The sequence below is a fragment of the Portunus trituberculatus genome, chromosome 25 (genome assembly GCF_017591435.1).
Source record: "Portunus trituberculatus isolate SZX2019 chromosome 25, ASM1759143v1, whole genome shotgun sequence".
Taxonomy (NCBI): domain Eukaryota; kingdom Metazoa; phylum Arthropoda; class Malacostraca; order Decapoda; family Portunidae; genus Portunus; species Portunus trituberculatus.
The window spans coordinates 4,387,501-4,452,500 of record NC_059279.1 but is presented as its reverse complement, the minus strand read 5'-3'; the positions used below and the strand labels follow the sequence as shown (position 1 = coordinate 4,452,500).

Sequence of the window (65,000 nt, the reverse complement as noted above, 5' to 3'; positions counted from 1 at the left end):
CAATAGGTGTCTGATACCAATACTCCTGTCATTTCATTGCTAGTAGTAGAGAAATTACCATGTGAAATAGAACTGCAAATGAGGAATAACTAAACTTTTTTGGTTCCCTACTTTTGGTTGACTACTAGTTAAAGAGACTAATGACTTATAATAAACTAGGTAATTTGATTTCACGATTCTACATCGCAGGGAGCTACAAATAAGGAGTAACTACACTTTTTTTTAGTTCCCTACATTGATTACAAGTCAAAGAGATTATGATAAACTAGGTCATTCGATTTCATTATTCTCCATCGCAGGCTGCTTCATTTAACTTCCCTATAGCTTGTAGTAACTAGAAACGACGACACTAGACTGACGAGAGCTAGACTTCACAAAAAAAAGGGGAAAAAAAAGAGAGACAGCAACGTGACTCGGAAATAATAATGGTTTGGGCATGACTGGGGGCTCCTTCTTCTCCTCCCGACGGATGTGAATTAATGTTCACGGAATAGAGTTGTGCAGCGGATCGCGGAAGGGAGGGAAGGGAAGGGAAGGGAAGTAAGAGTTGGGGCTAAAACGAATACAGTTTTGATTGCGCCTTCATTGGTGACGTTCTCTCTTGCAGTGGTGAGCCTCGTCATTCCCTCGGCATCACCGTCCGTAAAGTGTGTAATGAATTTACCTCGTTACTTTAGTCGTCTGTTGGCAAGGTTATACAGGACGACGCCGCCGCTCTCGATTCCTGCTAGGTACGTGTGACATACCCATACATTTTTGCATTAGAGAGAGAGAGAGAGAGAGAGAGAGAGAGAGAGAGTGGGGGAGGAGGGTAAGGCCACTGTGTCAGTGTGGTAAACTTATAATTGTGTCTGTAACGTAACTACGCCGGTGTGTGGAGAGGGAGAGGCTTGAGCAGGCCGCTTGTCTAGTGGTGACAGCGGGTTGCTAGGAGACGCCATCTGCCACTACCCTCGCCCCGGTCCACACAGAAAAGCTGTTTGGTAACTTCCAGAATATTGAGGATGGGCAGAAATAATTGTTTTAACCTGTTCTCAGCTGAGGGACTAATAAAAACACTCTAATTCATGTATCTCGTTTCCCTGCTTTTAATTCAGTTCCAAGAGGTCAGCCACCTTATCAATTCCAGTTTATTATAATTGTGTTACATAATTGCTTGCAAGTCTGTAAAAGTAATACTTCTTTTGCGGCATTCTTATCTTTAAAGATATTTTGCCATCATATATTAGTGTCATGAACAATCTTATACACGACTGACTGTCTGCAAAAAGTCATCCGCTAAACTCTGATTCCTGTGATGCATCTCAGCTCCTCGCGTGCCTCTTTGTGGCTGTAGATGCACAATAGTCTTGTTGCTCCATCTGATCCCGCTGTAGAGGTTGTGAGATGAATCGTTTCCATAGCAACTCCTCCCTCCACCCGCCCACATGCTGGCTGACTCACCTGTTTCCATCACAACCAGCCACCACACGCCGTCACATGCCACCGTATCCTCTGTTAACCTATCCTAAACACAGCAAACAGTCACACACCATCACATACCACCGCAACCTCTCTTGACCTTTTCTAAACAGAGCAAACCATCACACCACATGCCGTCCCTCACTACCGTCTCTCCTCTTACTCCATTCAAACTCACACCTGCTTTCATCTTACTAATCATTAACATGCTTTTATCTATGGCATGATCTATTACTATGAAATTTACTAATGGAAATGGCAACCACCACACTCTCCCTTTCACACCTGCTGTCATCTTATGAATTACTAATATACTTTTATCAATGGCATGATCTAAAAATTCTCTTCCAATTACCATGAAAATACTACCGAAATCCCCGGAACTACTATTACCACCACCACCACCACCACATCAGCTGTCCTTCCTCCCAGCGCTCCTCATTTACGGGTCTGCTCATAACTGGCAGGAAATTAATACACGATAGGAGTCATGATAAGCAACGAATTTCCACGTTGATTTTGATTCCACACGCTAACTATTCCTGCAATCATACGCTATCGTGGGCAGTACCAAAAGATATCTTCTGGTTGAACTATTGCCAAGGAAACATGTAGCTCCTGCGGACAGTGTTTAGAAGTACCCAGTTGCAGGTAATTAGTATTTCAGAGGTAATTAGATAAAAGCAATGTTTTTAAGAGGAAATCTCATTTAGCTAAAATGAATTTTTTCAGGTAATTGCTTTTCAATAATTAGAGTTTAACAGTTAATTAAATAAACGTAACTAGTGTCTTAACAGCTAATAAATTGCAAGTGATCAGTGTTCTACAGGTAACCAGGTAGAAGCAGTCAGTGTGCTACAGTTAATCAAGTACAGGTGTTGTGCAGGTAACCAACTAAAAATAAGAACTTTTTTTATACGTCATCAGATACGAATAGTCAATGTTTCAACGTTTCACAGGTATAAAGCCACACGTAATTAGCATTATATGGGTAACCAGGTAAAAGTAATCAATGTACAGATAACGAGATGATAAAAAAAATCAGTATCATAGAGCTAACCAAGTACAAGTTATCAGTGTTCAAGTAACCAGATAATACAAGTAATCATAACTGTACAGATAACCAGGTACAAGTAATCAGTGTAGAGGTAATCAGGCAATACAAGTAAGCAAAATTGTACAGGTAACCAGGTACAAGTGATCAGTGTAGAGGTAAGCAGGGAATGTACAAGTAACCAGGTGCAAGCTATCAGTACAGAGATAAGCAGGTAGTATACAGGTAACCAGGTACAAGCAATCAGTATAGAGGTAAGCAGGTAATCAAAATTGTACAGGTAACCAGGTACAAGCGATCAGTGTATAGGTAAGCAGGGAATGAACAGGTAACTAGGTGCAAGCGATCAGCGCAGAGGTAAGCAGGTAGTAAAGGGAATCAGCGCAGAGGGAGCACGCGTCGCCGGCTAGGAGGGAACAAGGACCAACACCGTGTTACCTGTTCGCTGCAGTTATTTACCCAGTTATATATAATCACGATTCCCTGAAGCCCTGCGAACACAAACAAACCTCTGAAATATACACGTACACAATAATTTTCATCACGATTCCTGTTTTGTACTCACGCACCAGAACGGATTGTTTTATTCATTTGTTTGTGCATTTATTTATTCTTTTTTTTTATTGTATTCATTGTTTCGTTAACGTGTGAAGACACCCAAAGATTTTTTTTTTTCCATTTACGGTTTGGTTTATCTATTATTATTGTTGTTGTTGTTGTTGTTGTTGTTGTTGTTGTTGTTGTTATTATTGTTGTTATTATTGTTATTATTATTATTATCATTATTATTGTTATTATTGTTATTATTATTGTTATCATTATTATTATCATTATTATTATTGCTATTATTGTTATTATTATTATTGGTATTGTTATTACTATTATTGTTATTATTGTTATCATTATTATTATCATTATCATTATTATTATTATTATTATTATTATTATTATTATTATTATTATTATCATTATTATTATTATTATTACTATTGTTATTATTATTATCATTTATTCTATTTATCTATTTATTTATTTATTGTTATTACTATTATTATTATTTTCATTATTATTATCATTATCATCATTATTATCATTATTACTGTACTATTATTACTATCATTATTATTATTATTATTATTATTATTATTATTATTATTATTATTATTATTATTATTATTATTATTATTACTATTATTATCATTATTATTATTATTGTTATTGTTATTATTATCATTATTGTTATTATTATTATTGTTATTATTATTATTATTATTATTATTATTATTATTATTATTGTTATTATTATTTTTATCATAATCATTACTATTATTATTGTTACTATTTATTGTTGAATTTTCTTTATCATTTTGTTTACCTGCAAAGACTGAGATAGTGCAAAACGAAAGAGAATAATAAAACAAACCATCAATTTACTCACCCTTTTACAGAACAAAAAAGTTTTAATAAAAGAATTGTAAACAGTTCAGTTGTATTTCCTTTCATCAATTTGCTTACAAATCAACCTGTTACAAAATGCAGATGGATCCTGGTAATATTTCTTTCCCTTCATATTCTTCATCAGCATTTATTCCCTCATAATGATAGTGAAACATATATACACTCATTTACTCATATATAACTCACACATGTACTGCACAAGCTCGATGAGTCCAGGTGACATTTGAAGCTCGTTGAAAGTTTTCCGCCTAGGGCCATGCTCGGATTGGCTGTTCTTGAGGTTTATCTTGCGTTATAAGTAGGGTGAGGCGGCACCGCTCACCGCTCGCCGCTCACAGCACACCCAGAGACTTTGCACAGGTGACGCAATATACCAATGTACAGGTAACGGACACAGGCCAGGCGTGCACACAAGGAGCAAATAATATACTGCTTGGATATGTGGGCTGGCTCAGTGAATAATGAAAATAATAATGTTGATAATAATAATAATAATAATAATAATAATAATAATAATAATAATAATAATTATAATAATAATAATAATAATAGTAATAATAATGATAACAATGATAATAATAACAATAACAGATGGATAAAGTGGACGGAGTGACTAATAAGAGGACATGTTTTGTACTACACAGAGTATGCCAATTAATTTCTTTATATTCTCTCTCTCTCTCTCTCTCTCTCTCTCTCTCTCTCTCTCTCTCTCTCTCTCTCTCCCTTTCCTTCTTTCTCTCTTTGTTCCTTGGTTTCTTTTTTTTTTCCTTTTCGAAGTATCTTTGAGGTATATTGTAGATGCGTAGTATTAGTATTAGAAGTAGTAGTAGTAGTAGTAGTAGTAGTAGTAGTAGTAGTAGTAGTAGAAGTAACAACAACAACAACGGTGATGATAATAAAAAAATAGCACAATGATGATAACATTCGCAAAATAAAGCAATAAGGTCCAAGCAACAACGAGCAAACTGAAGGTCAAGCGAGATAAGAATCGAGTGCAGGCTACGGGTGACTGCGCCTCTTGTTCTGGGTATGAAGGAGACATTTCCAAGTAACATGAAGTGCCAAACACCACTGATAAGATATACGTAGATCAGAGGAGGAAAATTATGAGATAACCACCATTGGCAAGCTTGGGAGGGAACTTTGCCGGCTGCGAGATAACAAATCAGTCACATATACGTTTATCTTTATATAACCGAGAATATTTTTTGTTTAGTAGAATTATGTTGAAGTGAAATCATACAGCATTGTGTCTGAAAAAAAATGTTTACCAGAAATTAATAAAGAAATACATCATGCGATATACTTCACGTTTAAATAACAATGCGGTTAGGAAGAAAAAAAAATCTTATTCTTTGATCGATAATTATTGATATTAATCCCTCAGCACTGGGACACATTTTTACCTTGAGATTTCTGTACGATTAGACCATCTTATTAACATTAAGAAGAATATAGAGGTCAGATGATTAATAGCCAGAGTTTTCCCAATATCAATCCACTTCATGAGTTTTTGAAGCTGTATAAAATCACCAAATAGTAAGCGGAGTGAATATGAAAACGCGTCATGCTACTCGGTATTAAATTGCTTATGAATATGATAGTACGAACTCAGATGTCTACGAGATAGCCTGTACGTCTCTTTGTTACTACTGACCTTGTACATGCATGGACAGCATTTGTATTGTACGTACGCATATACAGTCGGAAGCTTTAAATGTTAGTTGCATGCATCATTAGGTTCGATTCCGTATTTGCAGCGTGTAGTGTTTCCTAGTGTGTCTTGTCTGTTGCCGCAAGATTATTATTATTTTTTTTTTATGCAGGAGGGAAGACTGCCAAGGGCAACAAAATGTTAGAAAAAAAAAAGGTCCACTGGAACTGCAGGTTCCCTAAAAGGTCCGAAAGAGTCATAGAAAAGCCAGGGACAAATGTCTTGAAACTTCTCTCTTAAAATAAGTCAAGTCGTAGGGAGATGGAAATACAGAAGCAGGTAGGGAGTTCTAGAGTTTGCCAGTGAAAGGTATGAATGGTTGAGAGTATTGGTTAACTCTTGTATTAAAGGGCTGAACAGAATAGGGATGAGAGGAAGAAGAAAGCCTTGTGCAGCAGGAGGAGGGAAGGCATGCAGTTAGCAAGATCAGTAGAGCAGTTAACATGAAAATAGTGATAAAAGATAGAAAGAGATGCAACATTTCGGCGGTGAGAAAGAAGCTGAATACAGTTAATCAGAGGAGGAGAGTTGATTAGGCGAAAGGCGTCAGTGATAAGGGAGACTCGACACAAATCAGACTAGTCGAGCTCTGTTGTACATCTGTAACTATAACACTGACAGCTTGCTGTTAAACTCTATATTCTTCTCAGACTCGATACCTGAGCAATATTGTGATGCAGGTAAGTGTTCTTATATTTTTGCTGCATTTATGAGATACGGTATCTGGACAGTACGTAGGTTATTCTGACAATGTACTGCACACCAAACACTGACAACTTACACGAACTTATATGTATATTTTCTTACATTCTCGCTGCATTTGTAAGACTTAACATCTGGTCATATGCAGGTATATTTTCTTATACGCTTCATACATTTTGATGGCTTGATAACCGATAACTGAACAAAATATATAAGACTTTTCATGTGGGAAGGGTATTGGCTAAGACTAAACTTAGAAATAACATTTTCTAACATTCTCGTTGCTTTGTGAGACTCGACACCCGGACAAAATTGTTTTAGAGGTATATTTTCTTGTACGCTTCATACATTTGTGAGACTCGATAACTGAACAATTATAAACTTTTCATGTGGGAAGGGCATCGGCTTAGACTAAACTTAGATTTAGTATATTCTTACATTCTTGCTGCATTTTGCGAAATTTGATAGCTAGACAATACTATCATGCAGCAAGACATAAGCTACACATATAAGGCGTCTCCAATGTTTAGTGTGCAACAAAACTCGATTAACTCGCAATGACCGTCGGTGGTGTGCGGAGGGCGGCGTCCAGCGGGGAGAGGGAGAGGGAGAGGGGGTACGATCCTGAGAGGCACGCCTTCCTGGAAACCATCGTGAAACTCATTGTGGCTTTGTGACCATGACTGCGTCGCTTCGCCCCAGCCTGGCCCAAGTCTGCTGGTTCACACACGCCATTACGATCACCCACCCTAACGCTTCCTTATTTCTTACACCACTTTCCTCACTACACATTACTCTCATCTGTCCTGACTATCATTGTGGCTCCGTGACCATAACTGCGGCGCTCAAACCAAGCCCGGTCTGAGTTTGGTTTCTACACGCCATTACCATAACTCGTCCCTATTTCTTACACCTCTTCCCTCATTGCACGTTAGTCCCTCTACCCACAACATTATTATTATTATTATTATTATTATTATTATTATTATTATTATTATTATTATTGTTATTATTATTTTTTTTTATTATTATTATCGTTATTATTTTTTTATTATCATTATTATTAGTATTATTGGTATTAGTATCAGTATTATTAGTATTAGTATTAGCATTAGTATTAGTATTAGTATGAGTATTAGTATCATCATTACCATTATTTCTTATAAGTCACATAGCAGCAATACACTAGTATAACTTGTACCGAAAATCATTAAGTTCAAATGCATTAATGGTGGTGGTGGTGGTGGGGCTGGGATTGTGGTGATACATTTCTGTCCCAGTATCGTAAATAGAAATAAGAAAACATTACTAGCACATGTAATACTATTAGTACTGGAAATTAGTAAAGCAGCATTAGAAGCATTAGAAGTGGTGGTGGTGGTGGTGGTGGTGGTGTTGCATTCCTGTCCCAGTATCGTGAGCAGACATAACCAGCAAGGCGTGATAGGTGGAAGAGTGAAGGCTCCTCCTCCCTTATGACCAGTACCAATCGTGAAGGTGGACTGTACCTGGCCCCGCCCTCCGTGAACCACCTTACATCGATAGTGTTACCAGGGCTTATCCATGATTTGTTAACTCTATAATGTGTCCTAACAATGTGTGGTATGTGCATCAATACCACAACCACCTGCAAACCACAAAATGGAGCTTCTCTTTTCTACACTTCTCCTGAGTTTTGGCTGTCATGTTTCGGGTACAGAGGTGAAACATATAGAGTTTGATTACATACATACAGGTGAATTACACATGGTGCGTCATAGTGTATACGTAGATCTTTCACAAGTAAATGAAATACGAGTGAATTGTATATACTATACAACTATATGTTTCATTTGTTATACATAAATAGAGGTAAAGTATTTTTTCTAGTTTAATCATACTAATGCAATGTAGGGCTAAGTTGTGATAGACTAAGTTACATTAGGTTGGGTTGAATTAGGATAGATGGTTGCATTTATTCAACTAATTGAAATATTCATACGTCAGTATTTATCCTGTAACATTTGTTCGAAGAATTACACACTATTGCTGATAAATATTTTTTCTATGATACATTTGTTAATGAAAACCAAACTCACTCCCCCACACACACACAGGGGTGATGGAATTTTCGCTGTATTGTTTGCTGTCTTTGGAAAGCGACTTTCACATACAAGAAACTCATCCATTGTTTCTGGAATCGTGAAACAGTTTCTGGGTGGAATGGCGGCGGGTTATTGAATAAATTTCCCCCACAGACTAAAAATACACACAAGCAAGAGTATGGAACCCAAATATAGATATTGATTAATTAATTTTGAACATATTCTTTATTTTCATTTAACGTTTTATCGACTACATGTTTTAACCATACTCTGATCAAAGATATTCTGATTTTCAAAGTTGTTTTCATCATTTCAGTTGTAGTTTACGACAGATTTTCCATCATAAATTGGAAGAACATGAATATGAACTTGTTTCATCGTCTCCATAGTCTTTGATAATTGTATTAGTAATATCTTACATCATGTCAAGATAAGGACTCTCAATATGGCGCAGCTAAGTGTAGGATTAACCCCTTTCAGTACCATGACGCGTTGTCATATTCATTCCGGTTACTGTTTGGTGATTTTGTACAGCTTCAAAATCTTGTGTGGGGTAAAAATAGTGGAAGCTGGCAATTAATCTTCTGGTCTCCATAGACTCTTCCTAATGTCAATAAAATGGTCTTAATCATACCCAAATCTCAATGGTAAAAAAAAATGTGTCCCAGTTCTAAAAGAAGTAACGCCGAGAGGAAGGCCAGAAACGAAGTGTACCAAGAGATTATGAAGTCATGCATTCTAAGTTTAGTGATGCTGAAAACAGAAACCATATTTTTCCCATCTCTCTCTCTCTCTCTCTCTCTCTCTCTCTCTCTCTCTCTCTCTCTCTCTCTCTGTGTGTGTGTGTGTGTGTGTGTGTGTGTGTGTGTGTGTGTGTGTGTGTGTGTGTGTGTGTGTGTAACAGTAACAACGAATATGCAAGGCAAACTATAACTATTCTTGATAAGAAGTAAAATACACAAATAAGGATAAGAAATATATATATATATATATATATATATATATATATATATATATATATATATATATATATATATATATATATATATATATATATATATATATATATATATATATATATATATATATATATATATATATATATATATATATATATATATATATATATATATATATATATATATATATATATATATATATATATATATATATATATATATATATATATATATATATATATATATATATATATATATATATATATATATATATATATATATATATATATATATATATATATATATATATATATATATATATATATATATATATATATATATATATATATATATATATATATATATATATATATATATATATATATATATATATATATATATATATATATATATATATATATATATATATATATATATATATAATATGCAGATAGATAAATAGATAACTAGAAAAGCTAGTAAATAAATGAGATATAGAAAATAAAGCAAACCAAATAAAATAAAACGAACTGAAAATAAACAAGAGAATAAATAAGCATAATATTGATATTACATGAAACTCGATACTTGTGAAACTTCTTCCAATGCATTATGGAACTTGTCGCAGCATACCATGAAAACTGACACCCCATGAAGCCACTGCCACACTAAATTACGTATTCTGGAGCAGGAGAGCCTCTGAGGAAAGTTGGAAGCTGCGGAGGTCTTTCGAAGCTAATTAGAATTAATATGATGAGATGATGATAAGGAAAATATGAAAAGCCTCAGTGATATTTATAGTTTTGTTCAGAGAGTAAGATATTAATTTTCAAGCAGCTGTTCTTTCACACACACACACACACACACACACACACACACACACACACACACACACACATACGTAGTATTGCAAAACATCACAAATCCCTAACAAGAAGCTTTACATGTAATTGAATTTTCATTTTAAGTTACATCTAAACATGGTGCAGTGAAACCATCATGGATTATGGGAGAAGTATAATTATGTCAGATAATTATCAGAGAAAAGTCAGTGCGATGGATTAACTTGGCAGGAATACTGACAAGATTCATCTTGATTGCGTGAATTATTTAAATGAATCATCACATAGAGCTGCAACAAACAAGCATACTGACGTTTGAGAGACTCACTTGAATATATTGAAATACTAAACCGTGGTTCTGTACATTATTTGCCATGTTCATCGTATCCGTGTAATTCATTTGTTATTTGCCTTCATACTAGAGATTCATTCTTGTGTACTCCATCTTATTACCAAACTCTTTTTGTATGCATCATCATCTGCAGAATATTACAAAGCTTAAGACGTTATTCCCTCAGAGAGAGAGAGAGAGAGAGAGAGAGAGAGAGAGAGAGAGAGAGAGAGATTAACTCATTTATTTAGTGTAAATACTGTACCTTCCCCACTGTTTTACCGATACACCAAGCCTATTAACACTAATGGGAAAACTTCGAGTGTAATTTATTCAAGTCATCAGAATAATTGAAAAAAACAATTAGATGAATATACAACGCATTAGCGACTGACCTGGATAGTTTTATAGTCATGCAGTTATATTGCGTCGAACACCGATGTTTTAAAATATACATATATTATACATCTGAGTATTAGAAAACCATAAATCAGTGCCGGAGGTACTGAGGAGTTGCAACTGATGGCAATAACACTCGCGCGTTATGCCATTTCTCTGAACGCCGGAGTGCCTGGGACAGGTGCCACGCAGTAATTATTTTGTGCATTATGCCGGAGAGCAATATTCTCTAACTTGATAAAGCTCAGTCGTAGAGATTCCAAAGGCACGTCGTATAGCCAGCGGTGCCAAGGAGACGCCGTGGGAGGCAGGGAGAGCGGAGCATGGCGCAGCTGGCGAGCCATTGCATCAAGACGCTTTTCCCTGAAGGAGAGGCACTTCCTGGAACAAGCAGCACTGCCAACACGCCTTACCCTGGCGCCAGTGTTTATATCCTTATTTTTCTGTTATTAATGAAGAATTCCCGTACTGATAACAAAATGGGTCTCGTTATGTTGATTTTTCCTCATCCTTTCCCGCCAACGGATATTATCTGTCAGCGGCCCTGGCCGGGAGATACGGCGGCTAGGTGTTCGTGGCCGCGGTTCTGGGCGGGTGAGTGAGGCGAGAGTAATAGCAGCACCAGTACACCAGTAGACATGTTGACACCCTCCCGGCGAGAAGCGTCGTACGGGGGCTCTCTATAAGCCCCAATATCAGTAGTGTGGACATCACTATATTGATGCTCAATTGGGACCTCCTTACTTGACACCATTATTTTTCCATAGAAGGTAAGTTCACCGGTTTACTGACGCAGGGAGGGACAACGTAGACACAGGAGGGACAGGAAATATCTCCCATTGCATTATACTGTATGTGTAGCTACGTGTGTGTGTGTGTGTGTGTGTGTGTTATGATATTAATTAATAGATAAATAGATAAGCAAATGTGCGTGTGCGTGTGTGTGTGTGTGTATGTGTGTCTGTGGTAATGACGATGATGATAACAATAGGAATAGTAGTAATAATAATAATCATTATATTGATAGTAATAATAATAGTAATAATAATAATTATTATTGGTAAGGCAGTGGCAACCGAAAATTTACTTTCTTTATTAAGATATGTGTGTGTATGTGTTGTGTGTGTGTGTGTGTGTGTTTGTTAGTGTGTGTGTAATTCATCTCGGTCGCCTGCTGGTCATCCAGCCAGTCTTTCCCATTACGGAGCGAGCTCAGAGCTCATAGACCGATCTTCGGGTAGGACTGAGACCACAACACACTCCACACACCGGGAAAGCGAGGCCACAACCTCTCGAGTTACATCCCGTACCTATTTACTGCTAGGTGAACACACCCCACACATTAAGAGGCTTGCCCATTTGCCTCGCCGCGCCGGGACTCGAACCCGGGCCTCTCGATTGTGAGTCGAGCGTGCTAACAACTACACTACGCGGTGTGTGTGTGTGTGTGTGTGTGTGTGTGTGTGTGTGTGTGTGTGTTTGTTTGTGTAATTCGTGTGTGTGTGTGTGTGTGTGTGTGTGTGTGTGTGTGTGTGTGTGTGTTTATTAGTGTGTGTGTGTGTGTGTGTGTGTGTGTGTGTGTGTGTGTGTGTGTGTGTGTGTGTGTGTGTGTGTGTGTGTGTGTGTGTGTGTGTGTGTGTTTGTTTTTAGTTTGGGTGTGTGTGTTTGATTGTTTGTTTGTTTGTTAGTTTGTGTGTGTGTGTGTGTGTGTGTGTGTGTGTGTGTGTGAGAGAGAGAGAGAGAGAGAGAGAGAGAGAGAGAGTCTTTAATTTGCATCCACTGCATTTTCTTAAGACTGAGTACATAATGTCAGCCAGGTAGTAAGGAACTGCTGTACTTGTAAAGGAATAAATGTATGCAGGTGTTACTTTGGTTATGTCAAAGGCCGGATACTGTTATCTAGAAGTGAATCTCTCTCTCTCTCTCTCTCTCTCTCTCTCTCTCTCTTAGTAGAATATAATGATAATTTACATATTGCGCTAGGACCGCCTTAAAGTAACGCCAGCAAAGCAACGATCACACAGAGGCAAAAAAGGCTTTTCAAAGTTGGCTGGTGTTTACAAACAAAGTACAGATGCTGCATAGGAGACAAGCAAGTGATGTTCTTCATAAATCACACTTCTGAGACACCTATCTTTAATCTCCTGTTAGGCATAGGATAAAAATCAAATGACATGAACTTTGACATGTTTCAAAGCATTGTACGAAGTTGAAATACCAGGAAAATCTCACAAAAAAGACCTGCGCTCTTCACCTCTCTGGCAGCACCGTGCGGCTGTGCCAAGTGTACAATACTTCACCACCCACACTATTTACCCGGTACCAACCCCAGTGAGACATGTGATTTGTACAAGTGGATTTGTAGCAACTTTCTCTACTGTTTAGACTGATATATGCATGAGGGGTGAGGAATAAAGAACACGGTGATATATGAGGGGGGGTTTGGCAGAGTGGCCGTGACGCCGCCTGCCATATAAGGTGTAATATTCCGCGAAACGTGCGTGTGTTTTGATGAATCGATCTGGGAGAGCATTTTACCTCCTGGAAACAATAATATCCTTTGAGATACTGGTGTGACAACATCCGCCACACTCAGATCCACCACCAGACTACAACAAACAGGTAACAGGAGCACGAGGGGGTGAGAATTAAGGGTCGGAATGCCGCTGCCTTGTCATGACCACTAGACACTCGCTGAGATTTGTACATTTCTTTCCCCTAGGGCATTTAAACTCCCTTAATTCCATGCCCTTGAGGAGATAAAGATACTGTGCACGTGTCACTGCATCACTGTACATGACGTTAGGTACACTTCATGTTATAGGAAGGCCTGTTTGTAGTAGATAAGTCGTCATAGGAAGTTGGTCCTTGCATGACGATGGCAGTGCAATATGGGGGAGGGGGGGAAACGTAGGGTATTTTGGTTCATATAGTGCCATGCAGTGATTATTTCATGCCTCTCGTTACTGTGAGCTTGTTAATAGTCGTGTTTTAAGGTCACATCATCCACACGCTGTAACTATTTGAGATGGACATTCATTATACTAGTTAAATTCTTGAGTTTGTTTGGTGACGATGTTTCACTTAGCGACTGTCATGTGCAAGCTTGATGGCTTGCACCTTTGACTACCATTTTATAATGCTGTAAGGACATTATGTTACTTGCACCTTACACTACACATATTTGAATTTAGATTGTAATTCTTTCCCTGGAGCATCTAAAAGTGGAATCATACTCCATATGTAATTTCCCAGCAGCGTCAAAACCATAACTATTTGCTCGTGTATACTTTTAATGCAACATCTGAGTAGAATCATTTCTCATCCCATGATTTCCTTGCAGCATCCAAACCAAATCATCTCTCATCTCATATATTTTCTCTGCAGCATCTGAGAATGGTGATCATGTCCTTGCCTCGTGTGATTTCTCTGCAGCATCTGTGTAAAGTCATCTTTCTCACATTGTTTCCCTATAGCATCTTAGAGTGGAATCAGCTATTCATCTCATTTAATTTATCTGCAGTGTCTAAGACTGCTTTATCTCTCATCTAATATTTTCAAGTCAGCAGTTTCTCTTCCCACATTGAGAGATCAGACCATAAATCTTCCACTTCTTATGTTAATGGAGATCACATCCCATTACTACATCCAATCCCATCACTCGTAAGGATCGTTTGGTGTTTGAAATAGGAAGGCTGGAATTTACAGAATTTTTGGTGTATTTTGCTTCAAGATAGACACTTCATTATAGTTTGGTTTGTGTAGGAGAGTGTCAGAGCAGATGTGTATTTGATAACAAAGCCATGGATAATTAGTTTGTCATGGCAAAATAGGTTCCAGGTTTATTATGTACTTTCACCTATACTGATTGATTGTGATGACATCATGCATTGACTGCTTATGTGTGAAGGGACATGGCATCTGGTACTCAGGGACTGCCATGTATAGGTCTGCTGGCTTCTTGCAGCTTCTCTTATTTTCCTATATGACTGTATCTGTCTAACCTGGACTAGATGTGACCACACCCATAAAACCTTGAATAGCAGCTCCATCTCCTTGATCCCATTGCAGGATTATTAACCATACCAGAATGAATCTCCAGCAAACCTCTCTCATTTCCTTTGTTGGAAGTTTGTGTTATTGATGGCGTGGTCATTGATGTGTGGGTCAGATCAGTAGTCTTGTATGCGCAGTCTAACAGTCAGTGCAAGTTTGGTCGGATAACTAGATATACATATAGTAATAGAAGAGTGTCTTATGTGTTTGTTGTCATTTCAGACCAAAATGTCCCTTTGGAATAGAGCTCAACAGTTGCCTCCAGATGCCCTCCGTGAGGTACAAAATGTATATGGTGAACAGTTCCCCATTGAGGTGCGACACTACCTTGCAGGATGGATTGAAGACAAAATGCACCAATGGTAAGTCAACATTTTAATCTATTACTATACTGAGTTTTGTTGATATTAACTTGAATTATATTTTTTATTTTGAGACCTGAACTCTTGATGAAACTAGAAGGAGCAAGGAGGGAATGTAAAAACAGGAATAAATGTGGTATTATTAATTTATATATAGATAGTTTTAAGACACATTTTTCACACAATAGAAGTCAGTATTCCATGATTCCACTTGAATATTTGCCTGCTCATGAAAATACTTGAGTGATGAAATATAGATGGACCAGCATTTTATATATTTCTGCTCACATGAAGCAATCTTTGTTCATTATGTTGTAAAGGTAGTAAGTATTATTCTCTACTTTCAGGAATGAGATCGACCCAGAGAATATGTCACATAGCCAATATGCTCACTCCCTCGTGTCTCAGCTCATCCAGGAGATTGAGAACAAAGCACTCAATTATGGCAGCAATGAGGATCTTTTCTTGGTCCGAATACGTCTTGATGAAGCTGCTAACATGTTCAAGGTTTGTTTGCTCTCTCTCTCTCTCTCTCTCTCTCTCTCTCTCTCTCTCTCTCTCTCTCTCTCTCTCTCTCTCTCTCTCTCTCTCTCTCTCTCTCTCTCTCTCTCTCGTTTAAGAATGTGAGTTCAATATCTCTTATGTACAAAATGGAATTAAACTTGGCAATGCATTTTTATTTTTTGGCAGGATAAAAAGTTGATGTACCAGTAGCCAGACTAAACTAACTGTTGTGTAGCTGAATCGTTGCATTTCTCACATCCATGTTCATTTTTGGTGCTTTAAATGACCATACTGTTTGTACTTTTTATGATTAGAATTTGCTGTGTACTCTTGAAATATTAGTATATACTACTGTAATGTTTTTATATCTATAGTGAGTTTTATATTTCAGACTCGTTACCTGAGTAGCAACCCACTGATACTAGTGGGCATCATCCAGAACTGCCTCAAGACTGAGCTGCAGTTAGTCCAGCGACACGAAAATGTAAGACCAATTTAGAGATGTACCGATGCCAGAATTTTGACTAATATTATGCCATACTACCAATACTGATACTGATACTATTACTGATACTGATAACAGGGCACTGGAAACCAGTCTGTAAGAGTGTTGCCCACAATTGTATGTGTTTTTTTTTTTTTCAATTTTGATATTATTATTATTATTATTATTATTATTATTATTATTATTATTATTATTATTATTATTATTATTATTATTATTATTATTATTATTATTATCATTCAGTTAGGTTATAGGTTAGTTATGATGTTGGATTAGAATATGTTATACTTGGTTAGTTTACATAAGTTAGGTTATTAATGTTAGAACAAATTATAACTTGTGAAAAATGAGAAGAGTGGTCCTGAACAATCATTTACCCTATAATCTAAAAAGCATACCATCCATATAAAGAAATAGCTAATCTTTATTTATTTATTAATTTATTTGTATAATTTTCTCTGATCCTAAGAACATGTTTTGGCTCTCATTTGTCCAGGTTGAACTACCTATTATGAAATACTAAGTCATACTAAGTGTTATGAGTTCCAATTTTGCCCATGGGTGGAAAAATTCACTTCACTTATAAATACTGCTGAACGCTCGTTGAGTAGCTTGTCGCTCAATGTCCTTATGAATTTTGTACGAATATTGCATTCCAACAATCTGAGTTGAGTGAAAGACTCCAACAGTGCACAGAACATTTGGCCAGATGAAGCACACACACACACACACACACACACACACACACACACACACACACACACACACACACACACACACACACACACACCCGGTAGCTCAGTGGTTAGAGCGCTGGCTTCACAAGCCAGAGGACCGGGGTTCGATTCCCCGGCCGGGTGGAGATATTTGGGTGTGTCTCCTTTCACGTGTAGCCCCTGTTCACCTAGCAGTGAGTAGGTACGGGATGTAAATCGAGGAGTTGTGATCTTGTTGTCCCGGTGTGTGGTGTGTGCCTGGTCTCAGGCCTATCTGAAGATCGGAAATAATGAGCTCTGAGCTCGTTCCGTAGGGTAACGTCTGGCTGTCTCGTCAGAGACTGCAGCAGATCATACAGTGAAACACACACAGAATAACATCATTATCTCTCTCTGTCTTTCCTGTGTTATTTTGAATGTGTTTGCCATCCCTTATTTTAATAGACATCACTATGTGTGATGACAGCAATCCTGCCATTTGGAAGACAGCTGTAGACAAGGATGACCTCCTTTGCTCTGACATTCAGTGTGTGTGTATTTACTTAGTTGTATTGTACAGGGTTTGAGCGGGTCTCATAGTGTCCTGTCTCCATGTCTCCATTTATCCAATTTTTCCTTAAAGTTATGCACATTATGTGCTGTAACAACTTCATTATTCAATGCATTCCACTTCTCCACCATTCTTTGTGGAAAACTGTCTGTTTCAATATTCTTCACACACTGCCTCATCCTGATCTTTACATGTCCTCTTGTCCTTCTATCTTCTGTCACCAGCACCAGGTCTTCCTTGTCTATCTTTTCAATGCCATTGACTATCTTGTACATTGTTATTAGGTCTCCTCGTTCTCTTCTATCTTGTAAGGTTGGTAGTCCCATTTCCTTCAGCTGTTCTTCATATGTTAGGTCCTTTAGTTCTGGCACCATCTTTGTAGCAATCTTCTGTATCCATTCTAATCTTCTTATATCTTTTTAGAGCTCAGAGACCACACCACAGCTGCATATTCCAGCTTTGGATGTATCATGCTTATGATAATTTTTTCATCATATCTTTGTCCATGAATTGAAATGCCACTCTTATATTAGTCAACATTTTATATGATAATCCAAATATCTTGCTTATGTGTTTTTGGGTTCAGATTTTCCTGTATAATCACTCCCAGATCTTTTTCCTCTTTAGTCTTCATTATTTGTTCCTCTCCCATCAGATAGTTCCATACCAGTCTTCTTTTGCTCTTTCCTAGTTCCATTATGGACATTTCTTGGCATTGAACTCCAATTTCAACTTCTTACTCTACTCATAGATTTTGTTTATATCTTCCTGTAACAGCAAACAGTCCTCCCAGGTTTTGATAACTTAGCAGCTTTGCATCATCAGCAAATAAATTAGTATTACTGTTTACCCCATTGTGAATGTCATTTACATAAATCTGAAACATAATGTGGGCTAGCACTGACCCTTGTGGCACTCTGCTTATTACTTTACCCCAAGATGAGAATGTATCTCTGATCACAGTTTTCATCTTTCTGTCCTTCAAATAATCCCTTGTCCATTCTAACAAAGTTACTCGCAATCCTCCTATGTTCTCTAGTTTCCAAAGTAGTCTTCAATAAGGGACTTGATCAAAAGCCTTTTTTATGTCCAGGTATACTGTATCCACCCATCCATCTCTGCTTTCCAGTCCTTCTATTACTTTCGAGTAGAAGCTTAAGAAGTTCAACACACATAACCATCCTGTCCTAAACTAAAATTGTCTGTTCGATATGATTTTTTCTTCTTCCAGATGTTTACCCATTTTTCTATGATAATTATTTCACACAGCTTTCCCTTAACACTTGTAAGTGACTGGTCTATAATTTAATGGCTCAGTTGCCTTTCCTCCTTTAGATATCGGTATTACGTTGGCTCTCTTCCATTCTAGTGGAACTTTCCCTTCATTTTGTGAACTTATAATTATTTCTCAAATTGGATCCAACAGTTGCTCTTCGCTTTTATGCACCACATCTTTCTCAAAGTTTCTTCCTTCCTCTCGTTACTCTAATATATTTATTTCTTGCATCCTTATACTGCTGTCTTATTGTCATTTTTCTGCTTTATGAGTTTCTTCTAAGTTTTATCTTGCCTTTTTAGCTTCTGTGCATCTAGCTTTGTACCAAGCGTGCATTTTTTCTTAACTGTAAACTCTATATTTCTTTACTCTTTTATTATATTTGTAAGAATATTTCATATTACCCTTGTATTGTCCTTTCGTACATAATGTTTCTCCATTCAATATCAGCAAAAAATTTCTTTAGTTTTTCAAAATCTGTTCTTGCATAATTTAATCTCTCTTTTTTGTAGTCATCTCTGTATTTTATCCCATCCTCCAGCTTTAATGTCACATGATCACTTCTTCTCATTGGACTAAGGTATTGTATGCTGGGAGGGGGCTGTGGTTTTGTTTTTTGAATACTAGGTCAAGCAACGATAGTTCTTCTTTCCCCCTGTACCTTGTTGACTTCTCCAACCACTAGTCCATTGTATTTACCATAGTCAAGTGTAACACTTCCTCGCTCCATTGTCCAGCATTATACATTACTTCCATCTCTCTCCAGTTTATATTTTACAGTTAAAGTCTCCAACTAAAAGTATTCTTTTATCCCTTCTTATCATATTATCTATGTGCGTAATCACCTCTCTTTGCATATATTTATGTTTCCTATGTATTTGTCTTTGGTGGCACATGTAACTATGATTTTTTTTTTTTTTTTTTTTTTGTAACTCCTGTTTTGATTGTTACTCCGATTACTTCCACCTTTCCCTCACCATATTGCACATCCTCCACACATATTTTATCACGAACCATTATTAGCACTCCTCCCCCTTTACCTTTCCTGTCTCTTCTCCACTCCAGCTATTATGTCTCTCTTCTTTAAAGTTAACATGGATCTCCGCTCTTAGTTTTGTTTCAATGATGCGCATTACATCTGGCTTTTTCTCTTTCAAATAATCCCTAACCTCCAACATACTGAATAACAACCCATCTACAGGCTTGCACGGATAATCTTTGCGCCGTAGTCCTTATAGCGGTGTTTGGCGCGCAAATCTTTAAACCTCCTCCCGTAATGTAAAAAAATACAAGCAGCATGAATCGTGTGTCTGGTAGCGATGCACGTTTTCTTCTCCACTCAGTGGTGGGGGTATGGGGGTGTTACCCTCACCCCCCTTACCTCTGGTGACAGTTGACAGTTTTGAATATGTTTGAAGTGACTGCCTAGGTTCTCCCTACCACGCAGTGTTTTTGCATTATTTTCTTACATTACCTAATGCCTGGAACACATACAGATACCAAAACAATTCAAGGAATCATTGATCTTTACAAAGCTGGGCACAGCAATAAGGAAATTTGTCAGATAAAAAAACTGAAGCTTAGAACAGTACAAAACCTCGTCCACCGATTTAAGGCTGGCGGGAGAAAGTGCTTCCGCTCCTGTGAAGCAGCCAGGGAAATCCAAGAAAATTGGTAGCAGGACCAGGAATGTGCTAAAACGACAAATTGACATCACTCCTACCATTACAGTGAAGAAATTAAAAGAACAAAACCCAGGACTTCTTTCTAATGTGTCACTTCGTACTGTGCAGGAAACTTTGCAACACGACCTTAAGTACAAGTGCTACCCTGCGCGCAAAAAGCCACTAATTAATGAACGCCAGCGGAAGAAGAGGGTTAAGTCTGCCAAGAAATACAAAGATTGGCCTCTTGAAAAGTGGCGCACTGTGCTGTGGAGTGATGAAAGCACCTTCTGTGTAAGTGGAGGAGGACGAACTAAAGTGTACCGTTGCCCCGGTTCAGACCCTACCGACCCCCGGTACACGCAAAAGACCACAAAACACCCCCCAAGTTTAATGGTGTGGGGATGTTTTACATACCATGGTGTTGGGAATTTAGTTATTCTCCCCAAAAATGCAACTGTTAACAAAATTGTGAATTTTGAACTTCTTAATGACCATCTAGAGGAGTGCTTTGAAAAAACACATGTGGAGATTTTCCAGCAAGACAGAGCAACCTACCACACGACTAGAGAAGTAACACAGTGGCTTGACGATTGTGGCATTCAGAGAATACATGACTGGCCAGGTAATTCTTCCGACATCTCACCCATAGAAAACCTCTGGGCCATCATTAAAGGCAAACTTCATGTGCGTGACACCTCCACTCTCCCTAAACTAGAAAGTGAACTCCGAAAGTGCTGGGAAGAATTTAATCCTAAGAAACTTCAAAATCTTGCTGACAGTGTGCCACGTCGCCTTCAAATGGTCATTAAGAAACGGGGCTATGCAACAAAGTACTAATTACTATGGTAAGTGTTGATTTTTTTTGTTTTTTTTAATGAAAATGGTACGTTACATTCATAAACGCTCCCATTTCGGAGGCGCGCAGTGATTATCCGTGCAGACTGTATATTAGTATAAGTCACTCTTAATTTCTTGCCTCCTCCTTGACCTCCTTCTTCCGTAGATACCACTTCTTTAGTCTCATATCTAGAAACCTCCAGTTGAAATTCTTTTTCTTGATCTCCATCCTTTTCTTGTTTTTTTCCTTAGCTTCATTTCTCAGCAGCTTCTCTTTTTTCCCTCTCCTCCAGGTTCATATCTCTTTTTTATCCATATTTCTTTATGTTCATTATCATTGGCCAGCATCCCTTTCCTTGTCATGATTTCCTCCACTGCCACCTGCATGTTAGTGTGTGTGTGTGTGTGTGTGTGTGTGTGTGTGTGTGTGTGTGTGTGTGTGTGTGTGTGTGTGTGTATGTATGTATGTATGTATGTGTAATTCACCTTGGTCGCCTGCTGGTCACCCAGCCAGTCTTCCCCATTACGGAGCGAGCTCAGAGCTCATAGACCGATCTTCGGGTAGGACTGGGACCACAACACACTCCATACACTGGGAAAGCGAGGCCACAACCCCTCGAGTTACATCCCATATCTATTTACTGCTAGGTGAACAGGGGCCACACATTAAGAGGCTTGCCCATTTGCCTCGCCGCCCCGGGACTCGAACTCGGCCCTCTCGATTGTGAGTCGAGTGTGCTAACCACTACACTATGGTGTGTGTGTGTGTGTGTGTGTGTGTGTGTGTGTGTGTGTGTGTGTGTGTGTGTGTGTGTGTGTGTGTGTGTGTGTGTGTGTGTGTTTCACTGTTTGAACTGCTACAGTCTCTGACGAGACAACCAGACGTTACCCTACGGAACGAGCTCAGAGCTCATTATTTCCGATCTTCGGATAGGCCTGAGACCAGGCACACACCACACACCGGGACAACAAAGTCACAACTCCTCGATTTACATCCCGTACCTACTCACTGCTATGTGAACAGGGGCTACATGTGAAAGGAGACACACCCAAATATCTCCACCCGGCCGGGGAATCGAACCCTGGTCCTCTGGCTTGTGAAGCCAGCGCTCTATCCACTGAGCTACCGTGTGTGTGTGTGTGTGTGTGTGTGTGTGTGTGTGTGTGTGTGTGTGTGTGTGTGTGTGTGTGTGTAATTCTTGACCATGGTCACATGCTGGTCACCCAGCCAGTCTTCCCCATTACAGAGTGAGCTCAGAGCTCATAGACTGATCTTCGGGTAGGACTGAGACCACAACACACACTCCACACACCGGAAAAGTGAGGCCGCAACCCCTTGAGTTACATCCTGTACCTATTTAGTGCTAGGTGAACAGGGGCTACACATTAAGAGGCTTACCCATTTGCCTCGCTGCTTCCTGGGACTCAAACCTGGACCCTCTCGATTGTGAGTCGAGCATGCTAACCACTACACTACGCGGTGTGTGTGTGTGTGTGTGTGTGTGTGTGTGTGTGTGTGTGTGTGTGTGTGTGTGTGTGTGTGTGTGTGTGTGTGTGTGTGTGTGTGTGTGTGTGTGAGAGAGAGAGAGAGAGAGAGAGAGAGAGAGAGAGAGAATATTTTTCCTTGTTAATGAAAATATTTGCTATTCAGTAATATTAACTATATAATAGATATATTAAATATATAGGCAACCCCCGCGTAACGAATGGGTTACGTTCCTAAAAAAACGTTCGTTGCTCGAATTTTCGTTAAGCTAACCAATTATAACAAGTTTGACCCCTGACTTGAACTTCCATTGAGAGTAAACAGAGCGAAAGTGTATCATAGTACAGTAAAAGGTTTAATGAAAGTAAAAATTATGAAGTTAAACATTTAAGCAGTTTAATTTAAGATAAGTCATTATAATGTACACTAATGTATTTATGTAAGTAACTTTTTAGTGTTGATGGTCTTAAATTTATGAAGGGAGAGAGAATAGAGCAGGAAATACGCTAGCTGACAACGTGTGGAATGTAAACAAAGGGCGCATCGTTGTACCACATACAAAACTTATGTACCACATTTCCACAAGGCCTTCCATTTTATCCATTGCAGAGTCATGAGTTCAGGTAGTTCTTTTAGCTTGCAAACAAGATAAGGTCTCACCAGCCTTCTTAATAGAGTCTGCTGACTTGAAAATAGTTTAGACAGTAGTAGATGGAGTCAAGCCATGGTGGCGAGCAATGCTATTAGTTGTCTCGCCTCTCATGTCTATGAATAATATCCAGCTTCACTTTGAGAATAAGAGACTTCCTGGTCTTCTTAGCAACGTGAGGCGACATTGCAGGGCTGGTTGCAGGGCGTTAGATGACAAGCTGCTGCCTGATGCTGGTATTGTTTGTAACTAAGAGCTGGGAAGGGTAGGGGGTGAGTGTTGCGCGTTTTGTCCACGAGAGGCGCTGGTGTATTCAAAAGCCTGTCGGCTTGCGTGATACGGCGGGGCTTTCAAACTTGGAAAAAATTACCTGGTTAAAATTTCGTTAAAGCGAGTTTGGTGTTCGTTATACAAGCAGATGGTAGTAAAAGGAAACGTGAAATTTCATTGTGTGAACGTTCGTTAAGCGGGGGTTGCCTTTACTAAACTTTCAGTTATGAATCATTATATACAAAACTTTAAGGCTGGTTCTGGGTGCTTTTTTTGAGTGGCTTAGAGATGCTGCATTAGAATATTTTGTCTTACACTGCACTGTTGTGTTTTACCTGATATTAAAATTATGAATATCAATTCAAGTTTCGTCGTACCTTTTGACACTGCATTAGAATATTTAGTTTTACCTAAAACTACACTGTTAAGTTTTACCTTAAATTGAAATAGTAAATATAAATTATTTTTTTTATATAGTTCAATGTTCCTAAGTGCTTAGCCTAGGAGTCAATGTGCTTAGCCTAGGAGTCAATGACTTATGATTCTGTTAATCTAGCACCTGAAGCATTTGAAATATTCTTCACAAACTAATGCATTCAAGATGACAGAGCAGAAGTCGAGAAGAAACATCTACCACTGTATTTAAGTAAATGTCTTTGTTTACTAATACGAATATGCAACTGTCTCATAACTAGAATTGTTATTGATTTTATAGTCTACCTGTCAGAAAAAATAAAATCCTATAGATAACAAGTAAAACATGGTAAAACTGGCAAACCTTAACTCACATACACACAGCAGCAGACTGCAGTGTGTCTGTATATATACAAATACACACCACCCATCTACACACACACACACACACACACACACACACACACACACACACACACACACACACACACACACACACACACACACACACACACACACACACACACACACATACACAAAAATGCAGATAAATGCACAAGTCTTTAGTATGTGAGTGAGCAAGTTGCGAGCAATCTTGTCCTCCCACTTCTTTCTCTATAGCTCTGAGTTTAGGGATGTAGCAGTGCCCAGAGTCCACTGCTGACCTGTCTTGTACATGTACGGTAGCAGTAATGATTCATTAGCGAAGAATGTATTCTATTACTATTCAATAAGGACTTGATACACCATATAATACTAAATAATTTGGCATTATCATCAATTTATTTTCATTGCTATAAAACATATAAGTTTTGCTTAACAGAATAACTTGCAGAGTGAGATACACGATGTAATTTATTCCTTTTTTAAGTATTGGTAGTAACGGCAAGAAATAAGCCAATACCGATACTTCTTAAATGGGCCAATACTGCCAATATCGATACTGATACATCGATACATCTCTAGGCCTGTCACCATCATCTCCACGGTGGTATTACTGTTGCAAATCACAGATTCTTGGCACTGCAGTATAGCATAGGGAATACTGTAGGTAATTGTGTGTTCCTGGTGCAGATACTTGGTGTTCCAGTATAGCATAAGAAATCCTTTAGGTAACTGTGTGTTCTTGGTGCAGATGCTTGGTGCTCCACAAAACAACATGGTGATAGAACCGTGTGCTGAGATAGTCAATGAGCTGGACATCTTGCATCGCCGCACGCGAGAAACGGCCGACATACTGAGGCAGTTGGAGCAGGAGCAGGAGTCCTTTGCCCTTCAGTACCATGACTGTACAAAAATTAATGGTAAGTGTTATAGTTTTCTTGGAAGAAGACTGAAATAGTGCACAGTGAAGTTCATGGGAGATATGTAGTAGTGTATTCTTGGAAACCATATCAGGAGTAGGAAAAGAATGATAAAGAGTTATAATGGACCTCACACATATCTTGTCATTTTTTTCCTTTTGATAGTATCCTCTACAGATTAGACTACTTAGTTACCATTCAGTTAACTAATCCTTGTTGAAAGCTGGGATATGCTCACAGTCTCTTCACAAAATACATGGTAGTGGTTAGGGCAATGAAAAATGTTAACAAGCTTGTACTTGCATATTGATAGCTTCCATTGTCCATTTCAGCTCACCTTTCACACATTCAAAGTCAGGAAAAAACTCCACAAAACCGAGAGATGGAAACCAACCTGAGAAGAAGAAAGCAGTTAGGTGAACAGCAACTCACAGAGAAGGTAATTACTTCTTGTGGGCTTTACTCTCACATCCAGGTTGATGATGCCTGACTTGTGCTCTCAGCAAGGAATGTTTCCCTTTAATTTTTTTTTTTTTTTTTATCTGTACCTCAAAACAAAATTCTTTCTTCTTTGGAGTGTACATAGCCATTTGTACACCACATTTCTACCCAGAATTAGAACATTTGTATGCAAAAATACCAAGATATCAAAAAGCTGTGATGTTGAAGAGCAGATGATGACTAGAAAATATACTGAGGGAGGAGATGGCTAGAAATTATTTGGAAGGGACTTTTGGATCGTAAAATTCATCCATGTGATCATTTAGACATTCCAGCAAAGTAGTAGGGGAAATTACAGCAATAGATTCATGTATAAAAACTTTAGATCTCAATTGCTGGCTCCCCTTGATTATGATCTTTGTTGTTTGGTTTTCATGAGTGCAGTATCTAATGAAGGACAGTCTTCAGGTGTCAGGATTGCTGCAGAGGAGAATGGACTTGGCAGAGAAGCACAAAGGAACCATTGACAGGCTAAATATCCTGCAACAACGTATACTCGACGAAGAACTTATCAACTGGAAGAGAGAACAGCAGATGGCAGGCAATGGGAAACCCTTCAATGGAAACAAACTAGACACCATACAAGAGTGGTAAGTTTGGTTTAATTTTTCATGTTAATGTAGTGGTGCTTGTAATCATTTTGTATGTACTGAAACTAACCTGCCGTCATTAGTGGTCATTCTTGTTTTAATATGAAGAGTAGAGAATTAATATATTACACCAACACATGAATATAATAAATTTTAAAGGATTACTTGTCTTTCTAACAGTGAGTAGAAATAATGATGTATAAACTTTTCCAGGTGTGAAGCTTTGGCGGAAATTATATGGCTGAACCGGCACCAGATCAAGGAGTGTGAGCGTCACCAGACCAAGATACCAATAACCCCTCATGGCGGAGTGGACATGTTGCCCACCCTCAACTCACACATCACCCGCCTGCTGTCCTCACTCGTCACCAGGTGGGCGGACTGGCCATCACACACACACACACGCGCACGCACACACACACACACACACACACACACACACACACACACACACACACACACACACACACACACACACACACACACACACACACACACACACAGTAGATAGAACAGATAACTTGGCTTTTTGAGGGTGTGAATGAATAGATAAATTATTGACTAGATTGGGGCATGGTGTGATCATTCATTCATCCATTAATTTGTGCACACCTAAAAGATTTGATATATTTTTATGCTTACAAATATTTTTATTAATTTAAGGGACATGGAAAAGTAGATCAGGTATTGTAGTAAGTAATGGTAAGACTACATATGATTAATTGGTCCACAGCACATTTATCATTGAAAAGCAACCTCCACAAGTCATGAAGACAAACACCAGATTCTCTGCCACGGTCAGACTGTTAGTGGGGGGTAAGCTTAATGTGAACATGACCCCACCTCAAGTAAGAGTGTCTATCATCAGTGAAGCACAGGCCAATGCACTGCTAAAAAATGACCAGATGAGCAAAGGCGAGATGTCAGGAGAAATTCTCAACAATACCGGTACCATGGAGTATCACCAGGTAAGCTGTCAATGGTTTTGTGAATCATTATGTGTTTACCTTTTTGTCCTTTGCTGGAAGTGATGCTCATGGGTCCCTGTGTCCCTGTACTGTGTTCCAACAGTAATTTCTTTAGTCTCCTTTGAAATTATGCAATTACTATGTTCTTTGTATGTGTAGGACCCAAATTAATTAACTTTGGTGACATGTATTTATGATTGTCATATTAGAAGCCTTTCTTTCATGTCTATCTTTTCTGTATCATTATTAATGCTCATTATTCAGTTGACATATTTAGTCAATGAGGATGGTATTACAAATGAGTTTCATTTTTTCTTTTTATACCAGGTATATTTCTTTGTGTGGGCTACCCCATGTAGGATTGCTGGCCTGGTGTTTAAATAGATAGATTAATTTCTATGTTTCTACTAAAGTAAGTGGCAGCTTAAGAGTAAACTCTGTGCATTATTCCTGCAGAGCTCAAGACAACTCTCTGTAAGCTTCCGCAACATGCAGCTTCGAAAAATTAAAAGGGCTGAGAAAAAAGGAACAGAATCAGTAATGGACGAGAAGTTTTCCCTCCTCTTCCAGTCACAGTTCAGTGTTGGTGGTGGTGAACTGGTTTTCCAAGTAAGTAATTGTATTCCTGTAATTCTGAATTGTTTCTGTGATTGATGCTGAGAAGTAGTCGTGGGATTCAGTTGAGGTTTGGGATGATTTGGTCACTTATGGAGAAGGGGAATAAATGAAATGGCAAGGATGATAAATAGACAAAAGTGGAAAGGAGGTGGGAAGACTGAAGACAGAAGAGATGGAGGAAGTTGAGAGGGATGGAATATGCAGTTGTAAAGTGGATTGAGAGGTTTCTGTTTTGGCCTTTCTTGGCTTCCTGGCTTCCTGTGATCACAAGCATTCCAGCACATTCACCACTATTCTTGTGGGAGGCAGTCAGCTGCTGCTGTCTTGAACTCTTGTAATGGATATGTGGCTTTTTAATGGACATTGTTAAAAATGGTAAAATAGTCTTTGTGGGGTATCTGAGGGCTATGGCTTCCAGTGAATATTTCTATGTGAGTGATAAAACTCTTTTCCAGGTGTGGACTCTATCGTTGCCTGTTGTGGTGATTGTTCACGGCAATCAGGAGCCCCATGCCTGGGCAACGGTGTCCTGGGATAATGCATTTGCTGAGCAGGGTCGCATACCATTTACAGTACCTGACAAGGTGAATGATGTCATATTTTCATTTATATAGTGCTCATTGTCATTGTGTCTGATTTTATTCAAGTTTAGAGATTTAGGGAATATGATTAAAATTTAAGAGATAAATGGGATGCTGATTTTAACTAAATGAAATGTTGAGGTTTTATTCTGTTTCATCAGAATTTATTAGTCACTTTGAGTTTCATCACAGTGCTTGCATTGGGTATACTTAACCATGCACTGCTTTCCAGGTGCCTTGGCCACAAGTTGCTGACATGCTGGATGCTAAGTTCAAGTCTGCCACAGGACGAGGATTGACAGAAGATAATCTAAGGTTTTTGGCTGGGAAGGCCTTCAGATTGGACAGGTGTGTGAAATTTAAGACAATGATTTATACAACTCATCATTATTCAGTCATTGCCTAGAGAATCAGGTCATGCACCAATCTATTGGTGGGCGTTACTGTGATAGATTGTCACGATGATATGTCTTCATAACAATATTGGGTTATCAGTTATCTAACCATTATTTTTTTCACGTTATTGATTCATCAGTATTGCTGATACTTTTGGTTCCGTACTTGCAGTAATTGATAGTTTTAGTTTTTTATTCAATCTCTAAAGAAAACCAATGTAAAAAATTCATGATTTTCATAGCATTTCTTATTTGCAGGAGTCCCCAATTACAAGATTTCACAAATATGATGCTGTCCTGGTCACAGTTCTGCAAGGAGCCTCTATCAGAACGCAACTTTACATTTTGGGAATGGTTCTTTGCTGTCATGAAGGTAATGTGTCAATTCATATAGGGACTAGAGAGCTTATTGCAGTTTCACATATTTTCTTAAATTCTAACATTCTTGCATCCACTCTTAAAGATAACCCCTTCGCTGCCATCCCATAGGCATCTATGTGCTATGGAGGTCACTTAGTATATACCGTCACATACTACTATACGTGATGGAGCAAACTTATTCATTTTAGACGGCATATTTCTGTTTGTGTTACCTATAAGACATGGTATTAGTAACTGGTATGGTAAAGCTTCCCCCCTCCCCACACACACACACACACACACACACACACACACACACACACACACACACACACACACACACACACACACACACACACACACATGCAAAACAGGAGTCAGGGTAAAGGTCGGTCGTGTGTAACAAATTTAATGAGTTTCTACTCTAGAATAGTTGATAGGGTACAAGAGAGAGAGGGATGGGTTGATTGTAATTACTTGAATTTAAAAAGGCATTTGATAAAGTGCCACATGCAAGGTTACTGTGGAAATTAGAGGAGAAGGGTGGTTTAAAAGGAAACACATTGAGATGGATAGAAAATTATTTGAGGGGTAGAGAAATAAGGACGGTAGTCAAAGATATGAAGTCCAAGTGGAGAGCAGTAGAAAGCGGAGTGCCACAGGGGTCAGTATTGGCGCCAATACTTTTTCTCATTTATATAAATGACATGCCAGAAGGAGTGAAGAGCTACATAAATCTGTTTGCGGACGATGCGAAACTGTGCAGAGTTATAAAGCAAAAAGAGGATTGTGAAATACTGCAAGAAGACCTAAATAAGATCTGGGAATGGAGTAAAAAGTGGGAGATGGAATTCAATGTGGACAAAAGCCATGTCATGGAAATGGGAAAGAGTGAAAGACGACCAGTGGGAATCTATAAGATGGGAGATGGAGTAGAACTGGAGAAAGTAAAAAAGGAAAAGGATTTGGGAGTGACGATGGAAGAAAATAATCAACCGGCAAGCCATATTGATAGAATTTTCAGAGACATATAATTTGCTAAGGAATATTGGAATAGCATTTCACTACATGGACAAAGAAATGATGAAGAAACTGATAAGTACTATAATAAGACCCAGATTGGAATATGCAGGAGTAGTGTGGATCCTTCACAAAAAGAAACACATAAGGAAGCTGGAGAGACTACAAAAAATGGCTACAAGAATGGTCCCAGAACTTGAAGGGATGACATATGAGGAGAGACTAAAGGCTATGGATCTTCCAACATTGGAGCAGAGAAGGGAGAGAGGGGATCTCATACAAGTTTATAAATTGATAAACAGAATGGACCAAGTGGACAATGAGTATCTGATCCTGAGAGAAGAACATGCCAGTCGAAGCACAAGATCGCATAGTAAGAAGCTGAGGAAGGGAAGATGTGTAAGAGATATTAAAAAGTATAGTTTCCCGCAAAGATGTGTTGAGATGTGGAACAGTTTGAATGAAGAAGTAGTGCCTGCAATGAGTGTGCATAGTTTTAAAGTAAGATTGGATAAGTGTAGATATGGAGATGGGGCCACACAAGCATAAAGCCCAGGCCCTGTAAAACTACAACTAGGTAAATACACTAGCTAATTAGTGACATTGCAGCATCTCATGCTCTGTCGTTGATTTGAAATGATTTACTGTTGCTTTGAAAGTCACTTTTAGTGCTATGGATCTCTTGCTTTTATAGCCTGGTAATTTTTGCCTATCATGAACATTTGTATGGCAAAAATGGAGGAAAACGGTGGTTCTAGTTCTGGCTCAGAATACCTACGAGGAAACTGATAATGACTACAGTGAGGAAGGTAGTGAGATTAGCATTTACTCTGACCTGGTGGAGGAAAGTGAGGAAAGGGACAGTGAATTTTTAGGTGTTATAGAGCCAAGTGTTGACTCAGGCTGGGAGCTAATGGCAGGTGTTTTTGGTGACGCTGATCCTGACACTCTGCCAATCTTCGGTGATGCAGCAGCAGCGGGGATAAGTGATGCAGTACCTGTGTTTGCAAGAGCATGAGAGACATTTTGTTATTTTTTTTTGATGAAGTGTTTATTTTTTTCATTAATTTTTGTTTTTTTCGTTTATTTGATTTCCTATATTATCATTAATTTTTATTATCATTGTTGTTTTTATATGCCTAATGTATATAAAAGAAAACTACAATGGGAAATAGGTTTGGAAGTGATGGTGTGTAGGTGGGCGTCATGTTGTGGGGATTGGTGCTCTGTGGCGGTATAGTGGCTCATAGTAGTGTAGTGCTGAGCTAGATGGTAGTGAAGGCATTAAACAAAGCTTTGGGCATTATTTATTAAAAAGTGTTTAGTTTGTACTATAGTTTAATTATTTAACAGTTTATTGATAGAAGATGGAATCATTACAGAGGAGAGAATAATACATTACAATTTTTAAGGGTCTTATCTGTACTTTATATATGTTCATATTTACTTGATACACTCACAACAAGGGAAGGAAAGATGAGCTATGAAATATAAAGATGAGGTTTAGTTCTGCTATGTTCAGGATAAAACATGATGTGACTCTTCTCTTATTTTGGTTATTCATTATGACTGGCACCTCAGTGGGCCCTATTTTATATATGAATTTTGTTTCCTGCAGGTGACCAAGGAACACCTGCGTCAGCCCTGGAACGATGGCTCCATCATGGGCTTTGTGGGGCGGCGACCTGCTGAAGAAATGTTGAAAAATTCCAAGTCTGGCACTTTTCTCCTGCGATTCTCTGACTCAGAACTTGGAGGAGTCACAATTGCATGGATGTATGAAGACACTAGTAAAGGTACTTCATGAGCATTATGTTCTCTTGGACATCCTTTGGGATCTGTGATTGGACAGACAAGTTCATTTTACATGATTTTCATGATTACTTCACTTACCTTCCAGCTGGTGATCAGAGGGACGTGTTCATGTTGCAGCCCTTCACCAGTAAATCCTTTGCCATCCGTCCATTGGCTGATGTGATTGCAGACTTGAAGTACCTCCTCTACCTATACCCAAATATCCCTAAAGAGCAGGTGTTTGGCAAGTACTATACTCCCATAGGGGAGCATCCCACCAACAATGGTTATGTAAAGCCTCACCTCATTACCCATGTCCCAGGGTAAGTCACCACTACACTTCTGAGTATGTTCTGCTGTTAGTGATTAGGATTGTTAGGTCTGGAAGTGGCCAGTATGCTTAGTATTATGACAGACTTGTGTTTATGACGTCAGTTGTTATATTGTCATTGTGTTCTCAAATGAATAATTCCCTTTTCATCAGCAAAGTGTCTTGAAAGTAGGTAATGAATTGACTATAGTATATGGTCTGGTAATGTAGAAGCTGGTATGCTTCACCTACAAACAAGGGGTTCAGGCTTGAATTGAATTGTACCACACTTGAGAATGGTGTTATCAAAAGCTCAGTATTTATAGAGGTACTTAGGATGATGAAATTAGTTGGATGTTACTGTATCTTTTATGTCTTTATCTCTGTTGCACATATGTACATATCTATGCCAAGTACAGACTGTTTCCACTGATTACCTTTGGTGTTACAGGTGGCCAGGACGTGGCTCAACAGAATCTTACCCCAATACTCCACAACCCATGTACCCCATGCATGACTCAAGCCTAGGTGACCCTCCCTCTGTCAGCTCCAATCCTTCGGACTGTGTTTCCACGTAAGTATATATATATATTTTTTTTTCATTCTTTGGGTTAGGTTAGGATTGATAATTGAATTTTGTCTTGCAGATGAAATTTGATCCCTGGAAATTATTAAACTGCTTCAGAAAAATTGGGGTTTCAGAAGGATTATATCTATGCTGTCACTTGTCACTGTAAGACTTGCATTAAAAAATCAGAGATGAGGTACAAGCACCCTCAGAAGACATGACCTTCCCTGCTTATGAAGTGGCCACTGATCTGAAATTCAGCACATTCTTTGATTGGCAGCCTGTAGCAAACAGATCATGTATGAAAATTGGTCATAGTGCATATTGCAGGGCTAGGATTGCGTCAGAAATTGAGACACCAACAGGACGGAAGGGACTACCTATACTGAAGCTATTTTTCCTATGGTAACTGTGCTTATTAAAGTAATTCAGAATTGAGATAGTGATTAGTGGATGTTATTGTGTGCTACATATGTCTTTTAGCTTTCTACTTGAATTGTTTTTGCCTCTGTTTGAAATGCAATTTTTTGGATGGTCATTAGTTGATTCTGAAAAGCAAACAATTCCTTTACAGTGACCAAAAGCCTTCGTTGGATTCTCCTTTATTTGACGCAGCCAATGTCCTCTCAGACTTCCCGTAGGTTGGAGTGACATCCCTCTCATTAATCCCTAAAGCCATCCATCATGTTATCAAACTAGTTATATAACATTTATGCACAAAAAGAATCAAAATTAACAGCAGCAAATCCACTGTGATGTCTCGCTGTTTGTGTCATTACATTTTATCCTGCCTTGAGTTGTCTTGGTTGTGCCGCACTCACCGCTGGCAAAGACTTGGGTCCTTCCCTCACATATCGGAGGCTGCATCATAGCTTAGTGTGATACCCAGTAGTGTTGTGTACTAGTGTCTGTGCTTGTGTGCACTAAGAGTTTATATTTCAGAGAACAGAGGTAATTTTATGATGACATCACATATTTTTGTAAGTATGTAATACCCCACAACTTATTATTGCTCTCAAACCTTCTCTGAGCTCTGATTGATAATCTGAAGAGTATTGTGAGTTTTATTGATATAGGTGAGAAGGGTGAAATGTATAGCTATTTACATAGTTGTACATTGTAGAACTGATTAAAATCATCTAAGTAACCTGGTGGGTGAGGATAACAGCCCAGGAATGTTGCAATGCTCTGTGAATCCAACATGCACCATCAGTTACTAGGAACCCTATCAGTTCTACAGTGACAAGCACTTACAAAATTTTATCCCGGCCATCTTTGCCTTGCTGTCCGCCACATCTTTTTGCCCACCAAGCTTGTGTCTCTCCAGGTTGATTCATCAAGACATGCGCACATTATATCCACCAAGTTTGTAGGAGACATGCTTGGAGGGCGAGAGTTGCTTGGCGGAACAGTGTAGGCTACTTACTTTGATCTAGTTAAGACATGTAAATTAACTTTTATACAGCAATGCTCTGACTCAATTCCCCCTACATTTGAAACATTGCATGTCAGATATTGGGTGAAAGTTTCAGAAATCTTTTATACTGTCATGCTAGCAGGTGTCATGCTGTTAAGGGATTGCAGCAAATTTTGCAATGTCAATTGATGCTCAAGTGGTGCTGGCATCAAGCTGCAGCACTTCACATGAAAGAATCTTGTGAATTAATTAAAAACAAAAGTCATAAAATTTTTATATATATACACAATGTATTGCATATGATAATTGTTATTTTATTAGATTATTTTCAAGACATTAATTTACTTAAGTGATATCAGTGAAAAGTAGTTATGGTATTAGAAACTCAAAACTGTTTTTCTACATATTTCTCTACCAGTGAAGGCTCTTTAGTTGACCAAAGTCCAGTTACATTTATTTATGTGAATCTCTTCTTATTTAATGTTCCTTTATGTAGACCAAATGATAAATAATTCTTTTGCTGTAATTTATGTACTGCTTTGCTTCACATGTTATTACAGCATCTGTCCTTCTTGTGTTTGTGTCTGTAAAAACTGATGAGGAAAGGTGTTCTCTCTCCAGTGTAATGATGTAATACAAAATTTACTGTTATTTGAAAAACAAACATTCATTCTTGGTAATATATATCACTGTAAAAATATTAAGAATATCTTTCATACATTTAGAGGAATGAGTACGAAAGAAAATACTAATAGTAAATATTTGCCTTAAATGTAGATATAGACAGGAATTACTGGATATTCTCTCTCTCTCTCTCTCTCTCTCTCTCTCTCTCTCTCTCTCTCTCTCTCTCTCTCTCTCTCTCTCTCTCTCTCTCTCTCTCTCTCTCTCTCTCTCTCTCTCTCTCTCTCTCTCTCTCTCTCTCTCTCTCTCTCTCTGTTTATATTACCTGATTCTACAATGTATACTTGCTATGGCACCAGTAAATTAACGTATCACACACACACACACACACACACACACACACACACACACACACACACACACACACACACACACACACACACACACACACACACACACACACACACACACACACACACACACATTTAAAAATTGGCATTGGTTAGGTGCTGCTGTTATGGAGATTGAAACATTTTGGCAGAAGAAATGGGAGCTAATGGACTTGAGGTAGGAAGGAAGGGAAATTACTGTCAATAACCAATGTTTTCCTTAGCTCCCACAAATGCCTTACTTAACTGCGAGCTTTTCAGTGCTACCAGCAGTCATCCATGTAGAACCCAAGTGTATTGAAGTTGTTCTCATTGGTGATATTTGAAAGCTGTAGTTGTGGCAATACAGGATAAAGAATAGTACATAAGCTGCCTACCTGGACGCACAAAAGACACACGTAATAGGGTTGATTATCTGTGGCAAAATGTGTAGGAGTGATAATTGTGGTGCCATTTTAGTCATTACAGCTACAGTGGTGCAGTAAGTTTTGTGTGGAATCAGTTCTGTGAAAGCTTCCACTAAAGGAATGTGCAGAAGTTTGGGCATTAATTCTTATGGAAAAATCTTACTTGGTTGTCAACTCATCCAAAACTTGTCCAGATCCTTATTTAAAGTCTGGCTGATAGAAGTAAAATGCAGCATTTTGTATATTTCATCAATGGAACCTGAGGAGAAGTGTTGATGTGGCTTGAGTTGTTAGTGAAATGGTTTTAAAACTTAGAAACTGCATGTTTACATCATGGTAGGAATGCATTCACTAAAACATTAATATCTCTAACTCATGAAAACTAATTCTAATATTGTTTTCTTATTAAGATTTGATGAGTGGTGTAGGTAAACAGTCTAATGCAAGGTGATGGCAACATCATCTTGATGCACATCTCATGTGTTTTGTATGAATCTGATCATGGGATTTTTTAGGAGATTGCTGCAAAGAATTGAGATGCTGCAAAACTTGGTGCACCATTGCCTACAAATACTGTGTTTACTGACATATGAAACCTCTCCTTCAGTGAAAATATGGTGTGCTCGATGGAATATATCTCTTTTTGTAAGGCGTCTGTGGAGAAATATAGCCTGACTAATGATAGGTGTGTATTGATTAATGGAATGTTTATCTGTGGGAAAGAATAGTGTTGATAAGGGCAGGTTAGACCAAATAGCAACAGGTGTCTTGTAGGCTGGCAAATATAGTGATATATGTTGAGGCTTTTATGGAGGAGTGAACTGTGAAAATACTATTGATGAAAGATAGATTTATGAATATGAACAAGCATGTACAGTGAACTTCATTAGCATTGTGTAAGATACAAACCAATCAGATATGAGGAGAAATGTTATGCACTCCTCAAATTAGTATTCTTAGTATTGGTAGTAATTCAAAGATTACATTTTGTACTTTAATCTGGGTATCATATATTACTTTCTGCCATGAGTTAAAGTGCCTAATGGTTTAGTGTGGCACAAACCTTTGGAAGTCTCTTAGGACAAGCAGGGTCTTATGAATTAGCTTCATATTGTACATATTATTCAGGAAAATAGTGTGATTTGCTCATTGGTTGAAAGTAAGTAAGAAATATCAAAAGGTAACTCATCTATGCCTTGGACAAGTACAGGGAAAGAGTGGAGAAAGCCTTAAAAGGTCGTTACAAGACTGTGTTTAATTTGAAATCAATTATAAGACAAAGTGTTAGAATTAGTGTTTATATATAGTAGGATATCGCCAGTCTACATGATGAGTGCTGCACCAAGTGTGTCTGTGTGTGTTTGCAAGACTTTGTTTCACAGGACAGTGAATTGTGTTTCTGTGTTTAAGGCAAAGTGCTAGCTAGTTTCAAAGTATAATACAGTTAAAATGATGGCGATTGATTTTGAAGGTGCCACAGCATTGGGTCACATGACACTGCCCACCACTAGAGAGCCACTGATTGCCAGCAGTTACTTGATGGCTGTGGAATAAGCTTTGTGGCTTTGTGAAAGCTGCACTTTAGTTCTCTTTTAAGAAATGTGCAGCCAAATCCTACTGTCCTTGTGAGTATGATGATTCTAAATCTTTGGAGTGGAATTTTATGAAACTGAAATTAATGAGCCTGAAAATTTAAGGAAGTGCATTATGTTGGTTTTTTACTTTTACTCTTTATACTTTGTGTTCTCGGAATACTACTGACAACATAGATACCAAACAATATTAGTCTCCATATTATTCTCTTGCACAAGCTTAAATTTATTAGAAAAGGCTTGTTGTAGTTTCAAGGACTGATATTTTTGTAAGAAGCTTTAGGAACTTCTGTGAAGTCTCTGACCATACATATGGTGTAGTGGAAGCTTTAATTGTTTCTGTCAAACAAATGTGAGTGATTCTTTTACATTCATCATGATTGATTACAATTGTGAAGTAGTCATTGTTTCTCTCATTTCACAGAAGAAACCTCACATTCTTTTATAATTACGTAAGAATTTCTGTGTTATTGGCTCTCCTATATAAGAGGAAGTGAATACATCAGTAACATTGGGTTGTGATGGAACACTTTGATGTGCGGATCAGAAAGTAGGAGATTGAAGGTAAAGAATGGCTGCTTGTGTAGTGATGAGGTGAAGGTGAACCAAACACTCCTATCATCGGGCTGTGGTGACCATCATGCTCTGCTGGGCAAGGCAAGGAGGGGAATGTTCTGTCTTGGTTTTCGTTCCTGGCTGCTCCATTAGAATGATTATAGGAATATTTTGTATTTTTCTTGGTCTTTGGTGAATGTCTAACTGAAATGTAGGTGATTGGAAGTGTGTGATGCTTACCATAGGGAAATATAGAGAAACAAGAAGTTTTTTGGCTCTGGTGGGGCCTTGCTTAGGTTTCTGAGTCTTTTTCAGATGTATTCTGAAAGTGCATGCTATTTGAAATATAATGTTAATATTGTGGTGCAGGAAGTGTGTTCTATTGACCACAGAATCTGCAGGAAAATGCAAGGAATAGTTGGTCAGTGTTTCCAGCTATCCAACTATTTGAAGTTTCTGGTGGAAGGTTAACATTGGCCAAAACTCTCAATACAAAAGAAAAAAAAATATGATACCAAAAAGGGCTATAGAGTACTGTGCTAACTTTGGATGGTGAGAAGATGACTGTGCACTGTTATGAGTGTATTATAGCATCTAGAATAAGTGAGTCCCACCTCTAGCAGTCCTTGCTCTAACTTACATCCTTCATAGATACACACTCTCCTGTCTCCCTGCCCCATGAGGCCCTCCCATTGACCAGTGTGGGTCTGCTTTACATCTCAGATATTATTAGTATTGGTGGTATTGTATAAGTATTATCTTATGATATTTTAATGAAGGATCAGTATTTGTTTCGTAGATGCTTACTGTTCTCTATATTTCTCTAGTTATTTAATATCTTTTTATGTATATTTATTTTGTATATTTCACAATGAAGCATAGATAACAAAAGTTAGTCACAAGCTGTACCTGTGTATATGAAAAGTAGTACATGTATAGACACTTGCATAGTGCTGGGTCACCACAACAAACCGTGGTGTATTTCATGGGTCTGTTATACACACATCTAGACAATGACAACTCCTGGCTGCTTGAAACAAACTGCCTATATCTAAGCTTGCCAAAATACTGAAAGTGTGAGGCAACATTCAAGGCAGTCTGGAATGGCTAAAGCCTTCCTTTCCTTTCAGAATTTTCATTCAAGACTCAAAATTTCCACTTTCATTTACCTTCCTCTTTCTATAGTGGCATTTTTTTATATACTGAGCAGTTTATACCACATGGATGAGTGCTTGTGGGTACTCAAGAATAAAAGTTAAACTGCTAACAGGTCCTCCAAAAATGCTGGCAGAAAGTTATAGGGCATCATAAGAATAGTGACGCCTGAGAACACATGAGGCATTTAGAGCTGACGGGGTCAATGCCCCAACACGGTTTTAAGTTGGTACTTTAAAAGTTTCATGATGTGCATATTACATAACATGTTAATAGCATGGTTCATGGTAAATTGACACTTGTAAAACTTTAAAGCCTCATAACTCAAAATTATGCTTTGGTATGTTGGCTTTAGACACCTCATGTATGGAAGGCGTGGCTGGAGGGAGAGCGGGTGTGATGACTGGAGTGACTTCCCCTGCTAAACATGGGCTTGCTCACATCTCACAGCCTTTGGTCAACTACTTTGTTTTGTTCTATTGCACAAATGATTGTACATTTGTATAGCAGTATGTAATATCAGGGGATTGTAATACTACAAGCTCTACAGTTCTCTTTTTCTATTTTGAGATCATGATACTTCAAGTTTTCTTCTTTTAAAGTGTAAAAAAACTAAGTTGAATGTATAAATAACCTAATGATTTAAAATGAAACATTGAAGAATATGATATTTCAACATATTTTTATTGCTATTCAGTATTTGATCAAAGATAGTCAAGACAAGGTTAATCAGCTGGGCATGGGACTGGTTTGTGCCTCCTTGCTTTGCTGTCACAACAGGGACCATGAGGGTCAGCAGTGTTCACTTTCCTCCTTGTTACATTTAAGGTTGTAGCATTTGTCATGTGAGGAAGCTGTTTATTGCACTCACAAGTAATTTATATTTTATTCCCAGTTGGAATTGATTTATTTTTATTTCTTTTTATCTTAAATTAGTTTCTTCAGTGTAACATTTGTACATATTCAAGAAAAGGGGAAAAAATATCAATTGCCAAAGATGCCTATGTCATGATCTCAATTTATTGAATGCATTCCAGTTTGAAAAAAGTGGATAATCAGCTGCTTCTTATGTGTAAACTTTGTTTGTTCGGTGTTTCTTTCGTAAAAATGCATTACTATATACACTGTATGTAATTAGGGATCTTGTGTTACTTACTGTTCCTTTTCTATCAGTATTGTTAATGTATCAACTTCATTAAGAACATGACTTTTTTTCTATTGTATTCTTAAGTATCATTAAGGAGTAATTGTTATGAGGTATTGTGTTCTGTCTGGTTGGGCTGCAGGCATTGACTGCATACAGGCATTTGTGCATCTTGGTCATTGCATCATTACGTCTCTAGGTCAGTGGTTTTCATTTGCCATAAGGTGATGGCATCCCACTGGCATCCTGCAACATCCAGAGCCATGGACCTGTTTGTGCAGAGAGAGAGAGAGAGAGAGAGAGAGAGAGAGAGAGAGAGAGAGAGAGAGAGCAGTGCTTGCAGCTGATTTGCTTTCATTATATATTTTTACACACACACACACACACACACACACACACACACACACACACACACACACACACACACACACACACACACACACACACACACACACACACACACACACACACACACACACCATGTTTACCATATATACTGTATTGTATACCATATATATTGTATAATTTATTTACTCACAGTTTTGAAAGGCACACTGCACATAACACAACAAAGTAACACTTGTACATAAAGTAAGGGACTTGACTGATGGAAGTTGTTTCTGGAAGTAACGAATATTGCTGACCTTCATTACAGTTCTCTTTTTAAGTCCCAAGTTTTTCATATGAATATAAAAGTAATCTTATAAGATAGAACAAGACCATATTTCATTTTGCCATAGAAGCTGTCATTTGCAAGGCAGTGTATCTTGAGCAGTATGTGTTGTTCCAAGTTAATCTTCTAAGAATGACAAATTCTAAGGTTGTTTTATAATTGTCTGAGTATAGTGGGCATCATGAGATCATTGTGATCAGATCCTGGCCTTCTTTAAACCTGGGAAGACATGTTACTCCCACAAAATGTGCTTTCATCGCATACCACTTACTTCTTTACACTAGTATTAATACTGCTATATAAACCTGATACTTTTCTTTCCTTGTGTCGTTTAATGCTGGTTTCCTTTGGGTGCAGCAACCATGGTATTCAAGGTCACAGTGCAATCAATATATGAACTATATGGGGAAAAATGTCTGGTAGCAATTTGAGATTCTCTTTTTGCTCTCATGTGTGACGGAAATGTGACTTCATTCAGAACTCTTATGATTCTCCTGCTGCCAATTTTCTCTCCATCCAGCTTGTGCAGTGCTCATGTCTTTTCTCGTTACAAGCTATTATTTATTTATCTGATGTGCAGTGTCTCTGTTATGTCCAGAAATATAAAAATGTTTTATGTATAAAGAGTTATGGAAAAGATTTTTCTGTACAGGCTGGTAGGGTTATTGAGTGTAGTGGTGGTTGAGATTCTCACTTCACAGTACCATTTTACATCTTTTGCCCTGAAATCATCTGCTATTGATGATGGTGTTAATAACATAACATGACAGAGTTTAAGTAATAGTTAGCTGCATTAAGAACAGCACATTTTGACATTGTAATAGAGGGAATAAGGACATGAGACTAGGTGCATGCCCCCACTCAGCCTCACAACTCATTGCCACCAATATTGTCTCCTTCACCCATTTTTTGTAAGTGGTTTGTATCTGCTTTTGATTTTTGCAATGGGCTGTCACAGATCAGAGGTAACACTTTTAAGTCCACCCAACTGAAGAAGGAGTAAAGTAAGCCATGCATCACCATCCGTATGCTGTATGAAGATTGCGCTAGAGACTTAGTTTCTTGAGGAATTTGGCTGCAATGACAAACTTAGTCAGGTCTGGTAACCTTTCATATGTGATATGGACAAGATTATTTATGGAATTACCAATGTGTTACCAGCACTCTTTCAGCAGTAAGCCTCAGCTCTGCATCATCATCACCACATCCACCACCACCACCACCACCACCACTGCCACAACTATTGTGTGTTTCTGAAGAAAAAAATTGAAGAATTACTTTTGCTTAGTTAGACAGAAATTCCTAGAAAATAACAAATGAAGATTTTGAAATGGATGAGAATTGCTCTAAAGACTGATAGTTTTAGAAGAATGTTGCTATAGTGACAAACTTAGTGATAACTTTTCCATGTGTGATACGGACAAGATTATTTGTGGAATGTGAGTGATATCAGTCTTAGCACCAGCACTACTCTCCTGACGAGGCTCAGCAACCACAGCCACATCAAAGAACCTCTGGCTCATTTAGGAAATGTTCATGTCTTACCAGTTGTGAAGCTCTTGATGGCCAAGAAGTGTGATGTGGCATTACATCTTGTGTGTGTTCTCATCACTAGATGAGTTAATGAGTTTCAACAGTGGCTCTTGGAGTTTTTTTGTGGTATGGTGTTACCTGCACAATATTCTGTCCACCAATACTCATCTCATCATGTATTTTCTTTTAGATTATAAGTTGTCATGATTTTGAAAACTTCTCTCTCTTTAGTACTTACTGTGAAAATGCCTTGTTTGATACATATTGAAAATTATTGATACATAGATTAGTCACCGATATATCAATTGTTTGCAATATTTTTTATGAAGTCTGAATTACTCAAAAGAATTTTTATATAAGTTAATATTGTATACACATCAAAATTGTATCACTGAATTCTTAGCAACTTGCTATTTCTTCAGTGTTTGCTGGCAATTAAAAGTGATCTCAATAAACAATTTGTACTGAAAAATACTAAAGATTATATTTCTCTTCTCCTTGACTGATAATAGCATTTTTCTCAAACTTGGTTATTATCTGTGTTAGTTTTTATGCATAATATTTTACAAGGTGTTGCCTTTCAGTAAGTAATGTGAGGCTCACTCTTGAGTTTGTACTGTGGCTTTGTGTCTGTGTCAGCCAAACCCTCCATGCTGAGGTGCAGCTTTTGCTACCATTATGTTTGGAGTTTTTCTTTATTTTTATTTTTGTAGTTTTATATTTTTCATCTAAGTTATGGCATAGTATTGCATTTATGATATCTGTAATCTAATTACTCTACAGGAATTAATAGGTTGGGTGAAGTGTAGAAGAGCTGCTCTGTTGTGCAGTGAATAAACCATGAGAGATGTACTATATTTAGCTCTTCACATTTTTACAAATATATTTTTCTTTGTAACATTGTGATCAACGTTCTTTCTGTATTGAGACCTTCAGTACACTCCCATTCTCAGTGGGTGCTAAAATTTGATACCCAATGCCTCAGATTCTCAGTGGAGCAACTTGGTGTGAATGGGAAGAGTAACTTGCTTCTGTGCAGGAAACTTTATATTGCTGTGAAGTTGAATGTGTGAAAAAGTTTGAGCTTGAGTGTAGTGTTGTATTTTAGAAGTTACCTATGTTAATTTCCTTCTCTTATGTCAGAAATGACAGATAACACCTACAGTTGGGATGATGATAATGATAATAATGATGAAATTATTGTTATTATTATTATTATTATTATTATTATTATTATTATTATTATTATTATTATTATTATTATTTTATTTATATCTTTATTATTTGATTTATATCTTTATTACTGTTGCCATAAGTAAAGACAAAATTGCAATAGCATTATTTTTTTTCTGTGAATATATTATATAAATAGATATATGTTTGTTTCTTGTATGACTTTGGTGCCAAACAAGAATCTGCTACGTGTGCAAGCGTTTCAGCTCTGTTTCAGGAGTATACAATGATTCCTTTCATGATTTGCTTCACTTGATTCTACATAATGAAGCTTCATTGGATTATTTGTTTCATTAATGGTCATATTTGTACAATACACTATGTTTGGTAATAAAAGATGACTCCGCATGCTCTTCTAACCCTTTCCCATGATGATATTTTGTGCTGTGCTTTTTATTGCTACATTTTCTTTTGGAAAGTTTTTGTGAATGTGGCATGAGTGAAAACGAAAGCTGGAATATTTTGTTTCTACTCTTGTCAGCAAAGGCAAAATTACAACAAACTTAATTTTAAGATTAAGTTGAAAGAAGTGATAAGCAGCACTTGCTTAGAGGATAGAGAAAGTGTCGTCACACGCTAAGGAGACAAGTCAACAGAGCTCACTGCAGATCTTTTATTGATATCGTGATCTTTAAACCTTGTGGAGACAATCTTGTGTCTATCCTTAGAGCAACGGGCTGCAGACTCACTCTCTCTGTTGACTTGTGTCATGTGGCTCACAAGTGGGAAGGTGGTTGCTTGCATGCTGTACATAGTTACAGTCACTGTACCAAAGTCTTTGCCAGTCACTTCTGCATTTCATTTTCATTCTTAGTGAAACGTAATCATCATCTGCACTCAGTCAGTAGGTACAGTACATGTGAAATAAAATGTGAAGTGACTGTTGGGCTGTGCAGCTTCTGACCAAGGCTCCTCCCACTTGTTATTGTGCCACTGTCATCCCCACAGCCAGCATGATAGGAGGGGCACTACCACACTTGTATTCTATTGATCAATCAACTCAAGTTATTCAAATTTAGTCAATTGATTTATACTCATATATTGTATAATAAACAATCACCATCGTCAGCCTTTTGCAGTAGTGTTCTCTTATGATAAGTTTGCTCCGAGTTGTAGATTTGACTCTAAAACCAAATATTTTTCACTCCCCTTGCCTCAGCTGAGTGTTGATCTTGTAACCCAAATTATTGTGATAATTATTGGCTGATGAAAGTTTGACAAAAAAATGTGTGAAAACATAAACATTAAAGTCAAGAAATGTTTGAGAATTGTTGAAATTCAAAGTGAAACGTCCACAGTAATTTGGCATCTTTCACTGAAATAGTAATTATAATTCTTTAAATTTAATTGACTTATAAAGTTCCCAAGTCTGGAATATTAAAGAAAATTCACACATTCATACAGGTTAAAATCACCATTAATAAATTGATGACTTGAAAAGTCTTAAGTTAAAACAAAGGCAATGGTGATCAAGGCAGTGATGGTGGTGGTAATGCTAGTAGTATCAGTAGCAGTAGTAGTAGTAGTGGTAGAAACACATGCTGGTTGTGGTGTTGATAGTGGTACTGAGTCACTGTGCTGCTGCGTTGTGACTGACATGTTTCTCTCTCCTCACAGAATGCCTCCCTACAACGATACTGATTATCCTGACATCCTGGAAAACCTGCCTGACCCAGACTTCACTAACTTCAGCCTCGACTTCCTCCATACCAACTTTATGAAGCAACAGTAAAGTTAGAACCATCCCTCTTTGACGTATAATTTCTCTAAATTTTATATTGATGTTATATTATTTGGGAATGTGACAGGCATTGATTTTGTTCTTGCTTATAATTTGTTTATAGTGAAAATTAACATTGCTTGATTCACATCACCCTCAGTAAAAGAAATTATTTGATAGTACATGAATCCTTTTCTAGATTGATTATTGTTAATTCTTTTGAGTATTTATATTGAGAGGATTGTTCTAATAACTATTTTAGTGGACATCAAGCTTTATAGATCCAAGTCACAACTATATTTTACAATGAGACTAGAGAGAAGTAGCATTTATCTTTGTAAATTTTTTCATGTATTTAGGTGAACATACATAATAGAATGGAGTGATTTGACAAGGAGGACATGCAAAGGTTGAATGGATGCCGTAAGTGTGAAATGGGAGGACAGTGTTGAGATATTTGAAAAGTGAAGGCTTATGAAGTTGAGAGGAATGGAGTGTTTGTGAGTGGATTGTATGAACGGAAGCAAACAGAAGGTGTTTTGTTATGGTTGTTCCCAAAGGAAAAGATGTTCAAGTAGATTAGATTAGATTAGATATTTCCATTGTGAAAAGTGTGGTGTTTGCCTCTACCCAAAAGGCTTCCAGGCATAGGATGATCTTTTCTGAGTATTTCCATTAACCTTCATCTGCTTCTGAACTAGACCTCCTTTTATCATTCTTTCCTCTTACTTCTCTGTATGTTCAGATCATATGAGTTATTTTGCTTGATGCATTGCTTCTTCAGTTTTTGAAGCTGTTGAGTGATATTTTATCAGTTTTACTTTCTTTTTTTGATGCCATTCTGCTTGAAGATCATAATCAAGCTTGTAGAGCAGATACAGATGCATTGCTGAAACTCCTCTCACTTTCTTGCAGTACTCTCTCTGATATTGCTGAAGATCTCTTGGTCATGTTGCTGAAATTTGTTTTTAGCTCTCAGAAAAGATGCCCAAAGAACAATATTATTATAAAGTGTTATTCTATTGTTTTGATGCTTCTGTTTGTGTTTAAAGCTTCTTCTTGCAATTCCATTTTTTTTAAAGATTACTTGATGTTATTGATCTTGATTTTCATATTAATGCCAAGTAGCTCAACCTTTTTTCTTGACAGGGTTGTAAAGCTTTGATAGTGAGAGATGCATTTCTTGTGGCAGCTGTGATGTTCAGATTTTTACCTTGTTGACCTTCAAGAGACATAATCCACTTCAATTAGTCACAAAGGACACTTCATAAGTCTTAGTCTTTACATCTCTGCTTTCCATCAAGGTATAAGGAGCTGCTACGATTCTTTAATTTTATGAACTGCTTATACTGCCTCCCAGCGATGGCTCCACTTGGAGTCTGTACCATTGACTTCCAATCTGAGTGTGTGTTGTACTCAGTGCCTCCAACACGTAGGAACACTGGCTTAACATATTCCCAAAATATATATTACCCAGACAACTTTAGACAACTATGGGATGGCTGACTTTGATGGTTTGAGGAGATATTTTGAGTTTTTATTTACAAGAGAAATGTGGGGAGTTTTTAAGGTTTACTGAGTGTAAGTAAAGAATGGAAAGAATAAAAAAAGAGAAGGAATTATTTTAGCAATAGATGCCAAGCAGTATGCCAGTGCTTTCAAGAGTTTCACTTCTGTATATCAAGGATTAGGTATCTTTCTTATATATAACTCCAATACTTGGTTGAAATCCCTTTTGAGGATGCAATAGTCAAAACAATGCAGGAACAAATTTAGAGGAGGGAGACCCATTCCCCTCACTCCGTCCCTTTGCCTTCGAGGATGTTGGGAATACATTAACAGTATTCTTCCAGCTCAGTCTCAATGTGAGTGGGCCACCCAAATCTCCCTGTCATGGGGGAATTTTTATATATCAGATCCATTCCTTCCAAATGCACTCAAACTCAATCTTCATTCATCTTCCCTGTTCATCTTTACTGCTGCACAGTACAAGTAGAGCCAGCTTTAGTAGATGTAGCTTGGCAGGATATACTCGTGCATTCTTGGAAACAGACAACACATGGATGAAGACAACTTGATGAGGAGAGAGAGAGAGAGAGAGTTAAAAAAGAAATGTTGTGATTAAATTTATAGGATTATATGTCACCATAAAAGTACAATTATAGGATAATTGGAAAAACGTAGTGATTGTCGATGAATATAAAATAGCTCTTTGATTACTGTGTGAATAAATGGAGGGAACTTGTATTCTCCAGATATATTGAAGACAAAGTAATGACACAGTGATGTATCTTCTTGCTGAGAGTGATAGAGATAGTATGATTGGTGGCAGTGAATATTGTGCACTACATTAGATGTTAGAGAGAGTAAACAATACAAGACTGGAGTAACAAGGTGTCTGTTAACCATATAGGGAGAGTGAGAGAGAGATGCAGTGAATGAGATTAGAAAGAGTGCAGTTAATCATGAACAGTAGGAAAATAAGAAAGCAATAGTACACAGCACCAAAGTCCAGGTGATGAGGTGACACAGAGGGAGGTCTTACTTGATGGAAATATTGATGCTTAGAATAGGTTTGAAAGGTTTTAAGTGAACTTTGGCAATGATGAGCCTTGCTGAAGATCTGCATGTTACGTTAAACTGGATGAATGCGGCTTAACACGTGTACACACACACACACACACACACACACACACACACACACACACACACACACACACACACACACACACACACACACACACACACACACACACACACACACACACACACACACACACACACACACACACACACACACACACACACACACACACACACACACACACACACACACACACGGCCCGGTAGTTCAGTGGTTAGAGCGCTGGCTTCACAAGGCAGATGACCAGGGTTCGATTCCCCGGCCGGGTGGAGATATTTGGGTGTGTCTCCTTTCACGTGTAGCCCCTGTTCACCTAACAGTGAGTAGGTACGGGATGTAAATCGAGGAGTTGTGACCTTGTTGTCCCGGTGTGTGGTGTGTGCCTGGTCTCAGGCCTATCCGAAGATCGGAAACAATGAGCTCTGAGCTCGTTCCGTAGGGTAACGTCTGGCTGTCTCATCAGAGACTGCAGCAGATCAAACAGTGAATTAAACACACACACCGCGTAGTGTAGTGGTTAGCATGCTCAACTCACAATCGAGAGGGCCGGGTTTGAATCCCGGCGCGGCGAGGCAAATGGGCAAACCTCTTAATGTGTGGCCCCTGTTCACCTAGCAGTAAATAGGTATGGGATGTAACTTGAGGGGTTGTGGCCTCGCTTTCCCGGTATGTGGAGTGTGTTGTGGTCTCAGTCCTACCCGAAGATCGGTCTATGAGCTCTGAGCTCGCTCCGTAATGGGGAAGACTGGCTGGGTGACCAGCAGACAACCGAGGAGGTGAATTACACACACACACACACACACACACACACACACACACACACACACACACACACACACACACACACACACACACACACACACTGATCATGCACTGCCTTGTCTGGATATTTTAAAGTTAAGTGTGTGAATGAGAGTTTAGCTGAGTTGTAATGAAGTCAGTCGAAAAGGAACAGATTTCATTCATCAGTAAGTAATATATACTTCATGATGTCTAAGGAAAACTATATGAATTAAGATATATATTTTTAGGTGGTGGTGGAGATGGGTGGGGTTACTTGTAATATTTGTGTGGTAGGTGATAGAAGATAAACTTGACTTGATTTATTTTATTTTTTTTTTTATTTGTTTATTTTTTTTTTTTATTCTCTCTCCATTGAAATCCTGCAGCTTGTTTGTAGAAGTCTTGTGTACATAGAGGTAATTTTGTCAGTGGGAAGCTCTTGGTTGTCTCTTCAGCATGTCACCTTATCTCTTTATTTTTCATCAACAAATTGTAGAGAATTACTCAACATGATTTATATGAGATGTATTGCACAAAGTGTAGATTTACCCATATAAAAGACTTCAGGCTACTGAGTCATTTAAGGAACACTAAAGAAGGACAAACAGCACCAGATCTGTTGTCCTTTACAATGCTGTTTGTGATAAGTGTCATTGGATGCCAAAAGTCCAACTATCATCTCAGTTCCTGGGGATTGAAGACCATTTGTTCATTTTTTACAGACTAACAAATATCAAGTGCTAGTACCTTATTTTGAAACTTATGAGTACTAAAGCAGCTAGTGTATAATGTTATTGTATTGGAAGTGTCTGTTAGCTTTTGTACTTGCAGTAGACACAATAGACGTATAGAAAGTAGCTAAAGCGATGTGTTGGCAGCGCTTCAAAGTTTGCATTTGAGCCTTGAATGTTTTAGTGTCCCATCTCAGCTACTTTTAACAGGCTCTGATTGAAGTTATTGAGGTTTCAAAGGAGTTTTCATGATTCTAACGATGATTTAACAAAGTGAGTAACATCATTAGGATCGAATTAATCGTGTCTGTGGTCAGGGACGTTGCAATGGAGTAGGCAACATAGGCAGTTGCCAAGGGCCTCGAGCTGGTGGGGTCCCTGAGGGACAGCTGATATTACATATGGACCAGGACCACCAAGTCAAAGACACTGTATCGCTCCTGTCACTTATATGGAGCAGACATAACTTGAAACATGACTCCTAATCCCCCTAATGGAATGGGGCCCCACCCACTACTAGCAGCCGGTCCGGCATCCATTGTCCTGAACTTCATTCATCATCATTCTGGGCCAGGGGTCCCCATTGTCCTTCTTGCCTAGGGCCCCCAGGGGGTCTAGAAACACCCTGTCTGAAGACAGTGTGGGAGAAAACAAAGTGATTCAAAGTAGGAGAGTATTAGTGTTCAGTTGATTGATGATAATTAACAAGTGAGGAGTTTTTCAGTATGGCTACTTTGATTTTCATGTATAGACAAAAGGCCAAAGATGGAGAAAGAAATACTATCATACAATTGATATTTTTTCCCCAAATTAAGTGAACTGCCAAATCAGCAGTTTTAAGAATATCAGAAGATAGATAGATAGACAAAATAGTTAGATACAGATACAGACCTATATACATACTTATATAGTGTACATACAAATGCATATATATGTCATTAACACTGGCATATGTTGTTATTTTATGATGTTACTGTTGTTTTATGAATGTTCCAAGAATACTTTTAGTTCCAGGCTATATCTAACGAATGCCTGTGAATGTGTGTGTTAGAATAATAATAGCTTTATATCTCCATGTATATAACTGCGATAAGCATAACTTGCCAATTATCAGAATGTTGCTCTTCACTATTAAGCCTTGGCACACATCCATTACTTGTACACTCTATGAGGTTTCAGTGGTGTAGTACTGTTAGGCATGAGGTGTTGGTTGGTGTTGGTGTTGGGTTAGCTGGTCTTTGTGTTTTGTATTGCTGTGCTCTGAGATTCTAGATACTCATGTGAGAACAGCCTAGAAATGGGACAAATTTTCATACTCATGAATTTGTATGGCCATTAAGAACAGCCTAGAAGAGGGGATACATTTTTTTAGTACCAGGCTATACCTGATGATCTGTGGCCATAGAAAACACCTTGTATAGAGGGATAGATTATCAAGCCCCTAGCCACTTCTTGATGATGTGTGGCCACTGAGAACAGCTTATGTAAGGGGAATAGATTTTCATGCCTCTAAACACTACCTCCAGAAAGGGACATAGGTGAGTAGCAGTGTCACTCAGCATGGTAGGTGATGATGTGGTCCCCGAGATTTCTTAAGGATTATCATATGTGTTTTATTACTGTTCTGTTACTTTTTTTTTTGGCCTCATAAAGTGAGTAATTATAATGTATGTACAATTGCTCAAAGTAGTGATGTTAGTCATGAATAGTAGTCCATGTTAGTCTTGTTTCTAGACTGAATGGAGTATGTGAACTAGTGAATTGCTTCAATAAGTGCCGAGCAAAGACTTAGAATGAATAAGAATGCCAGAGGTGGAGGGAAAAGCCTGATGCTTTTTTTTTTTTTTTTTTTCCTTTCTTCAAAATACATTTGTAGAATATGACATCACTACTTTGGGCAACGGTACAAGTGCTCATGGCTCTGCGAAGCTTATAGGAGATAGAGACTGTCCTATATAGAGTACAAGCAAGAGTTGGACACACTCAGTCATGCCGTTGTTGGAAAGTCTGCTGATAATGTAATCACAGGAATAAACCCAAGAAGTTCCTTACAGCCTTTCCTTCTCCAAGGGTGACTGTCTCCCAAAGGTGGCCCAGAACACAGTGAGCACATCAAACTCATGAATGTTTCAATATTTAGATGCAGTGTTAATTAATGCATGAGAGGATGTATGCTTCCAAATATTATTTGTCATTGTGACTGGATATACTGTATGCTTCCAAAATAAATAGTTTTGTTATAAATGATGAAAGTACATTTATGCTTCATTCAGTTTTTTGTTTTTCTTTTAGTTAATGTTTAATGGTTTATTGTTAAGTTTTTAAGTTTTTAAGTACTTAATTACATTTTAATCATGATATTTGTCTCTTAAGTACCTGTTTGTGGCACTGACTATCATGGATTGAAGATATGAATACAGATAATATTTTTTACTCTCTCTCTCTCTCTCTCTCTCTCTCTCTCTCTCTCTCTCTCTCTCTCTCTCTCTCTCTCTCTCTCTCTCTCTGTGGACATAAACTTTATTACTTCCAATGTCATTGATTTTAGTTTGTAATACTTCAAGCAATGTCATAAGACTCATCATCCTAACATTGGTAGTGTACATTTTGCCTTTAACAAAAGTACATGAGCATTACAGTATTCAGGAAACTTTATATATTTTTTGTTTGTTTTAATGTAACTCTATGCCATATAACTCCATCAAATTTGCCAGACAGTTGTAAAGTCTATATTTGTCCTTAACTGAATTGCAGCATTGCAGTGTTTATAAACCATTAACACTCCTGGTTCATATGTTTACATTTTTTTTATCCTATTTTGCATTCTTCTCATGCTATCATTAGAATAGAGAGTTCAACAGTTGAAAGTGGTTAAACTGAATGAATACGCTAAGTATTTGCTGGTCTGTGTGACAAAAGCGGTAGGATTGACTTGTGTAAAAATGTTCAACTGCATCGAATCTGGTGCTGTTCCGTGACCAACTGTCTCGAATATCTCTAAGCGAAATATTTTGGGTAGACACGTCATCCCAGTGCGTCTCTGACACTGGTCTTCGAGGGAGGTGTTGTCCGTGCCTGGCTGTTCTACTCTGCTGCTCCTGTTTTACTTTGGCTGGGGAGACGCATTGCAGCTTATTTTGGTAAGTAACGTGTAAGGATGAAGACTGTTAAAGTTTGAGTAGATCAGACAGGGATTGTTGATTAGCGTGACTAGAGTGTGTGGCGCTGTTCAGTACTGGACGTAGCGGTGCAGTGCAAGGTGACCCGTGAGGTGTGTGATTAGCGGCGTAGTGGCTAGCGAAGGGATGTTGGGTGGGGATGGTGAGATGCTGGGTGGTAGCAGGGGCTAGGGACGGAACACTGGTGGACCAGTGGTGGTGGGCGGCGGTGAATGTCAGTCTCCGTGGCTAGGTGGTGGCAGGGACGTGTCTGGCTAACTCTAAACAAGACACTCTTGCGTAGCCGTGTGTTTTTCCTGTTAAGTGTGTGTGTGCGTGTGTGTATGATTTTGCTTATTATGAGATGTTATGTTCTTGTGTGTTCAGATGAAATGAGTTCTGCACGACGGATCAACATAACTGGTAAAACAAAGGAAGGAATCGTCTTGTTATTATTATCATTATCATATTTTCCTAATGTATAAACGGATGACTGGCTTGCTTCAATAAAATTCCAAAGGAAATACAGAAACGGGTAGGGAGTTCAGGAGTGTAAAAGAAAGTCATGAAAGGTTGAAAATACTGTGGCCAACTCGTGCATTCAACTCAGTGTATGCTCTAAAACACTCGCATATGAATTATAGAGACGATAGAAAGAAAATAAAGAAATATCAATAATATATATATATATATATATATATATATATATATATATATATATATATATATATATATATATATATATATATATATATATATATATATAATTTTTTTTCTTTTTTTCCCGTGGGAGTTGCAAACATTAGCTGTCAAAATAGAAACAATTTGATATTTACCGCTTTGACAAATAACCATATGTGGACACAATAACGAAAAGAAAGATGTCGCAATAACCAGTAAATCAATATGTGAAATTTGTATAAGTATAGAATCTCAATAATAGATTTAATAGATATTTATCATAGACATGTATACCATAGAGTCATAGACACTGTCATGACAGACGAGCTAAAGAGGCAGTAATAGTGGACTGGTGGTGGTAGTGGTGGCGTTGGGGTGTTTAGCTTAGTCTTCCCACACACCCATACACACACACACACACACACACACACACACACCGTGTAGTGTAGTGGTTAGCACGCTCGACTCACAATCGAGAGGGCCGGGTTCGAGCCCCGGGAGAGGCGAGGCAAATGGGCAAGCCTCTTAATGTGTGGCCCCTGTTCACCTAGCAGTAAATAGGTACGGGATGTAACTCGAGGGTTGTGGCCTCGCTTTCCCGGTGTGTGGAGTGTGTTGTGGTCTCAGACCTACCCGAAGATCGGTCTATGAGCTCTGAGCTCGCTCCGTAATGGGAAAGACTGGCTGGGTGACCAGCAGGCGACCGAGGTGAATACCCATACATACTCAAACCCACATTCTTATATACCAAAAACTAGAGATGTGCCGATGCATCGGTATCGGAATCGGCGGTATCGGCCCATTTTTTGCGTATCGATATCGGCTTATTTTATGCCGATACTTCCGATACCTAAAAGGAATTTACTACTTAGTGATATATTCGATAGGTATAAGATATTGATGATACCAAATTGATATAATACGGCGTATTAAGTTTCCGTAGTGATTACCGTATGTCATAGAATACTGTTTTCTGTGGTAATAAGCCACAACCTATCTATATTGGACGTGTATGAAACGCGTATAGGCTGAACTCCGGCATCCTGTCACACGGTCGGTCATGAGTCACCACGCATTCTCACTGTCTCTCAGTCAGACGCTGCTCCTCCACCCACACAAAGTTCACACAGGTGAAAAGCTTAGGTTTTTGAACTATAATCTAAGAATGTCAAACTTCAGATGTTGAGAATCCAACAAAATGATTTATATATATATATATATATATATATATATATATATATATATATATATATATATATATATATATATATATATATATATATAGTTAGGCATTTTGCATTATTGTAAATAACAGCATATTCTTATTTGATTTATAATTAACAGTGCTAGTGGTAGCCTTTTCCAAGATATCATACTGGAATAGGTGGAAGCTCGAATTATATATGTATATTAATTTTAATGCAAGTTTAATTTTTGAGTTACTTGTGTTAACCTAAGGATGTAAAAATTCCATAACTAAGAAAGTAACGATTCTGTTTTGTAATCATGTGCATTGTGTATAATTTGTTGCATATTAATTATTTAAGATCATAGCAATACACTAGAAATTTAGAATAAACTAAACTTTTTCTATTTAATTGAAAAGATTAGGTGAAAGCTCATTTTTCTGAATTGGTCTACTAATGTCTAATGAATTAATATCAAAGGATGTCAGATTTAATTAAAGAGAAACATACACAACAAAATGAGTTTCTTTTGCTAATATTTTGTGTCTGTTTTACAATTTTAATAATTTTAAAAATATTTTTGATCGCCAAAATATCGTCAATAAAATTAATAATGAAAATGCACAAGACCAAATGGTCGCTAAAGGAGTAAGAAGTAAGAATTTAAAATAACTGACGAGAATCAGAAGACTGAGAAGATATTCATTCCAATTACTGAGTAATTTACCTTTGCAAATGGCTTCAAAAAGCTTCTAGAATTGCTCCTATTTCACAAACGTTCTCAGAAGGACTTACAGCATCCCCCAAAACAAAGCCTCCCATCTGATAACGCTCGCCGTCCACCAACTCGTCCTGGTGTCCAGTGCAGTAATCACTGTAAGTAGTAGTATCGGTATCGGTATCGGTAGTAGTATCGGTATCGGCCCAATTAGGTGGTATTGTTATCGATATCGGAATCGGCCAAAACTTTGGTATCGGTACATCTCTACCAAAAACACTCGTAAACGCACTCAAACACCCCGAAACACATCCAGAATATGCCTTTATACACCCAAACACACACACATACATACATACACACATTCAAATGGAGTATTTTCATATTCCCGACGATTTATAGTGTCACCAAGCGCAAATTAAGACGAGTGAATGAGCAGTGCAAGCCAAATCAACAAAGCGCCTTCACCACAACTCTCCATGTTCATTTGTTTAAGGTATTATAAGGCCATTCGCTTATTTTTATGTTTCCTTTACATATGAGAGGGAAAACAGTTGGAATTCTCCCCCAGATATCATATCCTTTGGTCAAATATTCCCTGTGGCTTAAAGTCCGCGCCTCTTTCACTGATTTTAATGTTACTGCTCCCGGTCCGACCCAAGGCAGGTTTCAATACTTTTTTTCATATGTTTTCTAACGATAATACTGTACGCTTCCATAGTATGTTTTAATTGCTTCTATAAATATTTTGGTGCCTTTGAAGTGTTTTCAGTGATTGTGTTCGGTAAATATGTGGACTTTAGTGGTGTTCTTTGGTGCAAGTATGAACCAGGTCAACGGTCATATTTACGATTTGTCATTTGGAAAATTTTTACTTCAAGCTGTAACTGTGTTTTTCTGGTACCAAAGAGACGCCTATGCTCTTTTAAGTGTGAAATCAATCTATTGAGTGAGATATGTGGACTTTAAAATGGTGTTTTAGTTAGTGTTATACACAAATTTTGCATTTTTCATTTGATTTCTTTACATTTCTGTTTCAAAGTCTAACTCGTTTTAGAATGCCTTAAAACATAGCTGAGACTCTGTAAAATGTGTTAGAATATTCGCCTAGTGAAAATGGCAGAACTTTGAAAGAGTTCTCAAAGAATTTAGATTTTGATGCTTTTGTTTTACATAGATATTTTGTCATTCATTCACTTCTGGTTCTAGTTAAGTGTTGGATGCCTGAGAAGAGGGTTTATATTGCCTAATATTTTTTGAAAGAATAATGAAGTAAAAACGGGTGGACGTTTTAGTAGCTTTATAAGTGAGAATATTTTTATACTTTTACCATTGTTAATTCACACAATTCTTTAAAACTAGTTAGGCAGGAAATTTTTTGAGGTTGTGGATATTAGGTAAAAGATTTAGCAAATCCTAAAATATCAGGCATTCGGCTGTGACTTCGAATTTTCAATTAGTCATGTTTAAAAACTATTTACGTAAATTAGCCGAATCAGCCCTGTTCTCGCTCTTTCTGATGGTGGCACAGCCATCATAGCCCCTGGCTGGTATCTCTTCCAACCACCCAGTTCGTCAATATTTTGCTTAATATCTATTGATTTCAACGTGTTTTCGTGTGTTTCTAGGTTTAGGTGTGTAGATAGTAGTAATAGAGAGAAGAAGAAAGGGAAAATAGAGAAGAATGAGGAGATAGGAAGGAAAAAGAGAAGAGGAAGAGGAGCAACCACAATCCTTAACTCTTCCTTCATTTCCTCAATATGTGGTGTTTTCTAAGTGTTTTGATGTGTTTCTAGGTTCAGGCGTGTACATGGAAGGAAAAGAAAGAAGAAGGAAAAAAGGTGATACAAAGGAGGAGGACGAAGAAGAAAGGAGAACGGGAACCAGAAGAGGAGGAAGAGCAAGGCCGCAATATTTAGATAAGTCGCTCTTGTAATCTTGCCGTTCTTCGTTATGTATATTGGTGTTTTTAGGGTATAATTGGGGTGTTTTAAGTGTGTTTGGTAGTGTTGCAGGGTGTTTCGGATTTTATAAGTGTGTTTTGGTTGCATTTTGTGCTTTTTTTCAGAATGTTAGGTGTTTTTATGTATATTTTACATATGTTGAGTGTGGTGTACGTGTGTTTGAATGAACATTTGGGTGTGTTTTGAGTGTGTTTAGGAGCATTTAAGAGGTTGTATGGTGTTTTATGTGTTTTCGGTTAATTTTTTGAGTTTTTTTAAGGGGGTTTCGGTGTGTGAGTTTTTTTTGGGGGGGATGTATTTGGGTGCGTGTGAGGGGTCTTTTGAGTGTGTTTGGGTGTGGTTTTGTTGTATGTTTAGTGTTTCTAATGAGTCGTGTGTTTTGACAGCATTTTGAGGTGTTGCATGGTGTTTTAAGTGTGTTTTAGGAGTAGTATTTTAAGTGGTCTTGGTGTGAGTGTATAGGTGACTTAGGTGTGTGTGTAATATGATCATGGTTAATACTGGGTGGTTTTAGTGAATTTTAAGTTTGTTTATTGGTGTTTTAAAGTGTTGCATGGTGTTTTGTTTGAGTGTGTTTTGGGTTAGTTTTGAGCGTTGTAAGTGGTTTGGGTGGGTGTTAATTGGGTGTGTTTTGTGGTGTTTGGATGGTATTGCTTTATTTTGCGTGTTTCTTGTCGGTTCTAAATAAACACACACACACACACACACACACAAAAAAAAAAAAAAAAAAACACACACACACACACCACACACACACATATTTGGGTGTGTCTCCTTTCACGTGTAGCCCCTGTTCACCTAGCAGTGAGTAGGTACGGGATGTAAATCGAGGAGTTGTGACCTTGTTGTCCCGGTGTGTGGCTGGTCTCAGGCCTAACCGAAGATCGGAAACAATGAGCTCTGAGCTCGTTCCGTAGGGTAACGTCTGGCTGTATCGTCAGAGACTGCAGCAGATCAAACAGTGAAATACACACACACACTCACTTTCCTTAAAAAAAAAACCTTGACAAAAATTAGCAAGATTTCCTTAGATTTCTCTAAATTTAAATCTTTCTTGAAAATTTCCGTCTAACAATTTTCTTTTTTGTTCGAAGGTGGAAACACTGGTGGCGGTGGTGGTTTTTTTTTTTTTTTTTTTGGCGGGGGAGGGGGAGATGTGCGTCGGGTTGGGAAGCCGAAGGGAAAACCTATAGTAGAGAGAACGGTTGAGGTTAGGAAGAAAATAAAGGATACTGGATGAGTGACAACCATGCATGGTAGTCAGGAATGGAGGGCAAGTTCAGCACGTAGTACATGTATTGTTGAAAACACCCTTTCCTGGCATTGAGGAGCCTATGGTAGTTGTGGATTGGCGTATGTGTGTGACGGACTAAAAAAGGCAATTGTGGTGGGAATCATGGTAATCCCAAGTGCATTTCAGTGGCAGATGGGAGAAAGGCATATAGAAGGGATTTGTTAGGAGGAAATGGAGGGTTCTCAACGTGTCCGAAAGGATAGTTAGAAAACTTTTTTTTATTTAAATGAATGCTGAAAAATAAACCAGCATTGATTATGTATGCTGCAGCATAGGTTGTAAGGTTAGATGCTGAGAGACGTGTGCTCCTGGTATCAATTGCTCTTTTCTCCCCCACCCTTTTACAGGCCGAGGACGACGACGCAAAGGAGGACCTTTTACAGGCCGAGGACGACGACGCAAAGGATAGGTTGAAAATATTTATTGTGGGCTAGTAGTAAAAGGCGCGCGCGACGACGACCGTGACTGGACGGAAGACCAACAAAAATGAAAGAATAATTGGAGGATATCTCATTCTTTTATGATGCTAGTAAGCTAGGCGTACGAAAGAATATGATGCTAGTAGGCTAGGCGTGCATAGTATATATATTAAGAAAGGTTTGTAGACTGGGTGTGCGTTGTAATGGCGTAGTAGTATAATGGCGTCGTAGTAAAACTTGTTATAATTACATTGGGCTGCGTTGCTCTACTGAGAAGGGGTACTAATGGGAAGGGGTATTTTATTTAGAGGTTTGGCTGCAGTTGCTCATGGGGCCCCCAGGGGGGTATTTCAGACTTTGTACAAGGATAGGAGGTACCCAATAAAGTACCCCCTTTAGCCCAGAAATTTCCGTAAAAAGCCCACATGGTATAAATAAATAAAAAAAAATTAAACAAAACCTATATACCTGTTTCATTCAGTATTATCATGCATGCCCTCACTGTGCCTCTAATATTAAAGGCTACGGATGATCCATTATTTTATGCACAAGGAAATGGTATAACTGATCCACCTATAGTTTGCGTTTTATTCAAATTGCGTTTTTATTGATACCTCGAAGGGTCACCCGAGAAACAGCACCGAGTCACCACTGGAAAAAAAAAATAAATAAAAAAAAAAACCCAAAAACTTTAATATTGGGAGAGTCTCTCGAACTCTTGAGGAACAATTAGCTCATTAACCAGCACCACGGCTAGCCCACGAGGCTTGGTTCAAAAAGTAACCCATCCACGCTAGGGAATGGAGAGCCAGTGGTTACAGAAGACGAGAAGGGATGACTGCAGCGATGCCAGAACGCTGGTCCACGGACGGAGATCGACAGAAACAGAAGTCTCAATCTGTGATTTGAGAAAAAAGACGTTAAAATAGATCTATGGGGATAATTGAACACCCTCACACCCTTGTTCGAGAACTTGGAACACCACCATCAGGAACCCCACCATTTATCAAAATAACAAAAACTACCTCTGAAGCAAGCAGCAATAAAATCCTTACTCTGAACTATCATTTCGTAAAAATTACCTCTAAAGCAAGCACCAATTAAGGCCTTTAATTAGAAACTTCTCTTCCACCAGGATTATTTTCAAAGGCCATTATGATCAGCCGGTTTATCAAGACATTTATATTTGTTATTCATTAACACTATATACCATTGAACTTAAAAAATTATTTGAAAATAGTGGAGGTCCGTCATTAAATGAGAGTTTATTCTTACCTCGTATCCTCGTTATCCTGAAGCTGCGGTGTTCCTCAGATGCTCCACTTCGCCCTCTTTAGATGAAACCCAGACTATACACTCCGCTCAATACAGGAAACCCAGAATACGAACAATCTGAAAAAATGTATATACTTGACTAATCACCCATGCCAATTCATTAGAGTATACTTTTACAATCGGAATAATGCTCAACAATTAGACTATTCGGTAAACATTAAACAATACGGTAGGCAAACTATACCCTCATGCGCAGAATTACCTCGTAAAAGTACCACTCGTTACCTTGTGACTTCTTACACGTCTAAATTACCCAAATCGTAACAGTCATCAAACTGCACACGAGTTAGGGAAGCATCACCACACCAACCGCTCGTCAACACCAATAAAGGCAGCCACACCCACACATCCTGCAGGAAAAGACCACTCAAGACACTGACCTGAAATCAGACATTAAACCAAACACCGACACACTGAAAGCTAACATTTTTCCAAACACACCCTTACTATCATTAAATCTAGAACGTATAAAATGTATTGTAACTTGGTGGTTACTCGGTTACCACCGGTTCTTAGCTGTCCACTAGCATAGAGAAAGAAGACTTAACTTACCTCTCCGTTTCCTCGTCACATCCTTATATCCCTAATGATCCTTGGCTACAAATATGGAAGACAAGGACTTGGTTTTTCGCTCTGCCTTCTCGCCACGGCCCTAGAACACTTTCACTGACCCTTACCTGGCTAAGAGCGATGTCCGTGACCGGTTCTTGGTAACACTTCACGGTTTCCTTCCAGCACCTCCGTTGGTCCTTGGCTGATTGAGAGCGAATGTCTCTGCTTGGTTTCCGAGATTGCCTCGCTTTCTCACTCAGTCTCGTTCACACTGATGCTCCGAACTCCTCTGTTTTGGGTAATGTTTAAAGGTCATTAACTTCTCGTTCTGGTCCTACATAAACAAGCAAAGTCTCAAACAAATCATCGATAATAAGAACATATAAACATAAGAACATAACAAAAACTTTAATAGGTCACCAGGCGTACCATCTGCCTATTTCCAGCCACAGTTCTTATCCATAAAATTGTTTTCTTATTTTAAAGCTTCCTAATGACTACTACAACTACACTAACAATCAAGATAGTAGTAATACTAGTAATAGTAGTAATAGTAGTAGTAGTAGTACCTAGTAGCAGTAGTACATATAGTAGTAGTTAAGGTAATAGTAGTATGCAGTAGTAGTAGTACATATAGAAGGTAGCTAATAGGTAGTAGTAGTAATAGTAGTAGTAGTAGTTGTTGTTGTTGTTGTTGTTGTTGCTGTTGTTGTAGTAGTAGTAGTAGTAGTAGTAGTAGTAGTAGTAGTAGTGAAAACAATGACTATCAATCCAGATAAAAAAAAAAGAAGCAAAAAATAATAGATAAATTACAAAGACAAAAATACAACGAAAAAAGACCAGCAAACACATGGATAGGGAAAAAAACCCCGAAACATCACCCCGTTGCAAAAAAAGTGAGAGTCGTGTCAAGAGCAAGACTGCAGGGTCCACGTAAACACAAACACGGCCACGTCTGTCAGTGTGTGTGTCGCCGAGTGTCACCTCATTCACACAAATCCACTGATAATTTGCCCCCTCCAGCATTCCTTTCCTTATCTCCCCTTGTCCTGCTTTCTATTCCTCCTGTGGCTCACCTGTGTTCACGTTTAAGCCTCTTTGAAAAGGTAATATATGACTGTGTGTGTTTTTCTCGTATTTTTTTTGACATGTTTCGATTTGATGATTCTCTTCTCAGTTTGGCTTATATTTGAAGCTCAGACGTGGCTTATTTCCAGCTTGCAGTGGTGTATTGTTGTAGTTTCTCATGGTATCTCGTGTTATGAGGGGCAGTTCGTGAGTCTTCAATAAAGTTAGATGTATGGAAAGATGAACAGTGGTTTGATTGTACCGAAAAAAAAAAAAAAAAAAATAGGTGGCCTCGATCACAGTTTTTACCACATGACCATAAGATCTAAAACATGCTATTCACAGGTGGAGTCTTGAATCGGCTTCTTCCAGGAGTCGTCTGTGATTTTGGGTAGCCAGGTCATCGCAGCCTCACAGTGACTTGCAAGGGGACTGGCAAATAAGTGCCTTTTTTAAAATTTTTTGTTGCCCTTGGCTAACTTTCCTCTTCTTTTTTATGTAAGAAGACAATAAAAAATGATAAAAAAAGGCTCACTTAATAGCCAGATTAGAGATGAGTAGAATTAGCCATAACATAAAAAACTAAAATGTATCAATAGAGGGTAAAAACTAGAAAACCCAGCAATGATGTAACAGTCGCCTTGTCTTTCAGGAGCCAAGATGCGTCAGCTGAAGGGAAAGGTGAAAGAGACTGCCAAGGAGAGAAAAGAGAGGAAGAAAGACTTTTTGGCCAACAAGGAGAAGGCATTCACTGTTGCTCTGCCTGTCCTGGGGGGAATCTTTATCCTGATTGCCCTCCTGGTGTACTTCAAGACTAGACCAAAGGACCTGGATCTGGATTTGTAAATACACTCCTGCTGCATCTGATACCGATTTATGTGTCACGGTCTTCTGATATCAAAGTTAATGATTCTTTGCTTTGATTTCTATTTGACACAATGATATAAATGCTATCTTGTGAAAGAGTCAGTCTGTATCACATTTATATAAATTGTTTACTCTGATTCAACTTTGATAAGGAATAGAAATGCCTTCAATACCTATTTGGTGCCTTTGCTCAAATTCCTGACAAAATATCATGTAAGGAAGGTATCTTTTCTAAATTTTGTTATGGTGACAAGCTATTTATTAAGGCAAGAGTCTCATCTAATGTTATTACTATCCAGAATGTTTGCTTGATTAAAAGGTGCATATTGTAAAGCATGTGAGGAAGAAAGTATACTGTATGGTGCTGGAGTTGCTAGCTGAGTACTGTGCCTTAGTTGATCATGATTATATTGATTACATAAACTATTCTATTGGATGTGAATGAAATGACTGTTGTGCAGCCTTTCTGTTATCATTCTTTTTATCTGTCAGCCTCTTGGCACAAATTCACTTGAATGAAGTAAAAACATGACTGTCATCTTTTTCCATTGATGTAAAATATTTAATGAAAGCAACTACTTACTACTTCCCAGTTTGTATGGAAAAAGAAAGTAGCATATTTCATGTATATTAGAAATAGAGCATGTTTTCTGTATCTTACATAAGGTAAATAATTATTGTAGGACAGGAACTTCACTACTGGCAGAACTAGAGCACAGGTGTTTGGATGTTTGAAGTAATAGAAAAGCTGCTAAAATGTCCTGCTTCATTTATGGGAAGTGTTGTTGTGATTAAGATCCCCATAGATGAAGGGGATTTCTGATTGTTTTCATGTTTTGGAGGTTTATTTGCTTGTAGACATAATTATGAACACTAATCCTGAAGATGTTACCTGGATTGACTGTAGAAACGTATCGGCAAAATCTGCATGAACTACCTTGGTCCCGTCCAGCAAGTTTACCTACTTTTATTGTTGCTGTTCTAAATTATATTAATATATACTTACATACCAGGACTGCAATCCTACATCAGGGTGGCCACTTGTGTATTAAAACAATGTTACTAGAGTCATACAAATATATATCCAGATTATTTCAAGTGACAGAGTATCTAGAACATGGCCAAGCTAGATGTGACAATGTGCTTCTTTAGGTGCTTCTCTTAACACTGTAATGTTTATGCTTAAGTTGTTACCAGTATTATTGTTATTGTTACCCTGGAGGTATTGTGGGTGTGAAGTGTTAGCATTAGCACTATAGGAACACCAGATTATCTTTGCCCCCACAATGTGTGTGTGTGTATGTGTGTGTGTGAGTGTAGCAAGACAGTGTTATCAGATAGAGTGGAGGTCTGTTTGAGTGATGCCTTCTACTGCCAACCAGCCATCATTCCTTCACGCTTGGAGAAATATATATTAGTGGCAAAGTTGATTTGGTTTTTTGTCAGTTGGGTGATGGTATAAGCTTAGTTACATGAGGCTTGTGTGTCACAGTGTCAATGGGTGCTGTTCTCAATACTTGGGTTGTGAAAAGTTGCAAAAATTTCAGCTTTCACCAACTGTCTATGCACTGATATCCATTGGTTGATTTTTTAGTCAGTATTTAATTTAACTGCTTGAACTTAGTTCTTTTAAATGATTTCAGAAGTTGCAACATTATGAATCAGCTGATTTTGTCTCGGTACATACTGTTAATATTCATGTAGTTATTTCGGGTAAAATTGAAAAGGAAATTAAATATTTCAAAATACACACAAAGACTAATAATGCATGGAAAATATTTTTGTATGGTTTAGACGGTGAATAGCAAAGCTGTATATTCAGGGAACCTCAATAATCTTGTCATTTTCT

The 65,000-nt window shown here is 38.0% G+C and overlaps 1 protein-coding gene and 2 long non-coding RNA genes across 8 annotated transcripts in view; 2 read left to right on the top strand and 1 right to left on the bottom strand.

Annotated features, from left to right (window-relative positions):
* The first annotated feature begins 6,239 nt into the window (after positions 1-6,239).
* On the top strand, positions 6,240-48,469 carry LOC123508992 (signal transducer and activator of transcription 5B-like). Of its 6 annotated transcripts, none has more exons than XM_045263104.1 (18): positions 6,240-6,370; positions 15,286-15,425; positions 15,773-15,932; positions 16,321-16,413; positions 25,435-25,603; positions 25,936-26,042; positions 26,513-26,694; positions 26,908-27,066; positions 27,428-27,662; positions 28,119-28,271; positions 28,736-28,864; positions 29,094-29,209; positions 29,515-29,629; positions 32,255-32,432; positions 32,537-32,753; positions 33,192-33,314; positions 33,883-33,945; positions 45,648-48,469. In XM_045263104.1, exons 1-18 carry the CDS (start codon positions 6,365-6,367, stop codon positions 45,760-45,762), a joined length of 2,460 nt encoding a protein of 819 aa, XP_045119039.1. In that variant the 5' UTR covers positions 6,240-6,364; the 3' UTR covers positions 45,763-48,469. The 6 variants fall into 6 exon arrangements, with proteins under 6 accessions (XP_045119039.1, XP_045119036.1, XP_045119041.1 ...); XM_045263101.1 differs by having other exon boundaries at positions 26,489-26,694; XM_045263102.1 differs by lacking the exon at positions 6,240-6,370 and adding an exon at positions 11,610-11,777 and having other exon boundaries at positions 26,489-26,694.
* An 11,434-nt stretch (positions 48,470-59,903) lies between these two features.
* LOC123508970 lies at positions 59,904-61,438 on the bottom strand. The gene is made up of 4 exons (XR_006676060.1): positions 61,217-61,438; positions 60,867-61,014; positions 60,605-60,721; positions 59,904-60,227 (listed from the first exon to the last, which is right to left on the bottom strand). It is a non-coding gene; the product is annotated as an uncharacterized LOC123508970 (long non-coding RNA).
* A 691-nt stretch (positions 61,439-62,129) lies between these two features.
* The window catches only part of LOC123508787, a 2,895-nt gene continuing 24 nt past the window's right edge, over positions 62,130-65,000 (top strand). Inside the window, exons 1-2 of the long non-coding RNA XR_006676004.1 lie at positions 62,130-62,322; positions 62,937-65,000. The exon at positions 62,937-65,000 is cut by the window's right edge and continues 24 nt beyond it. This is a non-coding gene — a long non-coding RNA (uncharacterized LOC123508787). The remainder of the gene's footprint in view (positions 62,323-62,936) is intronic.

Coding starts and splice junctions, on each gene's coding strand:
- LOC123508992 (XM_045263101.1), top strand. Junction 26,695..26,907: donor CTAGACACCATACAAGAGTG/GTAAGTTTGGTT, acceptor AAACTTTTCCAG/GTGTGAAGCTTTGGCGGAAA. Junction 28,272..28,735: donor GTGGTGAACTGGTTTTCCAA/GTAAGTAATTGT, acceptor ACTCTTTTCCAG/GTGTGGACTCTATCGTTGCC.